Here is a 72,089-nt window from a genome sequence, read left to right as displayed (position 1 = left end):
CTATCTCTGCTGCCGTGGTCGGACATTGAGCTGAGCTCAATTTCACACCTTGCAAAACAGGCAAGAACCCTTTCTTGGACTGATCCATTTTGAACTTCTTCAAAATCTTATCAAGATATGTGCTTTGTGAAAGACCTATGAGGCGTCTTGATCTATCCCTATAGATCTTGATGCCTAATATATAAGCAGCTTCTCCAAGGTCCTTCATTGAAAAACTCTTATTCAAGTAGGCCTTAATGCTGTCCAAAAGTTCTATATCATTTCCCATCAAAAGTATGTCATCTACATATAGTATGAGAAATGCTATAGAGCTCCCACTCACTTTCTTGTAAACACAGGCTTCTCCATAAGTCTGTGTAAACCCAAACGCTTTGATCATCTCATCAAAACGAATGTTCCAACTCCGAGATGCTTGCACCAGCCCATAAATCGAGCGTTGGAGCTTGCACACCTTGTCAGCATTTTTAGGATCGACAAAACCTTCCGGCTGCATCATATACAATTCTTCCTTAAGGAAACCATTAAGGAATGCCGTTTTGACGTCCATTTGCCAAATTTCATAATCATAAAATGCGGCAATTGCTAACATGATTCGGACGGACTTCAGCTTCGCTACCGGTGAGAAAGTCTCATCGTAGTCAACCCCTTGAACTTGTCGATAACCCTTAGCGACAAGCCGAGCTTTATAGATGGTCACATTACCATCCGCGTCTGTCTTCTTCTTAAAGATCCATTTATTTTCTATGGCTCGCCGTTCTACGGGCAAGTCAGTCAAAGTCCATACTTCGTTTTCATACATGGATCCTATCTCGGATTTCATGGCTTCTAGCCATTTGTCGGAATCCGGACCCGCCATCGCTTCTTCATAGTTCGAAGGTTCACCGTTGTCTAACAACATGATTTCCAAGACAGGGTTGCCGTACCACTCTGGTGCGGAACGTGTCCTCGTGGACCTTCGAATTTCAGTAGGAGCTTGATCAGAAGTATCTTGATCATTATCATTAACTTCCTCTCTAGTCGGTGCAGGCACCTCAGGAACATTTTCTTGAGTTGCGCCATTTTCCGGTTCAAGAGGTAATACTTCATCAAGCTCTACTTTCCTCCCACTTACTTCTTTCGAGAGAAACTCTTTCTCCAGAAAGGACCCATTCTTGGCAACAAAGATCTTGCCTTCGGATCTGAGGTAGAAGATATACCCAACAGTTTCTTTAGGGTATCCTATGAAGACGCATTTTTCCGATTTGGGTTCGAGCTTTTCAGGTTGAAGTTTCCTGACATAAGCATCGCATCCCCAAACTTTTAGAAATGACAGCTTAGGTTTCTTCCCAAACCATAATTCATACGGTGTCGTCTCAACGGATTTCGACGGGGCCCTATTTAAAGTGAATGCGGCAGTCTCTAAAGCATAGCCCCAAAAAGATAGTGGTAAATCGGCAAGAGACATCATAGATCGCACCATATCTAATAGAGTGCGATTACGACGTTCGGACACACCATTACGCTGAGGTGTTCCAGGCGGCGTGAGTTGTGAAACTATTCCACATTTTCTTAAGTGTGTACCAAACTCGTGACTCAAGTATTCTCCTCCACGATCTGATCGTAGAAACTTGATTTTCCTGTCACGTTGATTCTCAACTTCACTCTGAAATTCCTTGAACTTTTCAAAGGTCTCAGACTTGTGTTTCATTAAGTAGACATACCCATATCTACTCAAGTCATCAGTGAGGGTGAGAACATAACGATAGCCACCGCGAGCCTCAACACTCATTGGACCGCACACATCAGTATGTATGATTTCCAATAAGTTGGTTGCTCTCTCCATTGTTCCTGAGAATGGAGTCTTGGTCATTTTACCCATGAGGCATGGTTCGCACGTGTCAAATGATTCGTAATCAAGAGACTCTAAAAGTCCATCAGCATGGAGCTTCTTCATGCGTTTGACACCTATGTGACCGAGGCGGCAGTGCCACAAGTATGTGGGACTATCACTATCAATCTTACATCTTTTGGTACTTACACTATGAATATGTGTAGCATTACGCTCGAGATTCATAAAGAATAAACCATTCACCATCGGAGCATGACCATAAAACATATCTCTCATATAAATAGAACAACCATTATTCTCGGATTTAAATGAGTAGCCATCTCGAATTAAACGAGATCCTGATACAATGTTCATGCTCAAACTTGGCACAAAATAACAATTATTGAGGTTCAAAACTAATCCCGTAGGTAAATGTAGAGGTAGCGTGCCGACGGCGATCACATCGACCTTGGAACCATTCCCGACGCGCATCGTCACCTCGTCCTTCGCCAGTCTCCGTTTATTCCGCAGCTCCTGTTGTGTGTTACAAATATGAGCAACGGCACCGGTATCAAATACCCAGGAGTTACTACGATTACTGGTAAGGTACACATCAATTACATGTATATCAAATATACCTTTGGTTTTGCCGGCCTTCTTGTCCGCTAAGTATTTGGGGCAGTTCCGCTTCCAGTGACCACTTTCCTTGCAATAAAAACACTCAGTCTCGGGCTTGGGTCCATTCTTTGGCTTCTTCCCGGCAGCTTGCTTGCTGGGCGCGGCAACTACCTTGCCGTCCTTCTTGAAGTTCTTTTTACCCTTGCCCTTCTTGAACTTAGTGGTTTTATTGATCATCAACACTTGATGTTCCTTTCTGACTTCTACCTCTGCTGATTTCAGCATAGCAAATACTTCAGGAATGGTCTTTTCCATCCCCTGCATATTGAAGTTCATCACAAAGCTCTTGTAGCTTGGTGGAAGCGACTGGAGGATTCTGTCAATGACCGCATCATCCGGGAGATTAACTCCCAGCTGAGTCAAGCGGTTATGCAACCCAGACATAGTGAGTATGTGCTCACTGACAGAACTGTTTTCCTCCATCTTACAGCTGAAGAATTTGTCGGAGACTTCATATCTCTCGACCCGGGCATGAGCTTGGAAAACCATTTTCAGCTCTTCGAACATCTCATATGCTCCATGTCTCTCAAAACGCTTTTGGAGCCCCGGCTCTAGGCTGTAAAGCATGCCGCACTGAACGAGGGAGTAGTCATCGGAACGTGCCTGCCAAGCGTTCATAACGTCTTGTTCCGCAGGGAGAACAGGTGCATCACCTAGCGGTGCTTGTAGGACATAATCTTTCTTGGCAGCTATGAGGATGATCCTCAGGTTCCGGACCCAGTCCGTATAGTTGCTGCCATCGTCTTTCAGCTTGGTTTTCTCTAGGAACGCGTTGAAGTTGAGGACTACGTTGGCCATTTGATCTACAAGACATATTGTAAAATTTAGACTAAGTTCATGATAATTAAGTTCATCTAATCAAATTATAATGAACTCCCACTCAGATTTGACATCCCTTTGGTCATCTAAGTGTTACACGATCCGAGTCGACTAGGCCGTGTCCGATCATCACGTGAGACGGACTAGTCATCGTCGGTGAACATTCTCATGTAGATCGTATCTTCCATACGACTCGTGTTCGACCTTTCGGTCTCCGTGTTCCGAGGCCATGTCTGTACATGCTAGGCTCGTCAAGTTAACCCTAAGTGTTTTCGCTGTGTAAAACTGTCTTACACCCGTTGTATGTGAACGTAAGAATCTATCACACCCGATCATCACGTGGTGCTTCGAAACGACGAACTGTAGCAACGGTGCACAGTTAGGGGAGAACACTTCTTGAAATTTTGTAAGGGATCATCTTATTTACTACCGTCGTTCTAAGTAAACAAGATGCATAAAACATAATAAACATCACATGCAATTATATAAAGTAGTGACATGATATGGCCAATATCATATAGCTCCTTTGATCTTCATCTTCGGGGCTCCATGATCATCTTGTCACCGGCACGACACCATGATCTCCATCATCATGATCTCCATCATCGTGTCTTCATGAAGTTGTCACGCCAACGACTACTTCTACTTCTATGACTAACGCGTTTAGTAATAAAGTAAAGTAGTTTACATGGCGTTCTTTAATGACACGCAGGTCATACAAAAAATAAAGACAACTCCTATGGCTCCTGCCGGTTGTCATACTCATCGACATGCAAGTCGTGATTCCTATTACAATAGCATGAACATCTCATACATGACATATAGATCATTCATCATTCATCACAACTTTGGCCATATCATATCACAAAGCACTTGCTGCAAAAACAAGTTAGACGTCCTCTAATTGTTGTTTGCAAGTTTTACGTGGCTGAAGTAGGGTTCTAGCAAGAACGTTTTCTTACCTACGTGAAACCACAACGTGATTTGTCAACTTCTATTTACCCTTCATAAGGACCCTTTTCATCGAATCCGCTTCAACTAAAGTAGGAGAGACAGACACCCGCCAGCCACCTTATGCAACTTGTGCATGTTAGTCGGTGGAACCGGTCTCACGTAAGCGTACGTGTAAGGTTGGTCCGGGCCGCTTCATCCCACAATACCGCTGAAGCAAGATAAGACTAGTAGCGGCAAGAAAGTTGACAAATCTACGCCCACAACCAATTGTGTTCTACTCGTGCAAGAAGAACTACGCATAGACCTAGCTCATGATGCCACTGTTGGGTAACGTTGCAGAAAACAAAAATTTTCCTACTCGTTTCACCAAGATCATCTAGGAGTTCATCTAGCAACGAGTGAATAGATGCATCTACATACCTTGTAGATCGCGAGCGGAAGCGTTCAAAGAACGGGGATGATGTAGTCGAACACGACGTGATTCGAATCACCGGAGATCCTAGCACCGAACGGACGGCACCTCCGCGTTCAACACACGTACGGAACAGCCACGTCTCCTCCTTCTTGATCCAGCAAGGGAGGGAGGAGAGGTTGAGGGAGATGGCACCAGCAGCAGCACGACGGCGTGGTGTTGATGGAGCTGCAGTACTCCGGCAGAGCTTCGCTAAGCAATAAGGAGATGGAGGAGGTGTTGGGGAGGGAGAAGGAGGCAACCAAAGGCCAAGGACTCAAGGTATGAAGTCCCTCCTCTCCCCCACTATATATAGGGGTGCCAAGGGGGGTGGCCGGCCCTAGGAGATCCAATCTCCTAGGGGGTGCGGCGGCCAAGGGGGGTTTCCCTCCCCCCCAAGGCACCTAGGAGGTGCCTTACCCTCCTAGGACTCTTGCCCCCTTGAACCCTAGGCGCATGGGCCTATGTGGGGCTGGTGCCCTTGGCCCAAGCAGGCCAAGGCGCACCCCCTACAGCCCATGTGGCCCCCGGGGATGGGTGGCCCCACCCGGTGGGCCCCCGGGACCCCTCCGGTGGTCCCGGTACAATACCGATAACCCCGAAACTTGTCCCGATGCCCGAAACAGGACTTTCCATATATAAATCTTTACCTCCGGACCATTCCGGAACTCCTCGTGACGTCCGGGATCTCATCCGGGACTCCGAACAACATTCGGGTTACTGCATATACATATCCCTACAACCCTAGCGTAACTGAACCTTAAGTGTGTAGACCCTACGGGTTCGGGAGACATGTAGACATGACCGAGATCGCTCTCCGGTCAATAACCAACAGCGGGATCTGGATACCCATGTTGGCTCCCACATGCTCCACGATGATCTCATCGGATGAACCACGATGTCGAGGATTTAATCAACCCCGTATGCAATTCCCTTTGTCAATCGATATGTTACTTGCCCGAGATTCGATCGTCGGTATCCCAATACCTCGTTCAATCTTGTTACCGGCAAGTCACTTTACTCGTACCGTAATGCATGATCCCGTGACCAAACACTTGGTCACTTTGAGCTCATTATGATGATGCATTACTGAGTGGGCCCAGTGATATCTCTCCGTCATACGGAGTGACAAATCCCAGTCTCGATCCATATAAAACAATAGATACTTTCGGAGATACCTGTAGTGCACCTTTATAGTCACCCAGTTACGTTGTGACGTTTGATACACCCAAAGCACTCCTACGGTATCCAGGAGTTATACGATCTCATGGTCGAAGGAAGAGATACTTTGACATTGCAAAAACTCTAGCAAACGAACTATACGATCTTGTGCTATGTTTAGGATTGGGTCTTGTCCATCACATCATTATCCTAATGATGTGATCCCGTTATCAATGACATCTAATGTCCATAGCCAGGAAACCATGACTATCTATTGATCAACGAGCTAGTCAACTAGAGGCTTACTAGGGACATGTTGGTGTCTGTTATTCACACATGTATTACGATTTCCAGATAACACAATTATAGCATGAATAAAGACAATTATCATGAACAAAGAAATATAATAATAATGCTTTTATTATTGCCTCTAGGGCATATTTCCAACACTTTTGTCCTTGGTATCCGAATTACCAGGGTTCTTTGATAAGTTGTTACTGCGAGCTAGCCAGCTGTCTTCTCCCACGCAAAAGCGGGTCATGAGTGTCGTGAGGGCTGCCATGGATTTCGGCTTTTCCTGTCCCAGGTGCCGGGCAAGCCACTCGTCGCGGATGTTATGCTTGAAGGCTGCCAGGGCCTCTGTGTCCGGACAGTCGACTATCTGGTTTTTCTTTGTTAGGAACCGTGTCCAGAATTGTCTGGCCGATTCCTCTGGCTGCTGAATTATGTGGCTTAAGTCGTCGGCATCCGGCGGTCGCACGTAAGTGCCCTGGAAGTTGTCGAGGAATGCGGCTTCCAGGTCCTCCCAAGAACCGATTGAGTCTGCTGGCAAGCTGTTAAGCCAATGTCGGGCCGGTCCTTTAAGTTTGAGCAGGAGGTATTTGATGGCGTGTAGAACATCGCCGCGCGCCATGTGGATGTGAAGGAGATAATCCTCGATCCATACCGCCGGATCTGTTGTGCCATCGTATGATTCGATGTTTACGGGTTTGAAACCCTCTTGAATTTTATGATCCGTTACTTCATTCGTGAAGCATAGCGGGTGTGCGGCGCCTCTGTACTGGGCTATATCATGACGCAGCTCGGAAGAGCTACGTCTGTTGTGTTCGGCCCGGCCGGATTTGTTGTATCCGGCGTGAAGATCATTGTCACATGACGTAGGACGCCTGCGCGATCCATAGATCGATCTTGTTTGTCTTGCCTTATCCTCCAGTATGTCTCGTAGGTCGGGCGCATTTTCCCGTGCCTTAGTTGAGCGGCGTCGGGGCATGACTTGGGTGGAGGGCCGAGAGGCCTCTCTGTCGCGGCCGCGAGGTGGCCGGTCTGCCATGTCATGCGCTGGTGATGTAGGTGCTTCCTCCTCTGATCGGGGTAGCGGCCTGCGCTTTGGGTAACTCTTGGAGGGGCGTTCGAGTTCATACTCTTCGGCTGCAAGGACTTCAGTCCATCTGTCAGCTAGAAAATCTTGGGCAGCTCTAAGCTATTGCTGCTTTTTCTTGAGGCTGCTTGCCGTGGCTAAAAGCCTGCGTTTAAAACGCTCTTGTTCGGCGGGGTCTGATGGTATGATGAATTCGTCGTAATCGAGGCTTGCCTCGTCTTCGGAGGGAGGCGTATAGTTATCATCCTCGACCTCTCGGTCTGCCGCTCTCTCATGAGGGCTGGCTTTTCCATCTTCCTGTGCCGAATCTTGCTGAGGTGGGTGTTCTTCGGCACTATCCGGGGTAGTATTATCTCCCGTGCCGGAATCACCGTTTTTGCTTTGGCGGGATTTAGAGCGGCGCCGCTGACGCCGGCGCTTTGGCTGTTTCTTGGGGGCGTCATCCCCCACTGTTCCATCGCCATCTCCATCTTTTGGAGTATCCACCATATATATGTCATATGACGAGGTGGCCTTCCAGCGCCCTACAGGTGCTGGTTCCTGTTCGTCTCCTACATCGTCGTCCATGCCGTCGATGTCTTCGGAGCTGAAGTCAAGCATGTCGGTTAGATCGTCGACAATGGCTACAAAGTGGGTGGTGGGTGGGCTTTGAATTTCCTCATCGTCCGTATCCCACCTTCGCTGACCGTAGTCCGGCCAGGGCTCTCCTGATAAAGAGAGAGACTTAAGAGAATTCAGGATGTCGCCAAAAGGCGAATGCTGAAAGATGTCTGCGGTGGTGAACTCCATTATCGGCGCCCAATCAGATTCGATTGGCAGGGGCGCGGGGGGTTCGGAGTCCGGGAAGGAGTTCGGATCCTCGGAGTCACGGATCGTGCAGAGTGCGGGGCTAGCGTTCGGCTCGATCGCTTTTGGGATCGCAGCCCCCGAGGTGACGTCCAACCGCTCATCCTCGATTGGCGCAATAGGCTTTGAGTTAGGGGTCGGAACCGATGCGTGTGCGGCCTCCAGGACACTGTTCGGGGGCAGAGCTAGATCATGCCCCTCGAGATAGTGCGGCGCGCTTGGACGTGGCTCGAGCCCGTCGAAGATCAAGTCTCCGCGGATGTCAGCCATGTAGTTTAAGCTTCCAAACCTGACTTGATGGCTAGGGGCGTAGCTTTCGATCTGCTCCAGGTGGCCGAGCGAATTGGCCCGCAGAGCGACGCCGACGAAGACGAAGATATGTCCGGGGAGCAAAGTCTCACCCTGGCCCGCATTGTTGTTGATGATCAAAGGAGCCATCGGTCCTAAAGGCGACGACACAGAGGAACTCTCAATGAAAGCACCAATGTCGGTGTCAAAACCGGCGGATCTCAGGTAGTGGGTCCCGAAATGTGCGTCTAGGCCGGATGGTAACAGGAGGCAGGGAACATGATGTTTTACCCAGGTTCGGGCCCTCTTGATGGAGGTAAAACCCTATGTCCTGCTTGATTAATATTGATGATATGGGTAGTACGAGAGTAGATCTACCACGAGATCAAGGAGGCTAAACCCTAGAAGCTAGCCTATGGTATGTTTGTTGTATATGGAGTTGATTGCCTACGGACTACAACCCTCCGGTTTATATAGACACTGGATAGGGTTAGGGTTACATAGAGTCGGTTACAATGGTAGGAGATCTTGAATATCCGCATCGCCAAGCTTGCCTTCCACGCCAAGGAAAGTCCCATCCGGACACGGGACGAAGTCTTCAATCTTGTATCTTCATAGTACAGGAGTCCGGCTGAAGGTATAGTTCGGCTACCCAAACACCCCCTAATCCAGGACTCCCTCAGTTGGGTTTTACCTTAATGAACATTAGTAGTTGCGGATGCTTGCTAATAGTTCCAATCATAAGTGCATAGAATTCCAAGTAAGGGATGACATGCTAGAAGTGGCCTCTCCCACATAATACTTGCTATCGGTCTAGTAAAGTAGTCAATTGCTTAGGGAAAATTTCGCAACTCCTACCACCACTTTTCCACACTCGCTATATTTACTTTAGTTGCTTCTTTACCTTAACAGCCCCTAGTTTTATTTTCGTGCTCTTTACTTTCTTGCAAGCCTTTCCGAAAACACCTACAAAGTACTTCTAGTTTCATACTTGTTCTAGGTAAAGCGAACGTCAAGCGTGCGTAGAGTTGTATCGGTGGTCGATAGAACTTGAGGGAATATTTGTTCTACCTTTAGCTCCTCGTTGGGTTCGACACTCTTACTTATCGAAAACTGTTGCAATCCCCTTTACTTGTGGGTTATTAAGAGTTATTCTTCCACATGTACCTTTTCTTCGCCACTATATGCATCGATATGACTTAAGTTTTGGCCAAGCTGGGTTGCCTGGCTCTTGTATTTATGCCCTACGTTACCGTTAATTCGGCTAGGGCATAAGGGGAGCACCTCTGCGATTGTTACTGCCGGGTCAGCCGGATGTGTACCTCAGACTGGATGAAGTCGAAAGCTAGCGTTCTTAAGGAAATATTCGGTCGGCAAACAAAAGATGATTTTTATTTATTTATTTTCCATATGTGCCCCCAGATGTTTTTGCATGCGTTTCCTCTCGCAGTACGGACATGCACTATAGGGCATGCATACCCAGGGAAAGGAACCCTTAACGGAACCATTCTCCCTGGAAGATGTTTCTTACTACCCATGTAATATAACATAACTAGTTGGGCACTTGTCTGTTCAAGCACTAATGACCCCTACGCCTGGTTTCCACGCATACCCCGGTTCTTATATAACTAGACGAGTATTCGGACACACTCCGGACTATCGGGTCCCGAGGTTGAAGCGAAAAGGTCCACCATGACAAATGATCTACAATCCGGCTAAAAGGCATTATACATGTCACTTTAATTACATAGTCATGTAGACTGACTAAATTCCTCTTCTATACCATCCAACAGGCGGTCTAGCCTACAATCCTGTTGGAAATACTTTGCGGCTAATTCTACTTGCCCATACACTAAGCTAACGGGGATCTCTTTCCCATCGGGCCCCACGGGTCCGACCTCGGCCATGTGGTTCGGGTCAGTCTTGGTATAGCGCGTCTTCACCATGGCCCAGGCTTCCCTGGCACCTTGACGGCAGGCTGATATCTTCCATAATCGGAAGCGCCGCCGTGCTCCCTTGAGCTTCTCCGCAAGCTCTCCAATGCCTTCTGGCGGGGAGACGGCTGGCCACAAGGCCTGGGCAACACCTTGCATCACCTGCCAAACTTGTTCGTGCAGTTGTGAGATCTCGGATAGAAGATCACCCGCAGACCCGGGCATCTCCTCTGCGGGACGACCCGTCAGCATACCTGCAGACATAACTCTATTGGCCGGCTTCTCTGCCGACCCGTTTTTTTAAGGGTTTGTTCAAGCACTTACTAAAAATGTCGCGTCGAAGCCACTTATTCTCCTTCTCGGAGTCAGCAAGCTGGGCTCGAACATCTTTCAGTTCCACGCTCAGCTTGGTATTGGCGTCTTGGAGATTGTTTTTCTCCCGCCTGACCTCAGTCAGCACGCGTTCACCAGCCTTTAGCTGTCGTACGACATGCTGGTCCTCCGGATTCTCTCCAGATTCATCTGCAATATCTATTGTTAGATCTGCAGCCACGCCGGACGCTATATGGTACCTGTCATTCTTTGAAAGAAATGTTACCGGCTGGGGACATTTTAGGTTCCTTTAATGCGGCAACAGCGGCCTGAAGTTGGGTCTTGCATTCCTCCAGCTCCTGTGACAGTCGAGTATTCTTCTCTGTAAGAACCTGCACAATAAGATGATCCTTAAATCAGTTCTGCTAACTGTTTCAAGTCTCAGGGGCTACTGATACATATAATCGTCAGATTTGCTTACCCGTACATCCTTTACATACTAGTCTGTGGCTCTGGCTAGACCATTTTGAGCAGCACGGAGGTACGCCTCTCCAGAATTGAAGGCATCAAATGCCTCTGGTGAGAAGCAAGCGTCGCGGAGTACGGCCCGGCGACGCCTATGATTCATGGCGCTCTCCACTTCTGAATTCCTAGCGGATAGCCTATCCGCATCCTCTGTAGGGGGAGTATCCAGTGTCCGCCCCATGTCGGCTTCCGCCTCCATGTCCAGTCCTGGAGCCCGACTAGTGGAAGCGTGATCGGCAGCCTCACCGGACATATTCTGGCGAGCGTTTTTTCTGTTAAAGAAACATGGACGTCATTACATTTCAAGAAAGACGATAACCACGGAGCGGGGTTCCTGTCATACCTCTGCACCGGCGTCTCCGTCCTGACCGCCTTCCTTTTTGGCCTGCCCGGCCTCGGTGCCTCTTGTTGGCGAGTTGCTGCGGGTTCGGCATGGCGTCCCGAATGCCTTTCCTGTAAAACACCATATGTATATGGTAGGTGAAGTGTCTAAAAGGGGATCCTAGTTTTTGGAGTTGGGATTTTTGGTTTTTCTTACGTGCGATGCAGGAAGCAGTCCGGGATAGTCGGCCGTAATGGCCACCATGGCGTCATCACAACTTAATTGATAGAACTGCCGGTCTATCAGCTCTACGAATATGTCCGGATCTTCTTCGAGTCCGGGACCGAGGGCCAGGTCAGGGTCCTCTGGTTGTGGAGATGGGCTGCTGACCTCCCTTATGGCTTTTCGTAGTTCCTGCCGCAAAATGGCAAGGTGAGTACCTACGACAAAGAATGCGGGAAGAATGGGAGTAAGGAAATATAACTCACCCAAATTGAAGGGTTGTACATGGAGAATCCATCACGTGGCTTGATGCGGTTGAACTCCTCTTCCTCTCCCTTGAACAATTCGGACAATTTTTTTGCTAAAGCGGTAGCGTTGTCCGGACCTTTACGCCCGCAACGGGTGGCGTCATCTTCCCCGTTAAAACACCACAAGGGGTGCCCTCGATATTGAAGTGGTTGCACTCCCCGCATTATGCATATTGACATAACCTCGATTACTGTCAATCCTGATTGAGCCAGTGCTTTAATCTGGTTCATCAGGTAAAGGACTTCTCCGTTGTCTTCCTCCTGGGGGCTCCGTGGGCGCCAACTTCGGTGTTTCTTCAAAGGAGCATTGCTGAACTCAGGAAGACCCCGCGAACAGGGTCCGGAAGGGGGACGTCCTCCATATAAAACCATTCCGAAGGCCAGTCTTCGGACGTCTTCTTCAGAGTACCGGACAGGTATCCAGTTTCGGCGATGCGCCATATTTCGGCTCTGCCCACTTGATAAAGTGACCCCTTCTATGTGCGAGGGACGAGGCAAAATAACCTTTTCCACAGCTCGAAATGAGTCTCGCAGCCCAGGAATAACTCGCAGAGGGCAACATAGCCGACGATGTGTAAAATGGAAGCAGGGATGAAATTATGCAGTTGGAGGCCGTAAAACTCCAGGAGCTCGCGGAGGAACGGATGAATCGGAAATCCGAGTCCCCTCAATAAATAAGGAACAAGGCATACCCGCTCCCCCGTAGAGGGGCTGGGGAAGCTCTCCGCTTGCTCCCCGCCATTGTAGGTGGCGAGCCCGGCTCGGACGGGCACCATATACACTGGAGGGAGAAATCCCTTAGTCTGCAGTTCGACTAATCGACTGTGTGGGACTGAACATCTCTCCTAATCACCGGGCTTAGGGCTACAGGGGCGGGAGGAGGAGCTATGGAGGTCGGCCATGCTGGAGTGGATCTTTTCGAAGCGCGCTCCGATGGATTCTCGCTGGGGGAGGATGGTATGGATTGGATCTAAGAATCCCCATCCCTTTAATAGGCAATTTATTTATCTGGCTAGGGGGGCGAGTATAAAAACGCCCTGGCGCCTCGCATTCATTCGACGCGTGGAAGATAGCCCTTATTGGGCACAGAAGCCAAGAGGTGAAACATTTATGGGACCGGACACTGCTTAACAAACGTTCGAAATTTGGAGAAGAACTCGCCTTGCAATGCCGAAGACAACACTGCGCACCGGACTCATCGTCATTGAAGCCTGGTTCGGGGGCTACTGAGGGAGTCCTGGATTAGGGGGTATCCGGACATCCGGATTATATCCTTTGGCCGGACTGTTGGACCATGAAGATACAAGATTGAAGACTTTGTCCCGTGTCCGGATGGGACTCTACTTGGCGTGGAAGGCAAGCTAGGCAATACGGATATGTATATCTCCTCCTTTGTAACCGACCTTGTGTAACCCTAGCCCCCTCCAGTGTCTATATAAACCGGAGGGTTTTAGTCCGTAGGACAACATACAATCATACCATAGGCTAGCTTCTAGGGTTTAGCCTCTCCGATCTCGTGGTAGATCAACTCTTGTACTACTCATATTATCAAGAATAAATCAAGCAGGACATAGGGTTTTACCTCCATCAAGAGGGCCCAAACCTGGGTAAAACATCGTGTCCCCTGCCTCCTGTTACCATCCGCCTTAGACGCACAGTTCGGGACCCCCTACCCGAGATCCGCCGGTTTTGACACCGACAAGGAGCCCATGTCTACGTCTCCAGCCAGTCCCGATGGATTGAGGGAGTCGCAACCCTGTGACTACCGGCGGCCGTCCCCAAGCACGCTGACACGACACCAAGCCGTGGTCATCAATGCCGATCTTCTCGACGTAGAAGCAGGGTCCTGACCACCAAGAACAACCACCACACCCGTGAGGAGAGAGAGCTCACCGCTCGCGGGCACCACCCGGACTGCGTCCAACCTCACTTACCATAACCAAGTGCCTCGACCTGCCTCGGGCCTATATCTGCTTTGCCCAAGCACGAGCCCCAGGTCGGAGCCGCCACCACCGCTTGTGCCACTGGTATCGCTTCCAGCACCTGCTGAGCCTCGTGCACCGCTGGCTCAAACCCATGAGAAGAGAAGGTCGTACCACCACCCTGTGCCACCTACTGGAACATGGCCATTAGATCCGCGCCACCATCACCAACACAAGCACACACACACACCCCCATACTCGGCTGCCCGCAGCCACACGAACCCGCTGGAACGAGCCAACCGAGCCGTCACCACCTCCACGAGCAAGACCCACCATGCTACCGCCTCCACCACGCTGTTGTCGCCTTGGCAGAGGCCACATGCCCAAGCTGCCCGCAGCTCGCGACGCCAGCCACCGTAAGGAACCAGATCAAGCCGGATCTTGATCCGCCGCAACCACGAATGCTAGCCCATGCCACCACCACGAAGCCACCGATCCCAAGAGCCAATGCCGTGGGGAGCTGACGCCGCTCCCCCGCGCCTAGGGCTGGAAAAAAATGCTCGAAGCTTGCGAGCTAAACGAGTAGCTCGTGACTCGGCTCGAGTTGACTCGAACTCGAAGAATAACGAGTCGAGCCGAGCTTTAGTTTAAGATCGTTTATAGACCAAGTTAAACGAATCAATCTCAAGAGTACTCATATAACTCGTTAGGCTCAATACAAAAGATCAGCCACTCCCAATACAAAAAAAGACCATCCACTCAGCACCCTATGTCCTAGGCGCACAACATAAGGCCTAGTTTTCGAAGGCCCAGCCGCCCAAGAGACTCATGCGTTACAAGAAAATTACTATTGTTTAGTAATATATATGTTTAATATATACATAATTATTTTTATAATATTTGAGGATTTTATGTTCATATCTTTAACGAGCTTAACAAGCTTAAGGAGCCAGCTCGCGAGTTATACGAGTCGAGCTAATCTTAGATTTGAGCTCATTATAATAACGAGTCAAGTCGAACTAGCTCGTTAACAAAACGAGCTCTGACGACTCGGCTCGAATTCCAGCCCTACCCGCGCCCGACGCCAGCGTGGCGTCCCTGTCCTACGGCGCCGCCCTATGACGAAGTCCCTACGCGAGGGGCGAAATGCCCCGCTGATGCCAGCTAGCCACTGCCTGGCCGCGCCCCGTGGTGGCGATGAGGGGGAAGGAAGGGAGAGAAGGAAGTTTGCTGCGGCGGTGGGCGGACCCTCCTTGTCACCCATGGGAGCAACGTGGTAGGAGAAAGGCAGATGAGTTCAAACACAATTTGCACCTGACCAGGGCATCACTTTTGTGATCCATCTTGCGCCTCTATAAAGTTCTGGTTCGTCTTCATCATCTTCATCTTCATCAATCGCTTGTCATCCTACTCCCTCGTGACATTCCAAGAAGAAACCTACACTCCACAAGTCACACCATATCGGGACGGAAGTTGTTCTCGACATGGACGGCACCACAGCCAACACGGCCACCACGACCAGTCCCGGGAAGGGGCCTAGATCTTGATTGTAATAAATCTTAACTTAAAATAAGGAAGCATATGTACAGAAGTACAACGCACAACCTTTTATTTGAAATAGAAAGTAGTGTTTTTCTTTTAACACAATATAGACGCAAACGCTTATACATATGTGCATATACTCACTCCTATGAACGCATACACGCACACCATACTTCTATTAGCACCTTCAACAGATTGAGCTAGCATATCATCTTGACATAAAAAATTACTGTTGCTAACAAACAAGTGATGACATACGTTCACCGGACCGCTGCTACCCCATTTTTTTTTCTTGGACAGAACTTTTGGATCTCACGTGCGAGCGCACTCTGTGTGCGCAATTCTTTTTAATAATTTTAAAAAAACAAAAAAATGCCGAATCTGTTTTGGAATGAAATATGATCAAGTGTTGTACTCGTATAAAAAGTTTGTCAAGAAATGATTTCCGTTGACTTGAGGGCAAAAACATAAATTTATGACGACAACATAGCATGAATAGTATTTGTATATAGCATTTTTTGGCGAATTTTAACCCCGGATATATTGAAAATCATTCCCTGATTGAACCTTTTTATATGAGTAGAATACTTGACATGTTTGAGCCGAAAAAAGTTCCAGAATTTTTTGACTGTTTTTTAATAATTACTAAATTATTTTGCATGTAGGGTGGGCTGGCACCCAAGAGCACCAGTGTATTTCCTAGTACACTACCGGATATTCGATTTTGAGCCCGTGCTCAGCTGATCCCGAAATCTTGCATGTTCGTTCGCATAAAGATCAGCGCCCTCGAACGTATTACAATCGGTATTCGGTCCGTATCGTTTCTGATATAGGCGGATGCGCTGGCGCATTTATTTCGACGGAAGAAGTTAATGTAGTCGCGGATCAGCTGAAACGTGCACGGCCCAGTCTGTTTCCTGAACCAGGCTGAGCCGTCCCGGGGCCACGGCCAATATGGACGTCTGCACGGCCCGTCCCTTATCATCTATCCCTTGACTCGATTCCCAGCACTCCTCATCAAATAAATAAATAAAACTCGATTCCGAGCTGCATCGAACTCTTCTTCAAGCGAGCCACACTCCATTTCGTCGTGCACCTCCTGCTTACAGCTGCTGGCTGCACAGGCACAACTTCACCCTGAAAGTCATGGCGTCCTCACATACTGCGCGTGCTCGCCAAAAGAACGAAGCATGAACTGCTAGGACTACCAGTGTTCACCTCGAATACAACTTCCCTCATTTGCTCCGGTAGGCAGGCCGGTCGTGCTCCACGCGGCCGCCGGCGAGCTCGCCGTAAAAGAGCCAGTGAACTGCAAAGCTCACGAGGTAAAGAGAAAACCCTCCAACAACAGCATTGTGTGGTTATCTCAAAATGTAGGAAAGACATAAGTCATCATCACACCATCGTCACATATAGACAATATCAGAGCAATTAGCTATCTCCCAACCATGTGCACACCTACAGAACATGCCAACCAAAGCACAAGCAAGATCATAGTGAACAAAGTTTACTCAGTACTATAGTTTGGCCTCAAGTCCCGAACTGGACGAATAAGCGTGGAGCAATGCTCACTGAAACACACGAGAAAAATCCTCAGACTACAACACACATACTAAAAAATATATAGTTATCATATTTGATTATGATTAGTGATCATCACCAAGCAGCCAAGTGCACGTGTCCAGGTGGCGCCCTTCCATTCCATAGTTCTTGCATTTCCCCCGGCCTCCGCCGTTTCTTCAGAGCATCCGCCCCGGTCAGGGCAAGTGCCCAAGCCATCCCTCTTCTCTGCAAATGGTGCACCGCTCACCAGCAATGCCTTCAGTCCGGCCAACATATGCTCAAACGCTTCCGCACTGGCATCCCCCATCCGAACAACATTCATGGCCTGAACATACAGAGTCGAACAACAAATTGTGCCAAAACAGCTACCAGTGGCCCCAGGGAAACTGAAGAACATCACAAAAACATTTTTCATAATGGAGAGATCTTTACCCATGCACACAGAATTGTTAAACACAACTAATGGCTATTCTTGGCCTCCGGCTTGCCCTTCACACACAAAAATAATAATACAGTCAGGAATAACACAACTAATTCACTCAGTGCACACAGAATTGTTAAACAATTGTCCATACGCACCGAGCAACCACAAGCGATCTCCTGCATTGATTTCGTAGTCTGCTCTTGACATACCATATCCCGAACCCAATTTCCCAGGTTGTAGAAGTCATATGCCTCACCGAGCGAATTAAAAATGAGTCTTAGTTCTGGGCACACCATGCTTTTTGTAGGCTCCTCTGCGTACTTGCGGATTGACTGCTCAAACGGACTCATCCTAGATGGACATAGTGTTCTATCCGGTCACACACTCCCGAGGCGTAATCTGAATTTACAAGCAAGCACCAACTATGTAAGTCTCGACATGATAAAACAGTCAAAATATTTACACCTGATATGAACACTCCCAGTCACCCCACCTTGTTTTTTTTTACTCAGATGTTCACAAATGATCTAAACAAGGAAGACAGCTCTATGGAGTATTAGCCGCAAATACTACGAAATCATGACAATTGCATTTCCATAAGTAATTTTTTCGTCAAAGTCTAGATTCAGTTTGATGCAGTCATTTTTTTGTTCAAGGCCAAGAACTATGATTTCTAAGTATTTTCACTGATTATCATGGCTCCATGCTGGAGTACTAGGAAGTAGGAAAAAACAGAGCAGCTACGAACAAATTAAAATGCAGAACAGAGGAACAGAGGAACAGAGGACAGATGGTAAAGATTTCGGGTGCAGCTAGAGCACCAAAACGGCGTGTCCAACCCTACTATATTAGTTAACGTGCAAAGGTAGTAGGAGTACCAGACTTTAATAATTAAGTGATTGATTTCTATGTTGAACTGATCTCCTCATGGGACGTTAGCACATACGGCCGGGACGTAACACTTCCGTTCGTCATTGATGACGTCCTCATTTCGTAGCATAATATAATGCGTCTTCATCGGATGATCATCATATATCAGCATACAATATACGGATAAAGTGAGCATCCAGGTTCGTTCTGTCTGCCACCTTGAAGTTCTAGAGTACGTAGAACCTGAGAAGGTTCGGTGCCCATTAGAGTGTCGGATGCATGCAAGTTCAAACACGGTCTCCACCTGACCTGAGCAACACGGTTGCGATCCATGTCGCGCCTGTATAAATGTCCAGTTCGTCTTCTTCACCTTCATCGATCACTTGCCATCCTTACTCTCCTGTGACATTTCAAACACAAACCTACACTCCACAAGCCACGTTCTTGTCGCCAACATGGACGGCACCAAAGCCAACACCACCATGATGATCAGTCCCCGGAAGCCGCGGGTGATGCTCTACTCCTCCCCGCTCATTGGCCACCTGGTCTCCATGGTCGAGCTCGCCAAGCTCTTCGTCGCCCGTGGGCTAGCCGTCACCATCGTCCTCATGGACCCGGTGTACGACACCGGCGCTACGGGGCCCTTCCTGGCCGGCGTCTCCGCGGCCAACCCCTCCATCTCTTTCCACCGTCTACCACAGGTCAAGCTCCTGGAGTCTGACCACTCCATGATACCGGCCTTAGCTATCGCCCGCCACTCCAACCCGCACCTACGTGACTTTCTCACCGGCGCCTCCCCAGACGTCCTCGTGGTGGACTTCTTCTGCAGTGCCGCTGTGGACGTGGCCGCGGAACTTGGCATACCCGTCTACTTCTTCAACACCTCCGGCGCCCAGATCCTGGCTTTCATCATGCACCTCCCGGTTCTGCATGGTAAAAGCACGAGGAGCTTCCGGGAAATGGGCGAGGAAATCGTGCACGTCCCGGGGATCACCTCCTTCCGGGCGACCCACACCATCCAGCCGCTCATGGACCGTGACGGCGCGTCCTACAATGCATTTCTAAACGTCAACCTCAACCTGTTCCGGTCACAGGGCATCATCGTCAACACCTTCCGCTCGCTGGAGCCTCGTGCCATGGACACCATCCTCACCGGGCTCTCCACCCCACCCGGCCTCTCGACACCCCCAGTGCCAGTGTGGTGTTCTTGTGCTTTGGCAGCCTTGGCCGATTCAGCGCTAGACAAACCATAGAAATGGCCACTGGGCTGGAGGCTAGTGGACAGAGGTTCCTCTGGGTTGTGCGGAGCCCGCCAAGCGATGACACGACGACAGAGCCGGACTTGGATGTGCTGCTTCCAAAAGGTTTCCTAGAACGAACCAATGGCAAGGGCCTTGTCGTGAAGTCTTGGGCTCCACAAGGTGACGTGCTAGCACATCAAGCCGTGGGTTGTTTCGTGACACACTATGGGTGGAACTCGGTGCTCGAGTCTATTATGGTTGGCGTGCCTATGGTGGCGTGGCCGTTATACGCGGAGCAGAGGATGAACGCTGTATTTCTCGAGGAAGAGATGGAGTTGGCCGTCCCGATGAAAGGGTATGACAAGGAGGTGGTGGAGGCTAAGGAGGTTGCCAAGAAGGTCAAGTGGATGATGGATTCAAAAGGCGGGAAGGTGCTCCGAGATCGGACTCTAGCGGTGATGCGGCAGGCGAAAGAAGCTCTCCTCGAGGATGGAGAATCAGTGGCGACATTGACGGGGCTTGTGGATGCGTGGATTCATGCTTGACATGTGCAACATCATTTATAATTGTTTGTGGAAATAAGGAGTGAGTGTTATATATTTCACTTTCAGGTGTGATTTTAGTTTCTTCATTTCTGTAACATGTACTGCCTACACATAATGGAGAAATTTCCATACATGCCACTCCAAGCTTCCCATATGCTGATATTTTGTCTAAAAAATTCACAGATCCAGAACCCTATCAGATTCTTCTCGTATTGACTATCTTACCCCGTGAGTCTAGGGGGTGAGAAAATGGATAACAATGAAGGTAAACTAATAGATGTGGTGCATTTCAAACTCGACCATGGCCAATCTGAGAGGCGATCAGAAGTAAAAGTCCCCTACCCGCACCAGTCAATCTGCTTCCACGCCCCTGTCGGCGATGCCGTTGCCACACTTGATGTTCCGTTCTCCTGCGTGGTTCAGGCAAAGCCACATCGAGGACACCGTGTCGAGCCTTGATCTCACATGTGGGAATTGACTGAACGTTCTAAAATTTCCCAGATGACTGATTAATAGCAAACGCAAATAAAATTTTGTATCAGTTGCTTACCACTATCAATATTTGATCATGTTGAAGATCCAAAACCCAATCGGATTCTTCTCAGATTGGCCAGAGGTCGAAGAATGGAGAGCATTGACGGTCTAGAAACCGATGTGGTGCGTTTTTACCCCGTTGTTGATTTTAGTGGCATCTTTGTATTCCTTAAGTTTCACCGTGTTGAATAATATATTTGGAAAAATAGCAAAAATTCGAAAACAAATCTGAATTTTTTGCACATGAAAGTTGAGAAAATCTTCTAGGTGCGTGCTAAATCGAGGCGTAGAGCCCAATGGGCAAATCGGCCCATGGAAAACCACCCGGGCATTTGGTCGCTCGCTCGATGGGGATATTCTTCCCCAATTCTCATCCTTTCCTTGAGTGAGAGATCCACGGCTAGAGAGGCCGTGGAGAAAATCCACGACTGGCGCACGAGAGGTAACGGTGCAAGGCACACTTAGCGACCTCCTCCGGTGATTACCCCGAGCACTACGCCTAGCGGTTTTTTGGACATGATCTCCTCCCTCTCCCTGTCATCCAAATTGACGTGGTGATCTCCCCGTGGTGGGAGGAGAGGATCTCCAATGGCCATGGAAACCCCCCTGTGAAGGATTAGATCCCTGGGATGCTTTCTCCTTGCAACCAAATTAGGCCTAAGGAAGGGAGCTGACGAACGCTAGGGGAAGTGGTCCCGACGAAGGATTCGCTCAACCCAGGAGAAATGATCCAACGAACTTAATCATTCGCTGGAGGACAACCCCCCCCCCCCCCCCCCATACATCATCTCTGTGCCTGAACCATCAGGTAGGGCCAGAAAGAAAAGGCCATTTTGTTAGGATGCACTGCAAATTTTAGAACTGTTATTTTGGAACTCATTTGAGTGCAGAATAAAAATGCAGTCACGTTCAATGATCAGGTATTGTACACCCTCAAACGAACAAAAAATAAAAAAAAAACTGCAAAGCCAAATATCTTGGATTTCATATATAACACACAGCTAGCCCACAAAAAGGGAAAAAGTGCCATCAAAATATAAAATCATACATGGAAGATTTGAGCTTTAAAAAGCGTATATAAATTCCATGTGAGAAATGATTCAAAAACTGAAAATGTTAAAGATCAAAAAAAGAATTTTCCATTATCAAAATATAATAAAAATTCCTTGACATAAAAATACAAATGCCATGATCCAAATATTAAAATTGCTATGCTTCTGCATTTTCTTTGTTATGATCTCAATAATCAAAATGCCATGATCCAACTAATAAATTTGACATGCTATTAATAATAAAAATTGAAGAAAATATGCCCTAGAGGCAATAATAAAGTTGTTATTTATATTTCCTTATATCATGATAAATGTTTATTATTCATGCTAGAATTGTATTAACCGGAAACTTAGTACATGTGTGAATACATAAACAAACATAGTGTCCCTAGTATGCCTCTACTTGACTAGCTCGTTAATCAAAAATGGTCAAGTTTCCTAGCCATAGACATGTGTTGTCATTTGATGAACGGGGTCACATCATTAGAGAATGATGTGATGGACAAGACCCGTCCGTTAGCTTAGAATAATGACCGTTTAGTTTTATTGCTATTGCTTTCTTCATGACTTATACATGTTCCTCTGACTATGAGATTATGCAACTCCCGAATACCGGAGGAACACCTTGTGTGTTATCAAACGTCACAACGTAACTGGGTGATTATAAAGATGGTCTACAGGTGTCTCCGAAGGTGTTTGTTGGGTTGGCATAGATCAAGATTAGGATTTGTCACTCCGTGTATCGGAGAGGTATCTCTGGGCCCTCTCGGTAATGCACATCACTATAAGCCTTGCAAGCAATGTGACTAATGAGTTAGTTGCGGGATGATTCATTACGGAACGAGTAAAGAGACTTGCCGGTAACGAGATTGAACTAGGTATGATGACACCGACGATCGAATCTCGGGCAAGTAATAGACCGATGACAAAGGGAACAATGTATGTTGTTATGCGGTTTGACCGATAAAGATCTTCGTAGAATATGTAGGAACCAATATGAGCATCCAGGTTCCACTATTGGTTATTGATCAGAGATGTGTCTCGGTCATGTCTACATAGTTCTCGAACCCGTAGGGTCCGCACGTTTAACGTTCGATGACAATTTGTATTATGAGTTATGTGATTTGATGAACCGAAGTTTGTTCGGAGTCCCAGATGAGATCACGGACATGACGAGGAGTCTCGAAGTGGTCAAGACATAAAAATTGATATATTGAAAGGTTGCATTTGGACATCGGAATGGTTCTGGGATGTTCGGGCATTTTTTCGGAGTACCGGGAAGTTACCGGAACCCCTCGCGGAGTTAATGGGCCTTCATGGGCCCTGGTGGAGAGAGGAGGCAGCGGCCAGATGGAGGCGCGCGCCCCCAAGCCCAAATCAAATTGGACTAGGGTTGCCCCCCCCCTTTCCTTCTCCCCTCTTCTCCCTTCCCTCCTTCTCCTAGTCGGAATAGGAAAGGGGGGCCGAATCCTACTTGGACCGAGAGTCGAAGTAGGACTCCCCCCTTTGGCGCGCCCCCTCTAGGGTTGGCCTCCTCTTCCCCCCTCCTTTATATACATGGGAGGGGGGCACCCCAAAGGTACACAAAAGTTTCTCTTAGCCATGTGCGGTGCCCCCCTCCACAGTTACACACCTCAGTCATATCGTCGTAGTGCTTAGGCGAAGCCCTGCGCCGGTAACTTCATCATCATCGTTGCCACGCCGTCGTGCTGACGAAACTCTCCCTCGCCCTCAACTGGATCAAGAGCTCGAGGGACGTCATCGTGCTGAACGTGTGCTGAACACGGAGGTGCCGTACGCTTTGGGTCGTGAAGACGTTCGACTACATCAACCGCGTTACTAAACGCTTACGCTTTCGGTCTACGAGGGTATGTGGACACACTCTCCCCGCTCGTTGCTATGCTTCTCCTAGATAGATTTTGCGTGATCGTAGAATTTTTTTTGAATTACTACGTTCCCCAACAAAAATACCATGCTATTAAAAATAAATTTCCATGTACATATCAAATTTTACGATGAGAATGATTCAAAAACTGAAAATGCTATAGAGCAAAAAGGAATTGCCCATGATCAGAAGAGAATAAAAATCCATGGCATAAAAATAAAAATGCCATGATCCAAAGAAAAAAATTGCCATGCTACAATATTTTCTGCCTTGATCACAATGGTGAAAATGATATGATCCAAATAATATAACTACCCTATTAGTAGTAAAATGTCATGCTCTTCAGAACTTTCATGGTCTAAAGAAATAAAAATGTCATCATTTTAATAATAAAAAATAACATAGAATAAATAAATAAAAATGTGATGTTACCTACACTAAGACTACCATGGTCTGATTAAATAAAAATTCCATGGTCTAAAAAAAAAAATCTATGATCTAACTGAGAAAAATGCCATGGTCTAAAATAATAAAATGCCATCGTTTTAATAATAAAAATGCCATAGTCTAAAAAAACTTAGAATGCCATGCTACCTACACTAAACTACCATGGTCTAATTAATGAAAATGCCATGGTCTAACAAATAGAAGTGCCATGATAGCTTTGTCATGTGAACATATAGTTTTTTTTAGGAAATTTGGTTCTTTTCGAAAAATATGTCAAATTAAAAGAAACCATGGCAACTAGTTTGACATGGCAAAATGTGGAGGGGACAAATATTCTATGAAGAGTTTTGTAATGGGCATTATACAAGAAATTGCCCATGAGGCAAGACCCTATAATACACACATTAGCATATAGAGAAAAACACAAGTTTTGAGTCAACAAAAGCAAAAACAAAAAATCATACTTCAATGTGGAATATATGGCAAAGAAAAATTGCCAATGGCAAAATTTTGCCAGGGGACAAAACATTGTTGTCCTTGGTGCTTTCGCTGGGAATTCCGTCCGAGCGAACGTTCGCCAAGTAACATTTCCGTTTTTTAAAGGGAAAATAACTGATACTACTACTAGAAACAAACCAGTGGACTGTAAGCTGCGCTGCCTATCCTTCCACGGTTTCCACCTACCCACCGGTCAGCTCAGTCCACGGCACCGGAGCATGCTCTCCGTCGGCGGCCGCTTCCAGGGCGGAGCTCCCCCATGGCGACGGCCCCGGCCACGCTCGCGCCTGGCGTCTCCGCCGGCCTCCAGCAGCGGCGCCGGCGACTCCGAGTTCGACCCTCGATTTCACCGCTCCCTTTCTTGAATTCCTGCCGCAATTTCTCATTTTGATGGAAACGTGTCTGGCTCCTGCAGAAAGGCCAGACCTTTGCTCGTGGAGAGGTACCGCGACGGCGCCGCCAAGAGGTCTCTTCTCTTCTGAAATCCATGTGTTTGCTGATACGCCTGACTGAATTTGTTTGCTGATACGCCTGACTGAATTTGTTTGCTGATACGCCTGACTGAATTTGAAGAGTTATCATGTCTGTATTTGCGACGAGTTTCTCATCGTCTGATTGATGTGGCGAACAGGTATATGTTGGACGGCGACTCTAAGCTGCAAGTTCACTGGGAGAAGCATGATGAATCTTCGATGAACACTGTCGAAGATGAAAAGGCGAATTCTTCGATTCCCCGGGCTGTTAGTGATTTTGTGCTTCCAGCAGGTTTTCCAGGTGAATGCTGGTATCCCTCTGTGGTTTGGTTATGCATCTATGCATTACTTTTGCTCTTTGTCATGGAGTATGAACTGTGGAGGTTCAGGTTTACAATCTAGGAAATGCAGTGATTGAGGTGTTTTCTAATCATAATGCAGCAAACAAATTGTTTTGCTAGTTCTCTCAGTATGCTGCATAAGAGGTCATTATTGCAATTTGCAAAGTTGCAGACTGACACAATGTCTGAAACTATATACCAATTCTCAAACCTATAACTCTCTGCTGTCCCTCGTTTATATTTCAGAATCTGTCTCGGATGATTACCTGCAGTACATGCTATTGCAATTCCCCACAAACGTGACAGGATGGATCTGTCACACGTTGGTTACATCAAGTCTTCTGAAGGTATCCCATAATCTATTAATCAAGATGTTTGCAGAAGTAAACAATGTTGTAGTGACTGAAAAGATGGGCTGATACATCTTACGTGATGTGGTATATGATCATATGGATTGCATTATTTGATAGCTCCGAAATGGCTTCAAGATTTTGCCACGTGCTCTCAAACAATCGTAGTCTGAAAAGACTTCCAAGTCATGATCTTCAATTATTATGTCAAAACTGATGATTAGCTGATCATAGATTGGCACAGGCTGTAGGTGTTGGGTCCTTCACAGGAACTTCAGCAGCTGCTGCTGCCGCTGCTATCAGGTCATTACCATCTTTGTTATGTTTTATAGGCTATTAAGAAACCCGGAACTTTAGTATTAATTTATGTTCTTTGGAAGACAAAGAATCTTCGTATAAGTTTTAGCTTAGTTATGTTTCATCCTGATTTGATCACTATTATTATATTTGTATACACAACTCATGTCTTAACCAAATAATGTATCAACAATTCAACATACCAGAGGGCACATACCAACATGCTAACAGTCAACAAGAAACATGAATGCAAGTGGATCAGCTCATTTTATGCTCGTGGTTAACTCACCTACTTTGTATTTGCTGATGTAAATCCTCTTCTGTAGATGGGTATCAAAAGATGGCATCGGAGCTTTTGGGCGTCTTCTTATTGGTATGATTATGCCTGACTATTTATTCAGAATATTTTGTCCTGGAATATCAATGAATGACTTGTTTTAGGTGGACGATTTGGAACACTTTTTGATGATGACCCAAAGAAGTGGCGGATGTATGCTGATTTCATTGGGAGTGCTGGAAGGTTCATGCACTAACTCTGTTAAATTATAACAGCAAATGTATAAAATCAAGTGAAGAAGCAAAACCCGCTTAATATCATCTATTTATCTGTGCAATATGGCAGCATCTTTGATCTCACCACTCCTCTCTATCCTGGCTACTTCCTCCCACTTGCATCATTGGGGAATCTTGCAAAGGTATATTGAAAGCAGCACATGTGACTAAAGCCTGACTCGAACTTTGTAGAGAGCTCCCTTAGAAAATGATTTGACTCTGGACTTCTTAAGCAGGCTGTAGGAAGAGGATTTAGAGATCCTTCCAATCGTGTTATCCAAAATCACTTCGCAAAATCTGGAAATCTAGGGGAGATTGCTGCGAAGGTACTAGCTATTTCAGTACTCTTCTCTCTAATAGTCAGTTCAGTGTCCTATTGTTCAGTCAATTCTGTGAAACCGCAGAAAAATGGTACTAGTTGTATAGGAAAAAAAATTATTATGAGTATCCAAGAGTTTCTTTGGAGTTTCATGATCAAATGGACTTAAAACTTCTTCCATTATGCACCAATCATGTTTTTTGGTTCATTACTAAAAGATCTTGCTGAATAATTTTGCAAAATTTTCACCAAGCAAATGTTATGTTTTTTTCAGGAGGAAGTATGGGAAGTAGGAGCTCAGCTGGTAGGCCTTTCTATAGGTGTACTTATTCTGGTAATACTATTTATTAAGTTCTCTTTATTTGTAATAACCAACCTCCTTCAAGTATAACAACCTTGAACTTTCCTCACTGTTTGTATTTCATTCCAGGACACGCCAGGTATACAGTCTTCATACTTAACTCTTACTCTGACATGGCTGGGTGTTCGTCTTCTGCATCTTTGGTTTCGCTACCAGTCCCTAGTAGTTCTCAAGTTCCGCACAGTAAGGTGCTGGACTTAAATTATGTTTGCTCAATTTAATAAAGCTCCATGTTTGCACTTTTAGACCATGTATTTTCACCCATATACACAAGTATATAATATTAGTGTACTGGTTTTTAATTCATTGCCTTTATACCCTCTTCATGTCTATTGGTAGGTTAACCTAAAACGTGCTCGGATTCTTGTGAGGTCACATGTTGCAAATCATACAGTTCCTGGTGACATGTTCTTCACTTCTTGATTTTGCGTTTTTTTTTTCTTGGTTGCTTTTGGAAAAATTGTTGATACTTGTTTTATCCTTCTGTTCTAGGCTATGTTGCTTGCAATGAGGAAGAGAATATTTTAACATGGGAGAGATTCTTGCAACCCCGAATTTCTTTTGGTGTGCCCATGGAGAGGATGCTCGGTGGAGAGGAATCCACTCACATGGACATGGTTTGTATCTTTAGCAATTTTTTTCTTTTATGGTATGAGTTTTCGGAATGCAAAACTGGGAAGTTGTTTCTTGACTTCATCATTACAATGTTTTTTGTAGTTGAGCTTCCTTGGTAACTAGTAGAACTGAAGGGACAAAAGGGAGTTTGCTTTGTTAAATATCTACATAGCGATATGTATAGTCGTAACAATTGTTTAAGGACTTGTCCAACACCTAATTTCCAATGAGGCACTGGCATCGATTTGCACCCAGTTTTAAACGTAAAAATGCAACATCAAGTGGAACTCACAGCCAGAATCTTGTAAATTTGCCTACCACGCCAAGCTGCGAACTTCTCCCCATTAATGCAGTCATTTCACAATAGTGTCGTGAAGTAAAATATCTTGCATCAAAGACAATGCAAAATTAGTCAGTGTGAGCATAAACCAGCTGTATCATAGTCTGGTAGAGTTGAAATCACCAGAGCCATTTGCTGGTGGTTGCCTTGCAGTTTCCGAGTGGTACTTGCAACCAATTTCATAACTCCACATATGGCTTTTGGTACCACTTGCTCATGCGTGTTCTGAACTCCCAAAACAGGTGAATATGCTGCTGAAGCTATACAAGAATGAGAAGTACATCCTCTGTGTTGAGCAGCTTGGGTCAGAAGAGGCAACATACCTGGTTACATTCAAGGTAAAGTACTGCTAAACATCGGTGTATGGAAATAATTATGCATCATGTATCAACAAATGCATGCTTGTTTTCAGGAGGCGGCAACGAGCATGTCGGTCCTAAGGAGCCTATGGCAAGCCCACTGGCTTCACCAAAATCGACTGAAGGAGGACGACGTTTTCGCCTGGCTAGAAGAGAGCCTCGCTGCATTGGAGGATGGGTTTGCAAACTTCATCAAACAGATGGAGGAAGCTGGCTGGGATCAAAGCCAAATCTTCTTGAAGGTGCCAAAAGAACCTGTCTTGGTGTTGGAACACCTTGACCAGGAGGTGTGAGATGACAGATGGATCATTTTTGGGGTTTGACCAATGCTAACCAAATCAGTTCCAACCGAACAACAAACTGAAGCTCAAAGCCTCTGATGGTAGATGCTTAGTGAGCTAGTAACAGTCTACAATGAAAGAAACATTGTTTGGCATGTGGCTCAATGTTTTGTACTGTCAAAAACAGAAATTCACGGTTAATCTAGCATCACTCAGCAGTCAGTATAGTGGCATATTGGTGGATTTCTGACCCAGTGACATAATCTCAGGCATTCACATGATGGCACACTGTTGTCCAGTTGCTATAGTTAGTTACTTTGCTTAGACATACCATTTGTGCATATTAATTGCTTAACTTCATGGACAAGAAGCAGACAACAAACACTGAAACACATATGGCAAATGGTCAGTAACTTGTGTTCGAAACTGCATTCAAGCAACTGAGTAGAAGCAGATATAAGGAGGCATATATACACATATTTTAACCCCTAAAGCACACCAGGATGCAAAAGCAACACATACCTAATTCTAAATGTTTGTTGCTTAAGATGGCTGTGGCATACTGCCATAGTACCACAAGGCTTCAGCACATCAGGATTCAAAAGCAACACAAAACTAACTCTGTTTGTTGCTTAAGATGATCGTGGTATACTACCACAGGGCTTCAGCGTGTTAAGCTAGGACTAAGACGGGAGATGGTACCCAAAATGAGCTCCAGCAGCGGCTGTCAATAGGTTCTTTCTGCCAAAATAGCTGCTGCACTAACTACATCTATATCATCAAGCTTTGGATTTGCCCTTTCCCTTTGCCGTATGAGTGAAGCGAGTCTTCTTCGCCTTCTTGCTCTTTCCACCACCACCATCCGAGTCGTCACCACTACTGTTGTCGTTCTTGCCATCTGGTTTCTTCCGTGAACCTGACCCGTATACATATTCCTTGACCTTCTGGCTGGTCCTCTCTTCCGTTGGATCGATGTCATTCTTTGGTTTCCAAATGAAAATGGACCTGCATGGACAGAACCTCGTAAGGGTGAAGAAGATCTAGCATTGGTAGATATGATGCTGGGTAAATACAGATCGAATGGTCTACCTTGAGCTTCCTGTGGCTAGGATATCATCTTGAGGATGTAGCTTGTTCACTGGGCTGATAGTGGTTATGTCGGGGTCCATCACCTCGGCCAGAAGTTTCCCAGTGCTGGTGTCTATGAAATCAATGGGATGTAGAGCAACCCCATTGTAGTTTTCACTTATGTAACGACCAATAACTGCAACTGTTTCTGAGTAATCCTGCAGAACAATAACATTTCATATCAAAGTTGGCATGTTGCTTTTTGCAACTTGGCAACAAAAACAAAATGGAAGGAAAAAAAAGGGAAACAATTCATAGCTAGAACTGAACCTTTGGATCCCACTCTGCTTTGAAGGGAGTCAAATGACGATTGAAATCATGGCTGTGAACAATTTCTCTACTTGGGGATTCCAGGTTACCAAAAATATAATCCCAAACACGAATTCGATTGTCCTGACATGTTGTCATGATCTTATTCCCACTTCGTGGAGAAAAATATCCTGAATTAACAACCCGTCCATGAGCAAGGCTGGCAAGAGCGGACTTGGGATCAAGTTTCCTTGTATCCCAAATACGGGCCTACAATCATAGAGTGATGTGAATTATTAGATATCGGGTAAAGAAAGGGATTTGTATGTATGCATAGCAGAGCACACTCACAAAGTGGTCATTCCCGCTGCTCAGAAGAACTTCAGGTTGTGCAGGGTTGCAATGAAGGCCAGTTACCTTGCTACCTTTTTTATGTATAAGAACTGGTTGCCCAATTCTTTCCTTCGACCGTCTATCCAATCTGCAAGAATTAAGGTGTAAAACATACATATAGCTAACATGCAAGATACTCTGATACGGCAAAGGCGTATATGGTATATGTCACATATGACAATGTACAGTCATATCTCTGAATCACATATGGCAGTATACGTCTATATCTTGAACTCAAATAAAAATAGAAACTCATCACTGATAACTTCATTTGGAATTGAGTTCCCAAGAAAATGCATGGAATAAGCCATATTCACATCCAAGTCAACAGTTTCAAAAGAAGCTGCATATACTGCATGTAAGCTATTAATTTCAGAGAAGGTATGAAAAAGCTCCTGGGGATACTCATTTACTCACAAGTAAAGAAACCCAAAACTATCCGCCACCAAAAGAAGACCTTTCTCGGTGTTTAAGTCCATCCCATATATCATGCGCCAAGTGCTTGGACCCTGTTAAAAGCAACAAACAGGGGTGATTAAATCAAGTCCAAAGTGGATGCCAAAAAAAAATTCAGAACTATGCAAAGAAATGTTCACCTAACACAGCACAAGATGTATAAAGATAATATCAAAATGCAATGTGTACAAAATCCATTTTAGCGCAGCAATCTGTATAAGCTTGATCAGAAAGCAATGGGGAAAACTTACACTCCAACCATCTGGGTTAAGATTTAACAAGGGCGAGCCAATTCCAGTGTCTAAGTCTGTGCTGCTGATAGTCCCATCAGACGAAGCTGTGTATAGCACTCCATCATTGGCGGTGTCGAACCTGAATAAGATCATATCAAATTGCCACATTTCACCCTTGGAGAACAGAACTGATAATAGCCATCAAGCTAATGCTCTTACTTCATACTGTTCAGAATGCAGGAGTGCACAGAATCATAAGTGATCTTCTCATGCAACTTAACATAATCCCAAATGCCTAGTAGCCCTTTCTGTAGAAGAAAAAGAAAGGGGAAATTTTTAGTCACCTAAAAATACCTGCAATGTGACCATACTTACAAGGAACTAAGTGGACAACACAGCCAGGTGGTAGGACCGTAATACCTTGTCTCCTGATAAAAGCACATTGTTCTTAGTTGGATGAAATTCCAGGCAGGTCACACGTCTTTGGTGAAACTTTATGTTGTCACACTCCAATTGATTAGGTACCAGAAACCGAGGCTTAACCTAAAATTAGGGAGAGGAATTTATTTTAAACATAATTTGTACTAGAGAAAGCAGTGATATTTAGTGCTGCAACTGATAATGATGCGGAAAAAGGACAGTGGTCATCAACTCACGCACCATGGAGATCTTGCCTTTGACTTGACTCTGGAAGACATAATCCAGTGAAGTGTTTGTGTTCCTTCTAGGGGCTGGGATAACACCATGCTCCATTGCTACCCTGTGTGGGCAAGTCAAGGTCGTATGGCCTGCAAAGTGCAAACGGCGAAACCATCAGTGACCCTGAAAGTCTCCATCCATGCCAAGCTTTCGAGTAGTAAATGCCAAATGCATAAGTTACTATTAAACACTCAAAAGGAAACAGCAATCAGAGATTCATGTCTGCAGATACATGAGAAAATGGTATGTGGAGGTTCATCAATACTGAACTATTTTTATCCATCTTATCTCAATAGAAACGCAGACTTTTTTTCAGAACTATCTGGAACAAGCAGTTAGTCTAAAGTCTAAACTCCAGTGAGTATGCACACAAGGAAGTACTAATTCATAAAACAGAGTTCCTGAGCTGTCCTCTTCTCACTGGGATATATACTGCTAGTGTCTACTTCCCAGAGCACAAACGAACAAACAAACAAGCAAGCAAGCGTAGTTACGGATATCAGGACCTGGCATCTTGCATAGGAAGCAAGGCTTCATGGGGCAATCGATGTACACCGCGCCCTTGAACCCTGCCTCATGCCCTGTCTTCTTGCACACCTGCAACCAGACATAACAGAGCACACATCAAAATTACTACAGTAAAAGAACACTCAAAAGTTCAGACACCATCAAGGATAAAAAATTTCCCAACAAAGAAGCTTGAAACGATGCTCAAGTGGGCACATCCTAAATTAGTCCTGATAAATGCAGAATGAAGCAGCCATTTCCACAGCAAACGCAAGGGGAAGCAACCGCCTCTGCTCTGAACTGAACTCCCAAAACATCCGCGGAGGCTAAGCGACTGCGGCACGGAACTTCAGCCCGAAATCTCGGAAATACACATTCTTTACGGGAAATCGTGGACAGCGCGTGGCAAAATCGGGAGCAAGATGCTCCGAGAAAACAGGGGAAACCCCGGCGGCGGCGGCCGGCCGGAAACTACCTTGCAGACTTTCTTGAGGCTGATGGTAATCGGTCCCTTCCTGCCGCCCCTCCCCGCTGCTGCGGGGGACTTCCTGGCCGCTGGCTCGTCGGCGACCGCCTCTTCCTCCTCCTCTTCGGAACCCTCGACCTCCATCTCCTCCTCTTCCTCGTCGCCGCCGTCGTCGTCAGAGGAGGACGAGGAGGAGGCGTCCTGCTGCTCGTCGGAGGACTCGTCGGCCGCGCGGCGGCGGCTGCGGTTGTGGACGAAGCGGGCGCGGGCGGGGGCGGCCATTGTGGGCCCCGTGTGTCGGCGAGGCGGCAGAGGGGGGCCTGGGGAAGCGGGAAGAGCGAGGGGAAGGGAGGAAGGTGTGTGGTGTGGGACGGCGGGGAACCAAAGCGGTTGGGTGCTTGGGGTCGGTTGGGCTCGCGCCGGTTGGGCTTGTGCAAGGCAGTGATCTAGGGCACACCTTGGCTGGCTTTCTCAATAAAAAATTGCTTATATTTCCTCTGTACAGGTTTATAAATCTCACTTATATATTTTATCAAAATTTTAATTATAGATTTAACTAGCAAAATATAAGTCATACGTCATAAAATTCATATCATTGAATTTGTATTCGAAAGAAATTCTGAATTGTATTCTTTTTATACATATACTGCCTTAGTCCGAAATTACTTAAATTAATTTAATTTTTATTCAGAAGAATGTATCTAGTATTTAATTAATTAAATTTAGGGCCAGAGTACGACACAGTATATGAAGGGGGCTAATAAACCTGGGCAAAGGGGTGCCTTGCAAATAAAGTTTTGTTGAAATTTTTTTCCTAAAAAGAAGTGTGGTTGCAAAAAAAAGATTATTAATCCAAAGCAAAGTACCACGGCAACAAATAACAAAAAAAATCAATTGCGACAAATACAAAATAGAAAATAAAACTAAAATAGGTAAAAGAAAAAAGTTGACTAAAACCTTAGAAGAGATGGAGGCATCTCTATCTTTATCTTTACTACCTCCCCTTCATCCAACCTTTCTCGTATGATAATCAATCACCTTAATTTACTAATCTTCTGAACCAATTTCACTTTAATTTATTATCAAACTTCTCATCACAATATTAATGTAAATCACAGTAGGATTTGATAAACATATTTACACAATTGCATTAATATGGGTAGGTAAATCACAAGTTAACGTACTACCCCTTCCATCTCAAATTACTTGTCGTTCAAATGGATGTATCTAGCACTATTTTAGTGCTACCGAAAAAGGCTTTACGCCCCGCTTTATATATAAAGCACCAACCACGAGCGACAAGTAATTCGGGATGGAGAGAGTATAATTTTTATATCCTGTTGCAATGCACGGGCATTGTCCTAGTTGAATATAAAAGGTGGCAAAAGTTGTGTTTGCTTAGTGTCCCATGATAGCCCTTCTAAAAAAAATGGTTGTCTATCATATTTTTGGTCTTTGTTTGGTTTCTTGTGAAAAAATGATTGCAAGTGAGCATGAAGGATTCCTTGACAGAAAATTCACAAGCTAGTTCTTGCCAACATTAGCTAGGACCAAAGGGGGCATAAACCAAATATACCCTGAAAAAAGTTATATCACCTAAACTTATGTTGACATATGTATAAAGTACCCTTTTTGCCTCCTCATGTGAGTACACGCGCAGTTAGGGTTTCTCGACCTCCCGTCGGTGCCGCCATCGGTTTGCTTCGTCTCCAGTGGCCTTAGGTCCATGGAGCGAGTGGTGGACCTCGGGCCTTGCTAGTGAGAGGATTCCTACTTCATTGTAGGTGCTTTTTCAAGGTCGATTAGGGTTTCTGGCATGCTTAGAAAGGCATGGTGGCGGCAGCTCCCTGAAGATAGAGTAAAGACCTCCCCGCCTTGCCCCTGTTCCAGTGGTGCGTCTAGCATCATCGTAGGGCGTGTGAAGGTGTGCCTCCGACAAATCCTGTGGGCTTCAGTCGGTATTGGTCTATGATGGATGTCCGTGGATCCATTCTTTCTTCGTGTGTCTATAAGTTGGATCCTTCCGATCTACGCAGTGACAATTGATGTTTTAGTGCACTGGTCATGTGGGGCCTTAGTACGGCGTCTTTCCAAATGTCTATTACAACAAGTTTTTCCGGCTTTGGCGAGGCAGGGGCAATGACGGCAGCGCTCCTTCGGCTCGCTCCGGTGGGTGTCGTCGCTAGGTGGTCTACGAATCTGGATATAATTTTTATTATTTTTTATGTTCTTTGTACTGTCATGACATGTGATAAATAGATGGGAAATTTTTCCTTCAAAAAATAATAATAATATGAAGTGTTTGCATTTACGATAACTTGATAAAGATGTTCCTGTAGGCGGCTCATTCGACCGCAAAGGCAATGACTAATGCCGGACATGCGAATGTGACGACTTGTTTGCATGCATGAGAGATGCCAGCCAAATATCACATCCGCTGACTTGGTCTCCCTGAACCAGTTTGGCGACAACAATTTCTTCGACATCTCCCTCTACCATAGCTTGAGTTCCTGCCAATGTCGGTTAAGGGACGACCTAGGTGCATCAAGCGGTCGTGTTGCGCGGCCAACATGATAACCCTAGATGCAGGGACCCTTACGGGACTTTTACAAAATCTCCTTCTAACTAACCCCTCCTGATTTTGGGATGGGATGGGCCCCATCCTCTCCCAATCTTAAATCTTATTGGTCCATAGTTGATAGTCCGTTAAACCCATAGAAGAACTCCCCGTTGATGTAGCATTACTCATGCCGCAGTGTCTAAGCAAGCTCAAGGCATTGGGTGGCTGTGCTAGAACAAATGTCAAGATTTTCTCAAATTAATATTGGACCAACACATGTTCTAGCCACCTACCCTATTGTTGAACCACCTTGGCGCGCCTTCATGCCCGGTTGTCGCCATACCTAGGGCACATTTGGTCCATTTGTCGTGTTCATATTGTTAAACCATTAGAATGTTAAATTGTTAGATGAGTTAAAAATATACATAACTGGAGTAATATATTAAAAACTTATTAAAAAACTCAGCATGACTTTCACTAAAAGTGAATCAAATTGGGTGCCAGAAAATTGGTGAATCAACATTTCATCAAAACATTGACACTTATGTACATTTTCCTGAAAAAGAAACCACACAACGCAATACACATATCACAAAAAAATTCCTTGGCTTGATGGTTGTTACCACATGCATGTCATACACACATAATCATTCATACATACATGAAGAAATTGAAAACAATGTGAAGTCTTTTCATATGATGACGTGGCTCCTATCCATGCTTCAAGATTTGTGCTACGAATCGGACGACAACCAATGCGTTCACGCCCAGAGACAAAAATCTAACATGAGATCTTTAGTGTTTCGGTAAATTAGCAAAACAAGAAGGGTCTAACATGACATCACCCCTCTGTTTGTGGTCCTCACGTTGTCAACTACGCTCGCTTCCTTTGTCAACGTTGTCTCGTGTTGTTTGTCCAGCCCAAAACCACGTTGCCACACCCAGCCCCGCTTCTGATGTATTGACAAGAGCAACTAATTAACGAGTGCTCCTTTGGGAGCCTCGCAACGATCAGCGTCATTTGGCGCGTTCTCAGCCATTCGCCACGTGTCGTGCTCTGGGCGCTTCCTTCGGATTTTATTTTTTAATTTTTCTGCACGTGTTTTTCGGCTTTTTAAACGGTTTTTTCTCTGGGTTTTTCCGACGTTTCAGTTTTCTACCGGTCTTCCTTAGCTTTTGGGTAAAAAAATCGTTTTTTTTTGCGCGAATAAAACGAGTTCTCTTTTCTGGATACATTTTTCGAGACGTCATATAAGTACACGGTAAAGTTTGGATGGTATGTATAGAAATTTCTCTATTGTGTGTTGATAGTACATGTTACATAGAGGAAGGAACAAAAATCACACTTTTAAGACTCAATGCTCACTACTTATTTCCATGATCATTTATAAATGACGGTGCACATGTCAAGCTTTAATCCACGCATCCACAAAGCCCATCATGGTCGCCTCTGATTCTCCACCCTCGAGTAGAGCCTCATTCGCCTGCGGCATCACCGCTAGAGTCCGCTCTCGGAGCACCCTCCCGCCCTCCGAATCCATCATCCACCTGACCTTTTTGGCAATCTCCTTTGCCTCCACCACCTCCTTGTCTTACCCTTCCATCACAACAGCCAACTCCATCTCTTTCTCGAGGAACACCGCATTCATCTTTTGCTCCGCGTACAATGGCCAGGCCAGCATAGGCACACCTGCCATAGTAGACTCGAGCACCGAGTTCCACCCGCAGTGTGTCACAAAACTTCCCACAGCATGATGTGCTAGAACGTCACCTTGTGGTGCCAGTGGCGTAGCTAGGGGGTGGCCAGGGTGGTCCATGGACCACCCTGGAATTTCCCCATAGCTTGTATATAGTGTAGTAAAAAAATATTTCTTTGAAAATAAATAAACTTATGTAAATATTTCTATTGATGGACCATCCTGATTTATTGGGCTGGCTACGCCACTGTGTGGTGCCCATGACTTCACAATGAGGCCCCTGCCCTTTGTCCGGTCCAGGAAACCCTTCGGAAGCAGCACATCCAAGTCCGGCTCTGTAGTCGTGTCATCGCTTGGCGGGCTCCGCACGACCCAGAGGAACCTTTGTCCACTAGCCTCCAGCCCGGTTGCCACTTCCCTTGTTTGTTTGGCACTGAACCGGCCGAGGCTGCCAAAGTAGAGGAACACCACACTGGTCTTGGGTTGCGTGTCCAACCATGCGAGGCACTCGTCTCCACGCTTCACGCCCACCTCCTCTGACTTGACTAGCGGCCCAATGCAGTAGACTGGGGGCGTCTAGAGGCCAGCTGGGGCGGAGAGCCCCGCGAGGATGGTGTCCATGGTACGAGGACACTACTGCCTATACACAGAATCGTACCAGCAGCGCGCTTTAAAATCAGGCGCTGCTGTTAAGTAGCAGCAGCGCGGGCCGTAAAAACTCGCTGCTGAAACATGTTTATCAGTAGCGCGTGCACTACAAGAAGCGCTACTGCTAAAATTCCTACGGCGCCGCCGCGAGGCCAGTTATAGCAGCAGCGCGTTAAAATAAACAGCGCTACTGCTACGTAACGTAGCAGTAGCGCATTCAGGCAATAATCGTTACTGCTAAATTAACTACAAAAATTTAGTCCCACCTCGCTCCGTGAAGAGAGTTTTACCCACCTTAAATATGTTTCTTCTACAACTTTCACAAGCACTTGGTCTTCATTGAACTCTATGTGTAGGATCTGTGGCCGCAATAGGAGTCCTCGCCAGTTCTTAAACCAACCGGCGAGGATTCGTATTGACAAATCAGATTGTACACAAAAGACCATTGATTATCAATGTATTTTTTATGTCTATGTCTATTTTTACATACCGACACATAGTAGTAGCGTGTTCAGGCCGAAAGGCGCTACTGATAGGTCGTTTAGCAGTAGCGCGTTTACCTGTAGCGCGCTACTGCTATGCAATTCCATCTTCCCCCCTCACTAGCCTCATCCACAGATCACACTCACACACACTCACGGTCTCGATCCTCCTCACCCCCGCGCCGCCGGTCCTCCCCCGCACGTCGCCCCTCCCCCGATCTGCGCCGCTGTCGCCTCATCCTCCTCGCTGGACTCGGTACCGGCCTCCTCCTCCGTCCTCCGCTCACCGCTGGCCGCCCCCTCCTCGCTCCGCCTTCCTCCTCGATCCGTCCTCCCTCCACTCGCCGCCGGCCGGCCCCTCCTCGCTCCGCCTTCCTCCTCCATCCTACTATCTTCTCCCTTCTCGAGTCGCCCCTCCTTGTCCCTCCTCCCTGATACATTTTGATTTAGTAGGCTTTCATATGTAACATTTTGATTTAGTTGATTTAGAATATTTTGATTTAGTTTATTTAGTAGGCTAGTTGATTTAGTTGATTTAGTAGGCTAGTTGATTTAGAACATTTTGATTTAGTTGATTTAGTATGCTAGTGGATTTAGTATGCTAGTGGATTTAGTTGATTTAGTATGCTCGATTTAGTTTTTTGTAATAAGTTATTTTTTGGCAAAATGTAGGTGCCAATTTAGTTAAATTTGCCACTTGTTTCCTGTGAAGTGAATCGTTAATCCTTTGCTCATATTGCTTTAGGAAAATGGTGCCACCACCAGCACCACTATATCGACTGTGCAAGTCAAGGTGCGCCAGCAGCCTTGCAACTGGCAAGCTGTTCGGCATCTACTTCCATCCGAGTTTTCGTCATGCGGCGGTATTAGATGAAATGTAACAACTATTTTATTTTTAGTGTTGGCATTACTGCATTGTGTCATTTTGCTTTTTCTTACACAGATCGTCCCATGCAATGTGAGGTTGAAATTCAACAAGCTGACATGAGACACTGTGACATTTGAGGCTCCTGGGGGGCCGTACACTATGGAGGTCGAGAAAGGACGCAATATGTCGCAGATTGGAGGAGATGGATGGGCCCGTTTCCTCGCTCGCATGCGTCTTACTGGTGGTGAGTTGATCAGATTCTCCTTCAGAGAAGAAAGACCCAAGTTGGTTGTCATTTATATCAACCCGGTGGAAGATGATGAAGATGACGAAGATGATGAAGATAATGAGGACCCACTCAATGAAGATGATGAGAACCCACTTCATGAAGCCATCATAGCTCAAAGAACGAGGCTGAGCGAGGAGGAGGTGTTCAACCTATGGGACATAATTCCGCCACGTGATGACTTTGTCGGGGTGCCATTCGTGACCCGCCTGACAAGTACCATGGTCGATCGGCATGAAATGGTATGTTATACGTACTGCATGTAGTAATTTGATGATATATATACATGCTTTATTGTTATACTTACAAATGCAAATTATCCGATTATATGCTTAGTGAATCCAATGATATGCTTAGTGTAGAGTCCAATGATATGCTTTGTGGAATCTAGTCGATGGTATACTTTAATTTAGTGTAGAGTCTGATCACATGCTTATTAGTGTAGAATCCAAGGAATTATTAATAGTGTAGATAATCCATATATTCTTATTAGTAGAATTCATGATTAATTAGTACAAATGCGTAGTACTGTGTCTTTTGATAGTGTAGAAATCTAGACTTAGTAGAAATATATTTGCAAGAGTATGTGTGAGGCTATTTATTAATTGATATGTTTTTCTTATTCAGAGATTGCCAAAGAACCTATCTGTGAGTTGTGGTATCGAGCCTGATGAAGAAGGCTCAGTTGGACTATGCTCCGTCACCATATTTACTTACCGCATGGACACAGATGGTCGCACACACTTGAACTTGGTTGGGTGGAAGAGATTCCTCTTTGGCAAGAATCTTCGTGTTGGACAGACCATCCTAATTACTATCAGGAACACCCACCGCCCAGGCTTGAGGATGATGATCGTCGTCGATATCATCTAGAACTACATATGTGTGTGGCTATATCATCTAGAACTACATATGATGATCGTCGTCGATATCATGTAGAACTACATATGATGATTGTCGTCGATGTCACCTTGTACCGCTTGAGGATGCATGTTGAGTATATATGAAAGTGTTATGTAGTACTCCCTCGGTTCCAAATTACTCGTCGTGGTTTGAGTTCAAATTTGAACTAAAACCACGACGAGTAATTTCGAACCGAGGGAGTACTACCTAGTACCTATAATGCTTTATGAAATTGATATCTAGTAGTACCTAGTATCTGGAAATTGCAGTTTATCGAAGCTGGAATGGGGAAATGGTGAAAAATATAACAGTAGCGCGGGACCGGGAAATCGCTACAGCTAAATAATAGCAGCGCATTCTTGAAAAACGCTGCTGCTATAGTCAATAGTGGTAGCGCGGGTACAGGCAGCGCTACTACTAAGAGTTAGCTGTAGCGCCTTATTGGTAGCGCGGGCACCCGCGCTGCTGATAGGCCTAAAACCTGCGCTGCTGCTAGCCTTTTCCCTAGTAGTGGGATGGTGTCCACGTGTGGGCGATTGTGCCACACACCGGACGTGCGGGCTGTGGCTCGGTGCGCCCGGATGCCGTCGTGCAGGCGGAGTTGTTTTCATGCCACATAGGTGAAGGAAATATGCCCTAGAGGCAATAATAAAGTTATTATTTATTTCCTTATATCATGATAAATGTTTATTATTCATGCTAGAATAGTATTAACCGGAAACATAATACTTGTGTGAATACATAGACAAACAAAGTGTCACTAGTATGCCTCTACTTGACTAGCTCGTTAATCGAAGATGGTTATGTTTCCTAACCATAAATAAAAGAGTTGTTATTTGATTAACGGGATCACATCATTAGGAGAATGATGTGATTGACATGACCCATTCCATTAGCTTAGCACCCGATCGTTTAGTATGTTGCTATTGCTTTCTTCATGACTTATACATGTTCCTATGACTATGAGATTATGCAACTCCCGTTTGCCGGAGGAAACACTTTGTGTGCTACCAAACGTCACAACGTAACTGGGTGATTATAAAGGAGCTCTACAGGTGTCTCCAAAGGTACATGTTGGGTTGGCGTATTTCGAGATTAGGATTTGTCACTCCGATTGTCGGAGAGGTATCTCTGGGCCCTCTCGGTAATGCACATCACATAAGCCTTGCAAGCATTGCAACTAATGAGTTAGTTGCGAGATGATGTATTACGGAACGAGTAAAGAGACTTGCCGGTAACGAGATTGAACTAGGTATTGAGATACCGACGATCGAATCTCGGGCAAGTAACATACCGATGACAAAGGGAACAACGTATGTTGTTATGCGGTCTGACCGATAAAGATCTTCGTAGAATATGTAGGAGCCAATATGGGCATCCAGGTCCCGTTATTGGTTATTGACCGGAGACGTGTCTCGGTCATGTCTACATGTTCTCGAACCCGTAGGGTCCGCATGCTTAAGGTTTCGATGACAGTTATATTATGAGTTTATGAGTTTTGATGTACCGAAGGAGTTCGAAGTCCCGGATGAGATCGGGGACATGACGAGGAGTCTCGAAATGGTCGAGACATAAAGATTGATATATTGAACGATTATATTCGGACATCGGAAAGGTTCCGAGTGATTCGGGTATTTTTCGGAGTACCAGGTAGTTACGGGAGAAGCAATGGGCCTTGATGGGCTTTAGTGGGAAGAGGAGAAAGGGCCAAGGGGCTGCTGCACCCCCCTCCCCACTAGTCCGAATTGGACTAGGGAAAAGGGGGCCGGCCACCTCTCCTTCTCCTCCACTTCCTTCTCCCTTCCTCCCCTCTTGGTGGACTCCTACTAGGACTTGGAGTCCTAGTAGGACTCCACATCCTGGCCGCACCTAGCCTTGGCCGGCCTCCTCCTCCTCCATCCTTTATATACTGAGGCAAGGGGCACCCCATTAACACAAGTTGATCCACGTGATCTTATTCTTAGCCGTGTGCGGTGCCCCCAGCCACCATAGTCCTCGATAATATTATAGCGGTGCTTAGGCGAAGCCCTGCAACAGTAGTACATCAAGATCGTCACCACGCCGTCGTGCTGACGGAACTCTTCCGCGACACTTTGCTGGATCGGAGTCCGGGGATCATCATCGAGCTGAACGTGTGCTAAAACTCGGAGGTGCCGTAGTTTCGGTGCTTGATCGGTCGGGCCGTGAAGACGTACGACTACATCAACCAAACGCTTCCGCTATCGGTCTACAAGGGTACGTAGATCACACTCTCCCCTCTCGTTGCTATGCATCACCATGATCTTGCGAGTGCGTAGGAATTTTTTTTGAAATTACTACGTTCCCCAACAGTGGTATCAGAGCCTAGGTTTTATGTATTGATGTTATATGCACGAGTAGAACACAAGTGAGTTGTGGGCGATATAAGTCATACTGCTTACCAGGATGTCATACTTTGGTTCGGCGGTATTGTTGGATGAAGCGGCCCGGACCGACATTACACGTACGCTTACGCGAGACCGGTTCTCCCGACGTGCTTTGCACAAAGGTGGCTAGAGGGTGACAGTTTCTCCAACTTTAGTTGAACCGAGTGTGGCTACGCCCGGTCCTTGCGAAGGTTAAAACAGCACCAACTTGACAAACTATCGTTGTGGTTTTTTGATGCGTAGGTAAGAACGGTTCTTGCTCAGCCCGTAGCAGCCACGTAAAACTTGCAACAACAAAGTAGAGGACGTCTAACTTGTTTTTGCAGGGCATGTTGTGATGTGATATGGTCAAGACGTGATGAGATATAAGTTGCTGTATGAGATGATCATGTTTTGTTGAAGTTATCAGCAACTGGCAAAATCCTTATGGTTGTCTCTCTATTGCATAAGATGCAAGCATCCAATAATTGCTTTACTTTATCGCTATGCGATAGCAATAGTTGCAAGAGCAATTGTTGGCGAGACGACCACGTGACGACACATTGATATAGATCAAGATGATGGAGATCATGGTGTCATGCCGGTGACGATATAGATCATGACAGTACTTTGGAGATGGAGATCAAAGAAGCAAGATGATGATGGCCATATCATGTCACATATTTTGATTGCATATGATGTTTATCTTTTATACATCTTTTTTTGCTTAGTTTGACGGGTAGCATTTTAAGATGATCTCTCACTAATTATCAAGAAGTGTTCTCCTTGAGTATGCACCGTTGCGAAAGTTCTTCGTGCTGAGACACCACGTGATGATCGGGTGTGATAGGCTCTACGTTCAAATACAACGGGTGCAAAACAGTTGCACACGCGGAATACTCAGGTTATACTTGACGAGCCAAGCATATACAGATATGGCCTCGGAACACGGAGACCGAAAGGTCGAGCGTGAATCATATAGTAGATATGATCAACATAGTGATGTTCACCAATGAAACTGCTCCATCTCACGTGATGATCGGACATGGTTTAGTTGATTTGGATCACGTGATCACTTAGAGGATTAGAGGGATGTCTATCTAAGTGGGAGTTCTTAAGTAATATGATTAATTGAACTTAAATTTATCATGAACTTAGTCCTGGTAGTATTTTGCAAATTATGTTGTAGATCAATAGCTCACGTTGTTGCTTCCCTGTATTTATTTTGATATGTTCCTAGAGAAAATTGTGTTGAAAGATGTTAGTAGCAATGATGCGGATTAGATCCGTGATCTGAGGTTTATCCTCATTGCTGCACAGAAGAATTATGTCCTTGATGCACCGCTAGGTGACGGACCTATTGCAGGAGCAGATGCAGACGTTATGAACGTTTGGCTAGCTCAATATGATGACTACTTGATAGTTTAGTGCACCATGCTTAACGGCTTAGAATCGGGACTTCAAAGACGTTTTGAACGTCATGGACCATATGAGATGTTCCAGGAGTTGAAGTTAATATTTTAAGCAAATACCCGAGTTGAGAGATATGAAGTCTCCAACAAGTTCTATAGCCAAAAGATGGAGGAGAATCGCTCAACTAGTGAGCATGTGCTCAGATTGTCTGGGTACTACAATCACTTGAATCAAGTGGGAGTTAATCTTCCAGATAAGATAGTGATTGACAGAATTCTCTAGTCACCATCACCAAGTTAGTAGAACTTTGTGATGAACTATGATATGCAAGGGATAACGGAAACGATTCCCAAGCTCTTCGTAATGCGGAAATTGACGAAGGTAGAAATCGAGAAAAACATCAAGTGTTGATGGTAGACAAGACCACTAGTTTCAAGAAAAGGGCAGAGGGAAGAAGGGGAACTTCAAGAAGAACAGCAAGCAAGTTGCTGCTCAAGTGAAGAAGCCCAAGTCTGGTCCTAAGCTTGAGACTAAGTGTTTCTACTGCAAAGGGACTGGTCACTGGAAGCGGAACTACCCCAAGTGATTGGCAGATAAGAAGGATGGCAAAGTGAACATAAGTATATTTGATATACATGTTATTGATGTGTACTTTACTAGTGTTTATAGCAACCCCTCAGTATTTGATACTAGTTCAGTTGCTAAGATTAGTAACTCGAAACGGGAGTTGCAGAATAAACAGAGACTAGTTAAGGGTAAAGTGACGATGTGTGTTGGAAGTGGTTCCAAGATTGATATGATCATCATCGCACACTCCCTATACTTTCGGGATTAGTGTTGAACCTGAATAAGTGTTATTTGGTGTTTGCGTTAAGCATGAATATGATTTGATCATGTTTATTGTAATACGGTTATTCATTTAAGTAAGAGAATAAATTGTTGTTCTGTTTACATGAATAAAACCTTATATGGTTACACACCCAATGAAAATAGTTCGTTGGATCTCGATCGTAGTGATACACATAATCATAATATTGAAACCAAAAGATGCAAAGTTAATAATGATAGTGCAACTTATTTGTAGCACTGCCGTTTAGGTCATATTGGTGTAAAGCGCATGAAAAAACTCCATGCTGATGGGATTTTGGAATCACTTGATTATGAATCACTTGATGCTTGCGAACCATGCCTCATGGGCAAGATGACTAAGACTCCGTTCTCCGGAGCGAGCAACTGACTTATTGGAAATAATACATACTGATGTATGCGGTCCGATGAGTGTTAAGGCTCACGACAAGTATCGTTATTTTTTGAACTTCACAGATGATTTGAGCAGATATGGGTATATCTACTTGATGAAACATAAGTCTGAAACATTTGAAAAGTTCAAAGAATTTCAGAGTGAAGTAGAAAATCACCGTGACAAGAAAATAAAGTTTTTACGATCTGATCGCGGAGACAAATATTTGAGTTACGAGTTTGGTTTTCAATTAAAACAATGTGGAATAGTTTCACAAACTCATGCCACATGGAACACCACAGCATAATGGTGTGTCCGAATGTCATAACCGTACTTTATTGGATATAGTGCAATCTATGATGTCTCTGACCGATCTACCACTATCGTTTTGGGGTTATACATTAGAGACAACTGCATTCACATTAAATAGGGCACCATCTAAATCCGTTGAGACGACACCATATGAACTATGATTTGGCAAGAAACCTAAGCTGTCGTTTCTTAAAGTTTGGGACTGCGATGCTTATGTGAAAAAGTTTCAACATGATAAGCTCGAACCCAAATCAAAGAAGTAAATCTTCATAGGATATCCAAAGGAAACTATTGGATACACCTTCTATCACAGATCTGAAGGCAAGACTTTTGTTGCTAAATTTGGAAACTTACTAGAGAAGGAGTTTCTCTCGAAAGAAGTGAGTGGGAGGAAAGTAGAATTTGATGAGGTAACTGTACCTGCTCCCTTATTGGAAAGTAGTTCATCATAGAAATTTGTTCCTGTGACTACTACACCAATTAGTGAGGAAGCTAATGATGATGATCATGTAACTTCAGATCAAGTTACTACCAAATCTCGTAGGTAAACTAGAGTGAGATCCACACCAGAGTGGTACGGTAATCCTATTCTGGAAGTCATGTTACTAGACCATGACGAACTTGCGAACTATGAGGAAGCGATGATGAGCCCAGATTCCGCGAAATGGTTTGAGGCCATGAAATCTGAGATATGATCCATGTATGAGAACAAAGTATGGACTTTGATGGATTTGCCCGATGGTCGGCAAGCCATAGAAAATAAATGGATCTTCAAGAGGAAGACGGATGCTGGTAGTAGTGTTACTATCTACAAAGCTAGAATTGTCGCAAAAAGGTTTTCGACAAAGTTCAAGGTGTTGACTACGATGAGATTTTCTCACTCGTATCTATGCTCAAGTCTGTCCGAATCATGTTAGCAATTGCCGCATTTTATGAAATCTGGCAAATGGATAAACAAAACTGCATTCCCTAATGGATTTACTAAAGAAGAGTTGTATACGATGCAACTAGAAGGTTTTGTCAATCCTAAAGGTGTTAACAAAATATGCAAGCTCCAATGATCCATCTATGGACTGGTGCAAGCATCTCAGAGTTGGAATAGACGCTTTGATAAATTGATCAAAGCATATAGTTTTATACAGACTTACGATGAAGCCTGTATTTATAAGAAAGTGAGTGGGAGCACTACAACATTTCTGATAAGTATATGTGAACAACATATTGTTGATCGGAAATAATGTATAATTTTCTGGAAAGCATAAAGGAATATTTGAAAGGAGTTTTTCAAAGAAAGACCTCGGTAAAGCTGCTTACATATTGAGCATCAAGATCTATAGAGATAGATCAAGACGCTTGATAAGTTTTTCAATGAGTACATACCTTGACAAGATTTTAAAGTAGTTCAAAATGGAACAATCAAAGAAAGAGTTCTTGCCTGTGTTGCAAGGTGTGAAATTGAGTAAGACTCAAAGCCCGACCACGGCAGAAGATAGAAATAGAATGAAAGTCATTCCCTATGCCTCAGCCATAGGTTCTATAAAGTATGCCATGCTGTGTACCAGATCTATTGTATACCCTGCACTGTGTTAAGCAAGGGAGTACAATAATGATCTAAGAGTAGATCACTGGACAGCAGTCAAAAATTATCCTTAGTGGAATAAGGAAATATTTCTCAATTATGGAGGTGACAAAAAGGTTCGTCATAAAAAGTTACGTCGATGCAAGTTTTGACACAGATCTGGATGACTCTAAGTCTCGATCTAGATACATATTGAAAGTGGGAGCAATAAGCTAGAGTAGCTCCATGCAGAGAATTGTTGACATAGAAATTTGCAAAATACTTACGGATCTGAATGTGACAGACCTATTGACTAAAATTATCTCACAAGCAAAACATGATCACACCTTAGTACTCTTTGGGTGTTAATCACATAGCGATGTGAACTAGATTAATGACTCTAGTAAACCCTTTGGGTGTTGATCACATATCGATGTGAACTATGGGTGTTAATCACATGGTGATGTGAACTATTACTGTTAAATCACATGGCGATGTGAACTAGATTATTGACTCTAGTGCAAGTGGGAGACTGAAGGAAATATGCCCTAAAGGCAATAATAAAGTTCTTATTTATTTCCTTATATCATGATAAATGTTTATTATTCATGCTAGAATAGTATTAACCGGAAACGTAATACTTGTGTGAATACATAGACAAACAAAGTGTCACTAGTATGCCTCTACTTGACTAGCTCGTTAATCGAAGATGGTTATGTTTCCTAACCATAAACAAAAGAGTTGTTATTTGATTAACAGGATCACATCATTAGGAGGATGATGTGATTGACATGACCCATTCCATTAGCTTAGCACCCAATCGTTTAGTATGTTGCTATTGCTTTCTTCATGACTTATACATGTTCCTATGACTATGAGATTATGCAACTCCCGTTTGCCGGAGGAACACTTCGTGTGCTACCAAACGTCACAACGTAACTGGGTGATTATAAAGGAGCTCTACATGTGTCTCCAAAGGTACATGTTGGGTTGGCGTATTTCGAGATTAGGATTTGTCACTCCGATTGTCGGAGAGGTATCCCTGGGCCCTCTCGGTAATGCACATCACATAAGCCTTGCAAGCATTGCAACTAATGAGTTAGTTGCGAGATGATGTATTACGGAACGAGTAAAGAAACTTGCCGGTAACGAGATTGAACTAGGTATTGAGATACCGACGATCGAATTTCGGGCAAGTAACATACCGATGACAAAGGGAACAACGTATGTTGTTATGCGGTCTGACCGATAAAGATCTTCGTAGAATATGTAGGAGCCAATATGGGCATCCAGGTCCCGCTATTGGTTATTGACCGGAGACGTGTCTCGGTCATGTCTACATTGTTCTCGAACCCGTAGGGTCCGCACGCTTAAGGTTTCGATGACAGTTATATTATGAGTTTATGAGTTTTGATGTACCGAAAGAGTTTGGAGTCCAGTATGAGATCGGGGACATGACGAGGAGTCTCGAAATGGCCGAGACGTAAAGATTGATATATTGGACGACTATATTCGGACATCGGAAAGGTTCCGAGTGATTCGGATATTTTTCGGAGTACCGGGTAGTTACGGGAGAAGCAATGGGCCTTGATGGGCTTTAGTGGGAAGAGGAGAAAGGGCCAAGGGGCTGTTGCGCCCCCCTCCTCTCTAGTCCGAATTGGACTAGGGAAAAGGGGGCCGGCCACCTCTCCTTCTCCTCCACTTCCTTCTCCCTTCCTCCCCTCTTGGTGGACTCCTACTAGGACTTGGAGTCCTAGTAGGACTCCACATCCTGGCCGCACCTAGCCTTGGCCGGCCTCCTCCTCCTCCATCCTTTATATACCGAGGCAAGGGGCACCCCATGAACACAAGTTGATCCACGTGATCTTATTCTTAGCCGTGTGCGGCGCCCCCAGCCACCATAGTCCTCGATAATATTGTAGCGGTGCTTAGGCGAAGCCCTGCAGCAGTAGTACATCAAGATCATCACCACGCCGTCGTGCTGACGGAACTCTTCCCCGACACTTTGCTGGATCGGAGTCCGGGGATCGTCATCGAGCTGAACGTGTGCTAAAACTCGGAGGTGCCGTAGTTTCGGTGCTTGATCGGTCGGGCCGTGAAGACGTACGACTACATCAACCAAACGCTTCCGCTGTCGGTCTACAAGGGTACGTAGATCACACTCTCCCCTCTCGTTGCTATGCATCACCATGATCTTGCGAGTGCGTAGGAATTTTTTTTGAAATTACTACGTTCCCCAACAATAGGACGTGCGGCACAACCCCCTAGATGCCACACGTGTGGCAGTTATCGGCGTCCTTTTTCTTTTTTGGAGCTTAAACGCTTTTGTATAGTGCTGCTACAATTTCTTAAACAAAATCAAAAATAGAACACGCACTAGGAGAAATCCTACTGTTTTCCGTCAAAAATGAATGGGAAGTAACCTGTTAATGAAGCCAAACATGGCAGTAGCGTTTCCCTCTCATGCAGCCAAGAAGCAGAGCACCCTGTATTCTAAAAGAAGCAGAGTCCCTTCGATGCTGCAAGAGATGAAGACATCTCTGAATATCCACCTAGTGAAAAATGATTAACATTGTCTAGAAAGATCATCCACACCGAATAACAGTAGGATGTAACATTAGTCGCGTAAGAACCGTTTAATCCTGCTCATCAGGAAAACATTGACGTATAAGGTTACTATTATATATGCAACCATATACGTTTAGATTACATGCCATCTGATGAATCCAAACCCCTGACGACGTTTGCGAAACAATCCATGACCTGCTGATGACAGAGCTTCTTGTACTTCTTAACAGCTGAATCAGTTCGAAGACTAGTAACTTTCTACCTCCGAAAGTTCTCAAGTTTTTGGACACTAAGTTCAAGCTTGAATCAGTTTATCATAGAACGGACGCGCAATTTAAAGGGTTCTTACACACTATATCAAGCAGGCAACATGACAATGCTTACATCCTAACACTGACAGCAATGTACATGTGCCTAGCTAAGCAGCCCTCTCCATGGCACTCCACCAGTCAATGTTTATTCTGGCCATGGAACCGCAGTAGGGCGCCCATTGTAACATGGCCCTGCCAATTAGTTGTGAAATGTAGGGTAATGCATGTCAGAATAGCAAGAAATGAAGAAGAGAAGAACTATATCTAAATCACATATAATTAGAATCGGCTAGCTCGTAGGTTCATGACCATGCAAATGCTGCACTTTTTCAATAAGCAGTATTTTTAACTTTCACATAGCAGGCAAGAGAGAAATGAAGTACTGGAGCATAGAAGTTTCTGAACCTACCATTTTGAGCTCTGCACTTCCTCCCATCCTGTCCACTTGATCGCGCTACACAAGTTCAATGCTAACATGTGGATTCCCTGGATGCTTGTTGATCGCCTTCCTCAGCATTGCCTCAATACTATGTTTGTCCCACCGTTGAATATCTTCCACGTGCGGCTTCTTGGAAAGATTCAATGTCAATGGATACAACATGCTGAAATTCTCCTGGTTACAAATGTACACCTTGAATGTCTCTAGGCTTCCCAGATGCTCGATGCCATCAAGTACACTATCATCACCTTGCCGCTCTGCTTGTGCATAACACTCTATAGTGAGGCTCTGAACCCTGGGCATGGCCCCTGCCTCGAACATGAGGAAAGGCACTTTATGCCTGAACCAAAGTTCTTTCAGGTTTGGAAATGCTCCACCTCGGATGACTAAGCCTTCCAGGGGAACATGCTCCCTAACAAATAATGTAAGGTGCACCAGCATGGTCAGCCTGGCCAGAACCTCCACACCATCTCTCAGCAGTGACTGAACTTCAATTTTCAGGCTTCTGAGTTGGTTGAGTTGTGCAACCCAGTCTGGGACGATAGAGAAGGTGAAGCCCTGCGCATGTAATCTATGAAGATTGCTTGGCGGTGGAGCGGACCAACAAGTTAAGACATACTTCGTCAGGTAAGTATATCTTGCGAGACCGTGGAAGGTTATGGATTGAAGCCTGCCAAGTCTGCTGAGGGAGAGGAGTAGAGCATCATAAACAGAATCATAATTAGAATCAGAATCAGGAACAAAAGGCCCTTGAAGATATAGCTCTAGCTCACTCAGATTGCTCAGACCACCCAGGGCCTTCATGCTCTTCACATCTCGACTAAGTATGGAAAATCCAACCAAAGTACAAAGGGCTTTCATCCTGCCGATCTCACCAAACAGTTCCACACTAGTCGGAACAATCAGGTGGCACAGCGTCGAGGGTAATATGCTGACATCTAGCCGAAAAGACCCTACACCACTAGCTAGCTCCAATGTCTTCAAATGTTGTAACTTATGCAATTCTCTTAGCTGTTTCTCACAATGCACACCTCCAATCTTCAAATAACTCAGTTGGAAAAAGTTGCATATGGGAGATAGATCATAGTGTTGATATTCGTCGCCGCGAGCATAAAGATGCAGAACTCGCAGAAGTTGAAAACTTGAGAGACAAGGCATACATTCTGGTTCACCCCAAAAGTTCAAAGACCTAGCTTGGGTGAGAGCGGTGTTATCCAGAACCTGAGTGCATTCTGAATTACCAACTTGGAGGGATAGCCGGCGGAATTCGAAATGGCCTTTCATGTTGTGTGCACCATTAACTGTAGGTGGTTCCTTGATTACAGTGATAAAGTTTTCTTCCGTGGATTTCAGTATGATAAAGTCAAGCATTAGATCATGCACTCTACACGACAGCACATGCCCACAGTCATCGTACTCGGCTATTTGGATCATGTTTCTGTTGATGAGCTCACTAAAGTAGCTTTTGGCAATCTCCTGATGGCTATAACCATGCTTTTCAGTAATAAAACCCTCGGAAATCCATCTCTTCACCAAATCTTCCTTCTTTATTTTATAAGCCTTCGGGAATATACCAAGATACAACAAACATGTCTTAAGTTCCAAAGACAAATCATTGTAGCCAAGCGTAAGCACATGCCTCATCCATTCTAATGCAGGGTGTCCTTCCAATGGAAAACCAAAATGATTTTGCATCTTCTCCCATGTTTCCTTTGAGTTTACCTCTTCATGACTAGACAAACAGCTGGCTACACTGAGAATAGCTAATGGAACACCATCACATTTCTTCAATATTTCATCGGCAAAATTCTTTAGTTGCTCGGGACATACACCATCAGAATAAAATACCCTTCTATAAAATAATCTCCTTGAGTCAAGATCACTAAGAGGTCTGATCCTATAGACATGCCCATGAAAACAAGAGCAGCATGCCTTAGCAACATCTTCAATTTGTGTAGTTGTTATAACTCTGCTACCAAGATTATTCTCCACAAAAGAACCTTTAATAGTGTTCCATGCGTTGATTGCCCAGATATCATCCAGCACGATAAGGTATCTGTAAACCAATACAACATACAAATTATTGTGTTAATTGCATGAATGCATGTACAAACTGTGTAGGATTCTAACCTATGGTTTCTCCTTAGAAGTTAAAATTACACACTCTGCATGTACATCGTTCATCGTTCCCTTGCCATAACCTTATCTTTTTTTAGAAAAAGAGGATGACCCCCGGCTTCTGCATCTGGGCGATGCATACGGCCACTTCATTAATTATTATCACAAAACCTTACAAAGCAATACAACAGCAAGACTAAAGCCACCGTCTAAGCAACAACTGTCGCTACACATATCCAATTGATGAAGGGACGCAGATAGTCTGGGCCTAATACCAAACAGACATCGCAGCCAAACCTAAACATTTAAGACCTGAGGTCCCAACTAGGACGCCTGCCGGGTATGGGGCACCTACCAGTCCGGCGCACTCCTCAACCAGGACGCCTGCCGGGTATGAGGCCGCCGCAGCCACATGCCACAAATCCATCTTCAGAGCTGTACTGTTGCATGTACCGTGCCAGGTCTCTCTGCCATCAACGCCACCACGACGCCCGACAGCGTCCTCCTCCTGCGCGAGTCCATCCTCCCACAGCGAACTCCGAATCTGCACTGCGCCATGCCATCAAGATCCGTCGCCATCAGTGTGTAGGATGAAGCACCGCTCCACCAAAGAATCCGTCCTCTGGTCCCTCGATCACGTGTGTACCTCCAAAAATGACGCCCCCAAGGGAGGAACGACACCAGAGCGCCGCCGTCATCCGATCATCCGATCTAGGGTTTCCCCCGGAGGTAGCAGAGAGTGGCCTTGAACTTCTCCACAGCGATGTCTTCAAGAAGGGAACGACGCAGATAGCGCCGCCACCGCCGGCCTTAGCAGAGCCGAAGGCAAGTTTTCACCCAGATCAGTTCGAAGGAATCCGACTCTCGTGCACGGGCCGCCGTCACCACCAGCACCACCAGGCAGACCCTGGAGTACCGGCAGATCAGCGAGCCACCGACACCACCGCATCCAGATCGCCGGCCACGCCGGGCCGCCGCCATCCCCCCCGCCGTCCGGGTCAGAGACGGAGCTGCTGACCGCGCACAGGGACCGCCGCCGCCTGCACACGCCGGAGCGCCGCCGAGATCCCAGCGCCCGCCACCGCTTGCCGACACCAACCGCCGCCCGAGCACTGGCGCCACCGTGGAGCCATCAGACCGGGAAGGGAGACGTCGCGCGCCGACCACCCTCGCGGACCCCGCCGCACGCCCGAGCGCCGGCGCCACCGCGGCGCCATCAGATCGGGAGGAGGAGGAGCCCGCGCCTCGCCGCCCCGCGCAGACCATGCCGCCGCCATCGCCGCAGCGCCACCAAAGGGAGCCCTGCAGATCCGCCAGCGACCCGACCTGCCGCCGAACCGAGCGCCGCCGTGAGGGCCGGCCGTCCCGCGCCGCCCAGGAACCTCGCGAGGAGGGAGGGAGCCCCGCCGCCGCCGACGCACGCGCGGGCTTTGCCTGGCGGCGTCCCCTAGCGGCGGCGAGGGAGAAGGAAGGCGAAGGAAGGGAGCGGCGGCGGCGATCTAGGGTTATTACTCATGAGAACATACCTTTTCTCTTTGAGGTACTTCCGGAGTTCCTCGATGAGTTTGCGTTCATCATTCAGGCTAGAGGACACCCAGCCCTGAAATCCTTGCAATATATCTGACAGAGCCTCCACAGTACTGGGATTTGGAGACACCGTTATGAAAGCCTTGGCATCAAATTGGCTTTTGATCTTAGTATAAACTTGGTGGGCGAGAGTTGTCTTGCCCATACCCCCAGATCCAACAACAGCCACCACTTTTAGGCGATTTCCACCCACCTGCTCCTGACTGAGCAGCTTGATGAGCTTCTCCTTTGGGCCATCCATGCCCACAAGGCTGTTGGCATCTACATAGAGTGCCTCCATTCGAGGGTCAATAGCGACCAGGCCCCGAGGAGGAGGAATGCAGTCAGGGGAACCAACACACTCATCAGTCTTATACCTATGGTGGCAGTTGCTTACTTCTAGCGCTCGAGCCTTGAGTTCCTCGATGCGGCTCGCGATCTCGTGGCGCGTCTTGATCTTCCTGAGCCTGCGCTTAAGCCAGGCCTTGCCGCCATGGCCGCCGTTGAGGTCGTGGGTGAAGATGTCGACGCAGTCCTCCATGTCGTAGGAGAGCTCACGCACCTTGTCACGCCAGTCCCTCTGCTGCTCGTCGAGCTCCGCCGTCCGGGACAGCTTGAGGAGGAGGGCGTTCAATGTTCATGCTTCTCATCTCGTTCCTCAGCAAGACGATCTGCTTGTGGACGCCCCTGGACAGCTTGTACTTGCTCGCCAGCAAGGCGGCGAGCTTGGGCAGCAGCGTTCTCATGGCCCCTGTCACGGCGCTCACCACCATCCCCTCCATTGGGATTCAGGAGGGAGGAAAGATCTTCTTTCCCTCAGTCACAGCAGTGTGTGTGTGTGTGTGTGACTATGATGAGATTTTAGGAGGAAGAATCAGCTTGCCTTGGAGTGGTATACGCCTAATGTGGGCCACTGTTGAGTCATGCTGGTCATTCCAAAGTTTGCAGCGCAATAATTTTCCACGTTGATCTGGTCCACCAAGCGCGTGGTGCACTCTACCTATAGACTGCATTATTGCAGCACCGACAACATTGAATAGGGTGCTTGTACACTTTTCCTGTTATTAGTCTTCGCAGAATCAATTTCAGATATTGGGCATTGGATCCTACGTCCTTCTAGATGGGTCAAGTCAAGATCAGATTTTGGGCATGTCAAACACATCATGATAGACCACCCGCACCTCACTGGATGATTGCACGCGCGCTGTTGGCTTGGAGTTGTACCGGCTTAGGAGTCTTATTGAGATAGGTGCCTCTGTAGTTGTTTGTTGTGTTTTTGTTTCTAGTGTTGATTCTTTAAGCTATGTTTCTTCCCTGTCATGTTTACTAAATTCCTTGATTTGGTTTATTTTTTCAGATCGTGTATGCCCTCCTCCTGCAGGATCCGTGATGCGACCCACCCCGCAGCCGGCAGTTCAGGACGAGGATGGAGGTGACGAACGCATGTCCTCCTCCTCGACCTCCAAGGACGTAGGCCTTGGATCCGTGCTCGCAGGCCCCAGCCTTGGCTTCTTCTGTGACTACTGCATCAGCCATGGCGTCCACCTCCCTACAGTCGCTGACTCCCAAGGTCCGGTCCGCCTCACGCCCTTCCTCCTTTGATTCTCCCTGTCCATCTGTCGAGCCTCCCTTGAGTAGTAATAGTGTGCTACTGTTTTCGATCTATTAGTGTAGGTTTCGTAATAGTCTTGCAAAACACGCAAAAATATTGAGGTTTGAGTCTACTTTTTTGTTCCAAGTGGTGTGCCGTTCATGAAATGTCGTAGACTGTTGTTCGTCATGGTAGTAGTTTGGCATTGGCAGCAGTTGTAGCATAGAGCTTAATGTACTTATTTACTGTTTTGCTTGTTTATGATGAATTCATGTTCGCAATGCTGATGCTTTAAGTATGTTAAGATTCCATGTTAATTCCTATTTGCATCTTGAGTCAAATATCTAAATATTTATGACACCTTCCATCTCTGTGTCTTGCAGCAACAGCAGCATCAACCGATCCCACCCCCCTTCTCTCAGCGTGGCACATCGGCTGCGGTTGGCCTTGTTGGTGGCTAGGACCGTCATGGGTGTCACATGTGCCCTCTCCGTTGAACTGTTGGTCGTCGATGCGGCGGCAGCAGCATCTTCGACCCCCTTCCTCACTGGCCACAGGTGGATGCTGAGGTATGCATCCCCTCTCCTTCCTTCCCATTCCTGTCACGGGCAGCATCCATATTGTTTAATTTGACTATTCGCACATATTGCTGCTGCTGGGACGCTTTTGGATTAGTAGTATTATCAAGTTTGTCGTGATTGTGTCAATGCTCTTGGATAGTGACTATCATTATTTGTTCGTTGTGCTAGTGCTATGCATGTAAATGAACTGTATATTTCTGTGCTCTCTAGTTAATTATCTTTGTGATGTGTGTCAAGTTTTCCTTTTGGTTATTGGTTGTTTGTTTGCAACATGAAGAATGCTTCATTCATTCATTCATTTGTGCCAAGTCTGTGCCATTTGCTACAAAGAAGATGTTGATTTAGCACTCTAGTCCATGCCATTTGCTACAAAGCAGTTCAAGAACATAGATGTGGTGCTCTGTTTTTAAACTGCTTGTGTCGACACCCAACTACTAGAGGAACTTTGGAATTTCAAGTGGAATTCTTTTTGTCTTTTAACATGTAAATACTCCAAAAAATTGTTTCTTTGATGACTGGTTGCATCCTGTTACATTGGTACTTTAGTCATCGAGATAGAGTTCATTGAGTTTTGTAGATTCATAATCAATGCACTTGTGTTGGATAACTCAGCCTTGCAAATCACATGGCAGTGAAGCGATTTGCTCTTCTTCAGAATTGAAGTGACATTTTTCAGTTGTACTGTACATGCTTCTTCCCTTCATTTAATTGTCTGCCACTTAATCTTCTGCATCTTTCTTTTGTTGTTGCCCACACATCAATAATGTTTATTTGTGTTTGCGACAATGGATAAAATTAAACTTATTGGGCTGATTTGCATCGACAAGATTGCCATGCGCTACTATTTGTTGTGGTTGAATTATCCAGAGTCCAACCTATCTTTCTGCTGCAGGTACAAGACCTGGATAGGAGATCCGGTGGGGTTGCGACGGGCTTGAAGACGTAGTAGAGGTGCAGCCTCCTGCCCATGGCTTCCAAGACTTCACGACAAGGCCCCTGCCCTTGGTTCGTTCTAGGAAACCTTTTGGAAGCAACACATCCAAGTCCGGCTCTATCTTCGTGTCATCGCTTGGTGGGCTCCGCACGACCCAGAGGAATCTCTGTCGACTAGCCTCTAGCCCAATGGCCATTTCTCTGGTTTGCCTAGCGCTGAATCGGCCGAGGCTGCCAAAGCCCTGTGTTCTCCATTCTTCGACCTCTGGCCAATCTGAGAACAATCCAATTGGGTTTTGGATCTTCTACATGGTCAAAGATTGGTAGTGGTAAGCAACAGGTACAATTTTTATTTGTGTTTGCTATTAATCAGTCAACTGGAAAAAATTCTCGCGTTCAGTTGATTCCCACATGCGAGAGCAAGGCAATGCTGAGACAGAGACATGCTCAACACGGCGTCCTCGATGTGGCTTTGGCTGAATCACGCAGGAGAACAGAACATCGAGTGTGGCAACGGGGTCGCTGGCAGGGGTGAGGAAGCAGATTGACCGGTGCGGGTAGGGGACTTCTACTTCTGACCGCCTCTCAGATTGGCCATCCGGTCTAGTTTGAAATGCACCACATCTATTAGTTTACTGTCAATGTCATCCATTTTCTGACCTCCTAGACTCACGTGTAAGATAGCCAATATGAGAAGAATCTGATAGGGTTCTAGATCTATGAATCTTTTAGACAAAATATTAGCATATGGGAAGCTTGCAGTGGCATGTATGGAAAATTCTCAATTATGTGTAGACAGTACATGTTATAGAAATGAAGAAACTAAAATCACACTTGAAAGTGAAAGACATAACACTCTCTCCTTATTTCCACAAACAATTATAAATGATGTTGCACATGTCAAGCATGAATCCACGCATCCACAAGCCCATCCAATGTCGCCACTGATTCTCCATCCTCGAGCAGAGCCTCTTTTGCCTGCCGCATCACCGCTAGAGTCCGCTCTCGAAGCATCTTCCCGCCTTCTGAATCAATCATCCACTTGACCTTCTTGGCAACCTCCTTAGCCTCCACCATGTCCTTGTCGTACCCTTTCATCGGGACGGCCAGCTCCATCTCTTGTCCGCCATGACCGCCTGAGCAAAGGATTTGGATCCGCCCCCAATTCCCTCCCTGATGATCTTAAGCTGTGTCGGAGGAGGATCAAACAGGCGGAGATGCTTGACAGGGAATAGATCAGATGGAGAGAAATATCCGGAGCGAGCCAGATCTTTCCGGAGCCATCCTAGAGTGGTAGTGGGTTTGCTTGGTGGAAGAGGACGAGGCTGGCGACGGCGGGGGGAGGGAATGGACCAGAGCTGTCCAAAAACCCTAGAAATAGTCTCATCCGTGCCGTCATGAGCAGTAGGCGTATTCGCCAAAGGCGTTTTCACCCTCTCGCACCTGATTGGTGGGAGCGATGTGGCAACGGGGCCCACACCAATCCGACTGGGTGATCTCTCGCATCACAGGGGAAAAATCCCCCAACTTCCGGCGATTTGGACCTCGCCGCCAACGGCAAATCCTGATTCTCCAAGCACAAGCTTTGCCTAATCCCCACTGGTTTTAACACCATCGTTGACTGTGAGATCATAAGACAAACCTGTTTCCTTGGGATACAAATCCCCTCACGAAACCTCGAACGAGCGCCCGGTGGAACCTCGCCACGTTCTACGAACCACGGCGGCTCCAGCATGTCGCGGCGAGGCAGTGATGTCGCCTCACCCGCCACCATCCTCACGCGCTCGGCGGAATCACGCCAAGGATGCATTCCCAGCGGAGGGCTCGCAGTGGCTCTTCTGATTTTGCTTCCGCCCTCGCCCAAACCACGAATTCGGCCGGCGGGGAGGACGGAAACGGGGGCATCCTTGCCCTCTCCTCCAGCGTGGCCTCCTCGTAGATTTGCCGCACCAGCTTCCTCTGCTCCACATCCGCCCTCCTTCGATGAATCTCGGCAACCTTCGCGGCCGCAGATCTCGCCTCCGGTTCGGTCGCCGCCGCAACCGCCCAGTCCGCCCCCTTCCACTCTTGCACGCACCGGATCCACTCGAATGTGGCGTCCCGGATCCTGGTCGCGCACTCCGTCCACCCCATGGCCCTAGTCGCCATAAGCACCACCTGTGGGACTGGAGAAATCGGTCACAAGATCTCTGGGAATCTCTCGCGTATGGCCGGCGCAAGCTGATAAGTCTCCAACGTATCTATAATTTTTGACTGTTCCATGCTATTATATTATCTGTTTTGGATGTTTATGGGCTTTATTAAACACTTTTATATTATTTTTGGGACTAACCTATTAACCCAGAGCCCAGTGCTAGTTTCTATTTTTTCCCTTATTTCAGTGTTTCGCAGAAAAGGAATATCAAACAGAGTCCAAACGGAATGAAACCTTCGGGAGAGTTATTTTTGGAACGGAAGCAATCCAGGGGACTTGGGGTACATGTCAGGGAATCAACGAGGAGAGCACGAGGCAGGGGGCGCGCCTACCCCCCCTCCCCAGGCGTGCCCTCCACCCTCGTGGGCCCCTCGTGGCTCCCCTGACCGACTTCTTTCGCCTATATATATCCATATACCCTAAAACCATCGGGGAACAGAATAGATCGGGAGTTCCGCTGCCGCAAGCCTATGTAGCCACCAAAAACCAATCGGGACCCTGTTCCGGCACCCTGCCGGAGGGGGGAACCCTCACCGGTGGCCATCTTCATCATCCCGGCGCTCTCCATGACGAGGAGGGAGTAGTTCACCCTCGGGGCTGAGGGTATGTACCAGTAGCTATGTGTTTGATCTCTCTCTCCCGTGTTCTTGAGGTGATACGATCTTAAGAATGAAATTCTCATCATGCTAATGAGCATTGTGCAATTGTGGGTGCTCTCATGTTGTAAATGTACACGTGCAGAGGGTACATGTTCATCCATTTTATAATGCCCAGTTCAAAACTTGTTCATGGTTTGCATATTGAATCGACTTCTTACATCTCTATGTTATGCAGCAACACCGGGTTGTCGTCGATGGATTGCGCCGAAGACGAGGAACCTTGTGGCGGCAGGCTGGCTGCCTGATGGAGTTCGTCTTAGGGCCGGGTGTACCACTACAACATGGCTTGAGCTATAGATCATGTTCAATTTTTCAAAAAAGTGTACGTGTTTTCAGTGTATACTAACCTGACACCTATGGGATGAAGGTGGCTGCATCGTAACCTCCATGTCCGGCTACAGGGATTCTGGTGAGTGCCTCTCTTTCCTCTCTCCCTGTGCCTTGAGATGAGGTTATGGCTCCTGATCATAAGCATGATTGTTTATTCATGTATGTCCTTTGGTCCCATGCGGTTTTTTTGGCCCATGAACAGTGGATATGTTGGCTTGTGAGCATGTAAACTGCCAGTTTTTCCGGTCTTTGAAATTCAGACTATACTAATAGATGTCGATCGTTTCTTGTTCTATGAAACATTAGCCTCCATTTACTTGGTTAGAGCAGTGTCAAGTTTCTGTGCTTTTGTTTGATTTTCTGTTAGTCTTGGAACCGAACACCTGGTTCTGTTCAGGACGGCTGAAATATGTTGCTATGAAGAACTTCTGGTTTGGCAATTTTGTTGTGTAATGTGTGATGTGCACTAGAAGAAACGAAGCTATCTTTGAGCGCAAAAAATCCATCCAGCATCATACTGACCCTGCGTCATGTTTTGGGAGATTTTACGGTGCATTATAATACACCAGAGCACATGTATTATATGGCCGATCTAACGAATGAGAATAATTGGGCCTTTTTAAGCCCAAGGATATTTTCGACCTATTTTTTTACCTTTAATCGGCCCAATTTGGTCCTGGGGTATTCTTGTCCTAAATTTTTTGATTAAATTAATTGCATTAATAAAGCACTTCATTATAGAGGTCCCATCATCGTGCGTACTCTTTTGAATTTCGGTTCGAGCGGTTCGTCCTCTCTCCTCCTCTCGAGCCCTAACCTCGGGCGCCCTCGATCGCCGCCGATCGCCTCCGGCGCCCTCTCGATCGCCGCCGATCGCCTCCGGCGCCCTTGATCGCCGCCGATCGCCCCCGACGCCCTCGATCGCCGTCGATCGCACTCGCCGTGTCTACCCCTCCTGCTCCTACTCCCCCTCACTCCCTCCATCGCAAGTCACCCCAGTCGGGTCGCGGCGCCAGATCCTTCCCCGAGCGGACGCCACCTTCCCCGACCCGAGAGGCCACATCATCCTCATCGACGTGCATCAACTTTTTCACGCCGGATCTTCGCTATAAGTGCCTAGCCATCTCAAATCTTTTCTGGTCCCTTCTGCATATAGAACCAATAGGGGTCGGATTTGATTCGGGTTTAGGATATGTCATGTGAGGTTTATGGTTTATTGTTTCAGAAAGTTGCGAGGAGCTTTCGGTCGGATTTGGTTAGGATTTAGGATATGTCATCTGAGGATTAGGGTTTATGTTTTCAGAAAGTTGTGATGAGATTAAGATTGAAAGGAAGTGTAAGTCAGATGTAGCTATGACATATTGAAGGACTTAGTTAGGATTATGTGGCATGAGAAAGTTGTCAGCAGATTTGGATTCTAAGAAAGTTATTTTGGATTTAGTTAGGAGATACTTTTGAATTGAGTTTCGAGATATTTTGGATTTAGTTAGGAGATAATTATTTTGTATGGAGTTTGGACTTATTTTGGATTTAGTTAGGAGATAATTTGGATTTAGTTAGGACATACTTTTGGATTTTGTTACGAGATAATTTGGATTTAGTTAGGATATAATTTTGAATGGAGTTTGGAGATAATTGATCTATCAGGGTGGATCTATCAAGGCATTTGAAGGACTCGTGGACTTTGGATTTAGTTAGGAGATCATCAGTTAGAGCTAGTACAATCAATTACAAATTTCTGGATTTAGTCAGGGCATATTTACTTACAGCTTTTGAAGGACTGAGTTAGGTACATGAATCCGATATGAAAAATTAAACCAATTATTTAAGCAGAGTAGTGCATAATTTCGGTAACATATGCTATTCATCCGTACCATTAACTATCTGTTTCTGCTGGCAGCATAACGACATGGATGATAAAGGCAACGATGGCAAAAACATGGGTGATACAGGCAAGGACGACAAGGACATGGGTCATAGAGGGAACAAATGCAAAGGCATGGACCCCAAAGGAACGGATGGTATGTGCATGGATGATAAGGATAATGAGGATGCAGGCAAGGATGGCATAGACATGGATGATGTACACATACAAGGTAAAGGAATTGATAATAAAGGCATGGCTAGTTCAGACCTGAATGAGTGTATGGAATACTTAGAGATTGTGAAGAAGACATTCAGGACTAAGGAAGAAGCCTACATGTTCTACGTAGGCTATGCGAGAAAAAAAGGATTTGGTGTTAGAAAGGATGATCTGAAGTACAGGGGTCCGGGTCCGAAATAAAATGCATACAGAAGGACATACAAGTGCTGCAAACAAGGATGGCGGGCCCTTAAGCACTTTAACAGAACTGAAAGAAAAAGAACACCGAGGGGTCTTTCCCGGTGTGGGTGTCCCGCTCTTTTTCAGGTTGAGCTACAAGATAGCAGTGGCCTCTGGTTCGTCAAGAATTTTGTGGACCATCTGTTTGTCCCTACTGACCTGACTCCGTACTTGTCGGCTCATCGTGGAATGACTGACGCACAAAAGGCCGATGTCATCGAGTATGCTGTCGGTGGACTTCGAACACATCAGATTATGAATGTAATGGAGAAGAATGCCGAAGGTCCCGACAATCTTGGATTTATAGATCGAGATCTATACAACCATGTTTCAGTCCAGAAGAAGTGCAAGATAGAAGGCAGTGACGCTAGATATTTGTTCACCTATATGATTGCACAGAAAAAAGCAGACCCGGAATTCTTTTTCAAATACACAAAAGACAGCGAAGGCCATTTGAGGAACATATTCTGGGCTGACTCACAATCCCGCATTGACTATGTTGCCTTTGGTGGTGTCGTGGTGTTCGACAGTACATATCGGTCTAACAAGTACATGCTTCCGTTTGTTCCATTTGTTGGTCTGAACCATCACTGCAGCACAGTTTTGTTTGGGGTCAGTCTAGTGTCAGACGAGACAGTTGCATCATACCAGTGGCTTCTTCATGTATTTTTGGAGGCAATGTCCCAGACGGCACCAATTTCAGCAATCACCGATGGGGACGGTGCAATGGCTAAAGCAATAGCTACTGTCTGGACCGGAACAGATCATCGTTTGTGCACGTGGCATATCGAGGAGAATATGGTGATGCACCTCCGCGAGGAAAAGCTGGAGCAATTTAGGGAATTCATTTATCGTCGTTGGGATGTTGATGAGTTTGAGAAAAGATGGGAGGCTTATAAGGTTCGGTTCAAAATAAAACCAACGGGCAAGAGGTCGTCATGGGTTAACAGGATGTACGAGCTGCGACACAAATGGGCTGCTGCGTACACAAAGGGTAGATATTTCCTAGGCATGATGAGTAATTAGAGGAGTGAGTCTCTCAACTCAAGGCTTCATGTGCACCTGAACAGGAAGATGCAGCTTGTTGATTTGTTGCAGCATGTTGAGCACTGTGTATCCATAATGCGTAAGACTGAAGCAGCATTAGACGCAGTAGCAACACATACGATACCCTTCACTAAGCTGAATGCACACCCTCTGGAGATTGCTGCCTCTTATATTTATACAACTGTGATGTTTCCAAAGGTAAAGCGTCAGATTGTCGAAGGGACAAATTGGCAGGTCACGGACCGGGTAGCATGTGATGGTTGGTCGTGTTTGGAGTTTTGCACAAAGCCCCATATGATAAAGTCCCTTATGGCAGGGATGCTAGAGAATTGCAAGGTAAGGAAGGTAAGTATGCTGAGGACTTGCATGCAAAAAAATTGGATGCTGAGGATCCCAATGACTTGGAAGGTAAGGATGCTGAGGACTTGCATGCAAAAAACTTAGATGCTGAGGATCCCAATGACTTGGAAGGTAAGGATGCTGAGGACTTGCATGCAAAAAACTTGGATGCTGAGGATCCCAATGACTTGGAAGGTAAGGATGCTGAGGACTTGCATGCAAAAAACTTGGATGCTGAGGATCTCAATGACTTGGAAGGCAAGGATGGCGTGGACTTGCATGCCAAAAACCTGGATGCTAAGGATCCCAATCACTTGGAAGGTAAGGACAGTGAGGAGTTGGAGGCAAAAAAGTTGGATGCACAAGGCATGGATGCTAAGCCTGTGGATTTTATATATCACGTGACTTGTCTGTTTACAGGAGCAAGACTGGATGATGCAGCTTGTAAATGTAAAAAGTTGGAAAGTTAGGATTACCCATGTGCACATATATTCTGCGTTCTGGATCATCTTGGTGTACGCACATTTCCAAAAAAAAATTGTCAAGAAAAGATGGACAATGTAGGCCAAGCCAGCGTTCCCTTCTCCGAGGACTGCGAATACTCATGTATGGTCTGATCACATGAATAAGTATCATCAACTACGCAACATGGCTAGTGACGCTTTATTCATAGCCGCAGCTAGCGATTCACAGTCAGAACAGGTGATGGAGTTCCTCCGGAGTATATTGGTTGATGGAGAAAAAACTGATTTGGATGAAGGCCATAAATTGTTTGTTCCTTTGCCGGCATACTTCTCTGCTGCTCGCGAATGCTGCACTGATGACGTGGAAAATCCAATCAAAATAGTTCCAAAAGGGAGACCAACTACCGAAGAATCGAACAAGAGGATTAAATCCAGGCGCGAGCGGATGAGAGGGAAAAAAAGCAACGAAGTTAGTGCACATGTTTATCTCATTGTTCATTTCCATACATGCTTACAATGTTAATATGTTCTCTCTTTTTCTTCAATTTACTCAGGAACAAATCAGGGAAATCAAAGGTCACAAGGAGGAAGAAGTGAAAAGACAAAGACTCAGAGATAGAAGAAGACACAGATTCAGATATAGAAGAAGAGGAAGATTCAAAAAAAGCAACAAAGTTAGTGCACATGTTTATCTCATTGTTCATTTCCATACATGCTTACAGTGTTAATATGTTCTCCCGGAGAGTGTTCACATGTTTTTATTCAATTTACGCAGGAAAAAATCGGGGAAATAAAATAGCACAAGGAGGAAGAAGTGAAAAGACAAAGACTCAGAGACAGAAGAAGACACAGATTCAGACATAGAAGATGAGGAAGATTTAAAAAAAGCAACAAAGTTTGTGCACATGTTTATCTCATTGTTCATTTCCATACATGCTTACAATGTTAATATGTTCTCCCGGAGAGTGTTCACATGTTTTTCTTCAATTTATGCAGGAAAAAATCGGGGAAATCAAATAGCACAAGGAGGAAGAAGCGAAAAGACAAAGACTCAGAGACAGAAGAAGACACAGATTCAGACATAGAAGATGAGGAAGATTCAAAAAAAGCAACAAAGTTTGTGCACATGTTTATCTCATTGTTCATTTCCATACATGCTTACAGTGTTAATATGTTCTCCCGGAGAGTGTTCACATGTTGTTCTTCAATTTACGCAGGAAAAAATCGGGGAAATCAAATAGCACAAGGAGGAAGAAGCGAAAAGACAAAGACTCAGAGACAGAAGAAGACACAGATTCAGATATAGAAGAAGAGGAAGATTCAAAAAAGCAACAAAGTTAGTGCACATGTTTATCTCATTGTTCATTTCCATACATGCTTACAGTGTTAATATGTTCTCCCGGAGAGTGTTCACATGTTTTTCTTCAATTTACGCAGGAAAAAATCGGGGAAATCAAATAGCACAAGGAGGAAGAAGCAAAAAGAAGAGACAGAATCAGATACAGAAGAAGAGACAAAGGCAGATACAGAAGAAGAGACAGAGGCAGATACAGAAGAAGAGGAAGATTCAGGTACAGAAGAAGAGGAATATTCAGGTACAGAAGAAGAGGAATATTCAGGTACAAAAGAAGAGGAAGATTCAGGTACAGAAGAAGAGGAAGATTCAGATGCAGAAGAAGAGGGAGATTCAGATGCAGAAGAAGAGGGAGATTCAGATGAGGAAGAAGAGGAAGATTCAGATGCAGAAGATGGTGGGCTGAGGAGGGCTAGAAAGAGACCATTGGAGGTTGCAGAAGAGGATTACACAAAACCAAACAAGTGGGCATTAGCACAATTGTGCGTACTTAAACATGTTTTCGAATGCTCGCTGCAGATTCATCTATTTCATTTTTTGCAGGAAATGCAAGGGAGCTCCAAATGTCAATGCTGGGAGGACGAAAAAGAACGATGACAAGGGTGCGCAAGGAAAACCAGTGAAGTTAGTGTCTGTACTTACATGTCCGCTCTATAAGTCGGGTATTTGCTAGTACTGTGTTGACGTTTCTTAACTTTTCCAGGAAAGACTCTAGTAAGGGCGGTAAAGAACACGCCAAAGGGGTGATGAAGACAAAAAGGCCTGATAGGAATGTACCACAGGCTGAGCAAATAAGAGCTGTCAAGTTATCTTCTGTAGCTATGAAGAGAAAATCAGTGAAGTTAGTGTTTTTTTTTCTGTTATAGTGTACTGTACATGCTCAAATTTTCTTTGCTATCCTATTAACAAACGTTGTTTCATGTAGGAAAGCTAAAGTGAAGTCGAGACAGGATGTTTAGATGCATAGGGTCAAGCAGAGAAAACAAAAGGATTTCAGGGGTCGAAAAATTGAGAACAAACTAAAGTAGACAGTTTTCCATGCCGTGATCCACCTTGTTTCTCATGTATTAAACCTATTTGATGGACTGCCACTATTTTTCTGAATTCCTCTTTTGATTGGTACACCCTCATTTTATTATGGACGGGTCGACATGGTAGGCTAGTTATGATTTATCAACATCAATGAAACAATGCATTTTTAGTGCAGTTGGTTTTTTATATTTTTTTCATTTTTTACATAAATATATTGCTGAAATTTGTTCAAAGTGTAGTCAAATTTCATACTTGAAATATAAAATAGAAACAGAAAATTTTTATATATAAGAAAATAGAACGTTAATAGAAACCTCGTTTTCAAATAACATTGAAAATTGTTTATTTTCAAATAGAACATAAGCATACTGATATTTTAAAAATAGCATGCTCCTTTGAAAAAAACATGTTCAATTGAAAATAAAATATAATAAATATACTAATTTAAAAATATCATGCTGATTTTAAAAATAGCATGCTGATTTTAAAATTATGCTACTTTTAAAATAACATGCTAATTTCAAAAATAGCATGCTAATTTTAAAAATAGTATGGTACTTTTAAAAAGATAATGCTCTTTTCAATATGCTACTTTTAAAATAACATGCTGTTTTTGAAATCAGCATGATATTTTTAAAAAATAGCATGCTTATTTTAAAAATATAATGCTTTCAATATGCTACTTTTAAAATAGCATGCTGATTTCAAAAATAGCATGCTGATTTCAAAAAAATCATGTTATTTTGAATATGTTGTTTTTAAAAATAGCATGCTGATTTCAAAATAACAGCCTCATTCTAAAAATACAACGCTGTTTTTAAAAATATAACGCTGTTTTTAAAATATAACGCTATTTTAAAACTGATTTCAAAAAATACATGCTTTTTAAAATATGCTGTTTTGAAAGCAGCGTGCTGATTTTGAAAACAACATATTTTTAATTATGCTTTTCAAAAGATAGCATGTTTTTTAGTATATATTGTTTTTCAAATCAAAAGAAACATCATTTTGAAAATAGCATGCCATCTCGAAAGTAACAGAAACAGGCCCCGCTCTTTGTTTTGCATCCCATTTTTTGTGCGACACACATACAAACCGCATTTTCAAAATAACTCGTACTAGCCAACACACAAACCTCGTTCAAAAATGAAAGTAGTGTCTAATCCATTTGAAGCCCGGTTAGATTTGATTCTAAAAATACTAGCATCACTGTGGCAAAAAAAGGAAATATAATTGCAGTCCATAAAGGTAATTATATCAAGGAGGGTACTAGGGTGCGTTATATATATAGACTTGCATAGCAAGTACATTACGCCACATAGGGTTCATACTACCACCAAGTTACTGCCAAGTTCCACTTACTGGACGATCTTCATATCCAATCGGACCCAAAAGTTATACCACCAAAGTACCAGTTACTACCAAGTACCAATTACTACTAAGTTGCACTTACTCGACCCTAAAGCTGATACTACAAACTTGCAGTTACTGGCTAGAACATACAGATTATAAAACTAGCGTCAAACTACTGCGGCGGGTGAACGAATCCTCATGCCACTAACCATGTTCACCCTAAGCCCACCTCCACTCCTTTCCATGAACTCGAAGATAGCCATTTGATCTTCTTTCATTCTGGCGCCCTCAACGACTTCTCTCCAGTTCTTCGTCATGATCGCTCGCCGTGTCCTTCTTGCCCATCTTGAACAAGACCTTTTTATTACCTTCAAAATGTTCGTTGGTGACACGCACAACCATGGGCTTTCGCAAATAATCTTTGAGGTAGGCCTGACTGTACTCCTTTGAGAAGCACTGATTGCATAGGGAAATAAATAATGTTACATAAAAAATGAAGTATGATTTGCACACAAAAAAGTAAGTATGATTTGCACAATCACACCCGTCCTCCTCTTTGTCTCTACATGATGGCATTTTCACTAGTGAAGTATGATTTGCAAAAAGAAAAGTCCAAGTGTTTACCATCTTGCTCTTCCCTCTGATGACTGTCGAGTGAGTGATGGTGCTGACATAGTATGGTATGGGAGGTTGGCACTGCTTTACTATGGATTTGAGACATTCCCACCGATCCTCGTTTAGCAATACATGGTTGCCGTAGAAGATGTGATCCTCGAAAGTTCCTTTTCTCACATGGTATCCCGGACCTGTATAAAAAAAATTAAGATGACAGAGTAGTAAATAATTTCATATGTAAGATCTAGAACATCAGCAATGGGTTAACGATCAATGCCTACTCCAATGATCAAGAAATGAAGGACATAGATAACCCAATCACATCCACCGAGCAATATCTCGTAGAAACATGGGCGAATTGAATATTTGATTTATTTAAACTAACAACTAAACACTGCTCTATGTAAGCTCTAGTTCAGTCAATGTTGATTTGGAAGGTCATTTAGAACCCAAACAGAGTAATGTGTGGTAATCAAGTGTCACTCAAACATCAACTTTCGATATTTCACGGTTCATTTAATATCTGACCAGCCAAATAGAACTTTACCCCGTAGTGCCAAGATAGGATCGTGGTCCACATCTCCATCTCCATCAGAACTATCATCAGTGTCATAGTCGCTAGAGGTGTCGTCATCACCGCTATAGCCGTCACTCCCACGTGAAGTGCCATCTGAAGCATCATCTGAGGTGGTTCGGTGATCACTCTCTTCACTGCTGATGAGGATGGTTTTCCTTGCCATTCAAACTTGTTGCATGCATTGCAATGAACAAATGTTAGTTATTGACATATGAAATCAGTCTTCCATTATGACTTGGTAGCACCATATACAATGTGAATAATCTTTTCGCATACTTCTTGCTAAGTACGTAGTTCATGTATAAACATCTACACGAAAAAGCTAGTCGACAACTATTCGCACGACTAGTCAAGACTAGTGGTTAGACTCATAATCATTGGGCAGACATAACCAATTAGGATATTTCAAGGTTACAATTTTGTGAGCTGGACAAGAAAACTTGGTAACCAACCAATTAGTAACCATGTAAAAATGAACCATGATTGACTGCTCTCATAGAGCAATATGTGAAACTATAACTGATCCGCCTTTGATCACTGCAAATTTCCTGATGGGCTGTTGTGTGGTACCATCAGGTAATAAATATAAAGTCTTTAAATTGTCCCAACAAAACAAATAATGCATTTGCTGCTGTACATAACATTTTTAGAGGTAGTTGTGGAGGTTAATTTTCCAATTTCCAGTGAGAATAAGGACATGGTAGAATCTCTCAAGCAAGATGACAGCATAGTGAAGGCTATGAGAACGAGCAAGGTATGCTGACCAATTGTCATCCTTTTGTATACTTGCTATTTATTTACTCATTACTACCCATACCAACAAGTAAAATCATGATTATGAAGTATAATGTTAGAAAATCCAACAGTGAGGATTTTGTTGCAATGTGTACTACTAGCTCACATGAAATTTTCATTGACCCCAACAAGCCCATACCATATCTTGGAGATAGGCTGACATAATTCAAGTAAGCAGTAACAAAAATCAGCAAAAATATGCACCAACCAAAAATATTACATGTGTGCACATATCATCAAAAACATGCACCAATCAAGAGCAGTCTATACTTGACAAATCCTTCAAAATATGCACTAATCATCATACTACCATCGAGTAATACATGAAACTATAACTGATCCTCATTCCATCATTACAAATTTCCTCATGGACTGCTTCTGTGCTCGCCTTTTTAGTTTTTAATAACTAAGCATCAGCAAATACATATACACAGTCTTCAAACTATCCCAACAAACCAAAACATGTGTATGCTCCTGTGAATATACTTTTTCTATATCTAGCAGTGGGGGGCCATTTTCCAGGGGAAAAAGTACTTGATAGCATCTGTCAAGCAAGATGATAGCATAGTGAAGGCTATGTCAACGAGCAAGGTATGCTGGCCAACACCCACCTTTTTCTCTTACTTGCATGAAAGTGTTTACCCATTACTACCCATACGAACAAGTAAAACCATGATTACGCAGTACATTGTCAGATTATCTTGCTATAAAATTAGTTGTTGCAATATGACCTACTAGTTGATAGTAAATCTGCGAATACCCGAAACATGCACACAAGCAAGTGTTAGATTTTAACTTGGGCGGTGCTGCTAGATCGCAAAATTAAGGTCAGATCGACATTAGAAGGGCAGGGAAGATCAATACCTCCGAAGTGGTACCAGATGGGGCTGGAGTAGACTTGTTCGAAGCTGGCACCACCGGAGCTTCGGGCGGCGCGACAAAGATTGGGGAGAAGAGGTGCCATTGTCGGACCTTGCTGTCGATGAAGCAGTGGAGAATCGTGGCCAGAGCAGGGAGGAGTGGGTGGCCTCGTGGTTCCGGCCGATTTGACAACGACGGGGGCGACCAAGGTGACGGCTTGGCAAACCCTAGCCATCGCCCTCCGCGTCACCTCTCTGTCTCTGCAAAGAACGAAGTGTGGTGGGATTGGGAATGGGGTTGGGGTTGGGGTTGGGGCCATCGCTAGCTTTTCTCTCTGCCTCCCACTTGTGCAGACCCACAAAAGGAACAAAGTGTTGGGCCGGATCAGATGCAGATTTGGCAGCTTTACCAATTCTGGCCAAACACAAAAGATCAGCATGACCAGAGGTGTTCTTTTAAAGAAACCCTAAAAATACACTGCTATTTATATTGCATGTGGATGAGTCTTTCAGTACCAATTGATCTTGAATATTTTTAAGCACTCCACAGTGTATATATATATATATATATATATATATATATATATATATGAAAATAATGGTTAACCAATAAAATGGTAAACTATTAGATGCAAGGTTGCAAATATTTGAAAAAATCAATAATTGAATTGTATGCATTTTTATGATTAAATTTAATAAATGTAAAATTTTTGCAAAAACTATGATAAATTAAAATATTCAT

The 72,089-nt window shown here is 45.1% G+C and overlaps 2 protein-coding genes, 1 long non-coding RNA gene and 2 pseudogenes across 3 annotated transcripts; 3 read left to right on the top strand and 2 right to left on the bottom strand.

The window, feature by feature from the left end:
* The first annotated feature begins 18,781 nt into the window (after window positions 1-18,781).
* Window positions 18,782-20,112, top strand: LOC123057728 (UDP-glycosyltransferase 88A1-like; annotated as a pseudogene).
* Window positions 20,113-24,675: 4,563 nt separating this feature from the next.
* LOC123060021 (protein root UVB sensitive 5) lies at window positions 24,676-29,102 on the top strand. Its single transcript, XM_044482578.1, has 15 exons — window positions 24,676-24,859; window positions 24,944-24,994; window positions 25,160-25,302; window positions 25,589-25,689; window positions 25,937-25,995; window positions 26,316-26,362; window positions 26,431-26,509; window positions 26,612-26,684; window positions 26,778-26,867; window positions 27,135-27,194; window positions 27,291-27,404; window positions 27,561-27,621; window positions 27,714-27,838; window positions 28,419-28,514; window positions 28,589-29,102. The coding sequence occupies exons 1-15, from the start codon at window positions 24,747-24,749 to the stop codon at window positions 28,826-28,828; spliced, it is 1,452 nt and encodes a 483-aa protein (XP_044338513.1). The 5' UTR covers window positions 24,676-24,746; the 3' UTR covers window positions 28,829-29,102.
* A 237-nt stretch (window positions 29,103-29,339) lies between these two features.
* LOC123060019 (DNA damage-binding protein 2) lies at window positions 29,340-33,336 on the bottom strand. Its single transcript, XM_044482577.1, has 11 exons — window positions 32,957-33,336; window positions 32,481-32,571; window positions 31,936-32,063; window positions 31,696-31,818; window positions 31,495-31,583; window positions 31,294-31,414; window positions 31,004-31,095; window positions 30,545-30,674; window positions 30,215-30,463; window positions 29,906-30,102; window positions 29,340-29,821 (listed from the first exon to the last, which is right to left on the bottom strand). The coding sequence occupies exons 1-11, from the start codon at window positions 33,227-33,229 to the stop codon at window positions 29,596-29,598; spliced, it is 1,719 nt and encodes a 572-aa protein (XP_044338512.1). The 5' UTR covers window positions 33,230-33,336; the 3' UTR covers window positions 29,340-29,595.
* Window positions 33,337-51,688: 18,352 nt separating this feature from the next.
* On the bottom strand, window positions 51,689-55,184 carry LOC123060017 (disease resistance protein RGA5-like; annotated as a pseudogene).
* On the top strand, window positions 55,089-58,236 carry LOC123060018 (uncharacterized). The gene is made up of 3 exons (XR_006427696.1): window positions 55,089-55,870; window positions 56,275-56,460; window positions 57,365-58,236. It is a non-coding gene; the product is annotated as an uncharacterized lncRNA (long non-coding RNA).
* Window positions 58,237-72,089: the final 13,853 nt, after the last annotated feature.

Source organism: Triticum aestivum, chromosome 3A, assembly GCF_018294505.1.
Source record: "Triticum aestivum cultivar Chinese Spring chromosome 3A, IWGSC CS RefSeq v2.1, whole genome shotgun sequence".
NCBI classification, from domain to species: Eukaryota; Viridiplantae; Streptophyta; class Magnoliopsida; order Poales; family Poaceae; genus Triticum; species Triticum aestivum.
This window is presented reverse-complemented; position numbering and strand designations above follow the sequence as displayed.

Excerpts from the sequence above, each read along its gene's own strand:
- LOC123060021 (XM_044482578.1), top strand. The coding sequence starts at position 24,747 with ATGCTCTCCGTCGGCGGCCGCTTCCAGGGCGGAGCTCCCCCATGGCGA. Across the intron at positions 24,860-24,943 it reads AGCGGCGCCGGCGACTCCGA|AAAGGCCAGACCTTTGCTCG; the intron begins GTTCGACCCTCG and ends TGGCTCCTGCAG. Across the intron at positions 25,690-25,936 it reads TTACATCAAGTCTTCTGAAG|GCTGTAGGTGTTGGGTCCTT; the intron begins GTATCCCATAAT and ends AGATTGGCACAG.
- LOC123060019 (XM_044482577.1), bottom strand. The coding sequence starts at position 33,229 with ATGGCCGCCCCCGCCCGCGCCCGCTTCGTCCACAACCGCAGCCGCCGC. Across the intron at positions 31,584-31,695 it reads TGCTTTTATCAGGAGACAAG|AAAGGGCTACTAGGCATTTG; the intron begins GTATTACGGTCC and ends TTTCTTCTACAG. Across the intron at positions 30,103-30,214 it reads AAGCAGAGTGGGATCCAAAG|GATTACTCAGAAACAGTTGC; the intron begins GTTCAGTTCTAG and ends ATTGTTCTGCAG.